At 42.2% G+C, this 72,089-nt stretch overlaps 1 protein-coding gene and 1 long non-coding RNA gene across 2 annotated transcripts in view; both read left to right on the top strand.

Annotated features, from left to right (window-relative positions):
* The first annotated feature begins 36,926 nt into the window (after nt 1–36,926).
* LOC307030017 lies at nt 36,927–38,145 on the top strand. The gene is made up of 2 exons (XR_013805478.1): nt 36,927–37,031; nt 37,574–38,145. It is a non-coding gene; the product is annotated as an uncharacterized lncRNA (long non-coding RNA).
* Nucleotides 38,146–59,997: 21,852 nt separating this feature from the next.
* Nucleotides 59,998–72,089, top strand: part of LOC307029651 (uncharacterized protein) — a gene marked incomplete at its 5' end in the record, with an annotated part of 14,942 nt that continues 2,850 nt past the window's right edge. Inside the window, 2 exons of the mRNA XM_079665732.1 lie at nt 59,998–60,040; nt 60,128–60,372. Coding sequence (XP_079521858.1) covers nt 59,998–60,040; nt 60,128–60,372 — 288 coding nt within the window. The remainder of the gene's footprint in view (nt 60,041–60,127; nt 60,373–72,089) is intronic.

Genomic DNA, 72,089 nt, shown 5'->3' with positions numbered 1-72,089 from the left:
ACACGACAGGGTTACAAAACGAAAATAAATCTGTAGCCCCTTCATGCTACACACACATAGCTAGCTAATTTATTGTCACTATTATCACAAACTGTTGCAAAACGTCAGCTAGCTGGGCTTTTTTGAATCCTAAATCACAGGTTACCTACTCTAGCTACATCAAAACCGCAGAACATGAACCTGATTGAGGCTTTGAACCGATGAACACTTTTTATTTTTCTCCCTACTCTGAGATCGTGAGGCTTTTCATGCTTTCTCATGGACCTTTAACAGCTAGCCCTGACGCTCACTCTCCCCGAAGGTAGATCTTTGTTTGAAACTGTGGGGAATTGGACATCATTCATGTTATCCAAAACACGTAATAGTACATCATTAAAATGCTTTACACTGTATCAAGACTGTCAAGTTGTCAAAGTTAGCCAGTAACTACAGCTTTGTTTGTCATTTACCTTCATAATTGTCGATGTCACTGGATATGTACATCTTCAACCCCTTTTCGCTTTTGCTCCTCTGGGCTGAGCCTGCCGCTTGTACCAGCCGATGTACATCACTGATGTTAACGTTTGGTAGGTCTTTGAGACATCGAGTGTAAAATAGTGCCATCACGTTAACGTTAGCCTTCTCACTTTGCTCTACCGCTATCTGTATGCTATCTATCTCTCTATGCTATCTATCGCTAATTATATCGCTATCTGTATGCTATCTTGCTCTCTCTCTCTCTCTCTCTCTCTCTCTCTCTCTCTCTCTCTCTCTCTCTCTCTCTCTCTATCTATCGTATGTATATCGCTATCTACCCGCTCAACCACTCCATGCCTATAGACATGAAAGCCGAGAGACCAAAATAAATAACGGAAGCTTTTGGCATATGTTTTTCAACTGCTATGCGCCCTTATGCAATGTTGGAGGACCCCGGCTTTTATTGATTGTGATTGAAAATGATTGAAACACTATCTTATAATTTATTTTGTAATATTTTCAAGACATTCTTTTTAGTTTTACAGCTTATTGAACCTTTTTGTTTGACATCAGCCATTATAGATAATATGGCCATCTGAGTGTGTGTGGTGCTGTTTGTTTTTAACTGTGTAATAAAGTTAATTATTCAAAATGTTCCTTAAAAAAAAAAAGGTTACAATACTAACTGCACAATATTTACTGACACTGAGCTGTGAAAATATAACACTTATGGGGGGACAGGGCTGCTGAGTCTAGAGATGGATCTGTTGGTCCTGGCACCAGGGGGAGGGACAACTGATTTAGTATGAATAGCTGCTAAAATTGTACCTGCATTTATTAAATGTCAGCTAAAAGAGGAGTGAAATTAAAAACCTGTATAGATATTAACAGTACTTAATGTCAGCTTAGTAAAAAAAATACATACAAATTATTATTTACAATGGACTACGCTTATAGCTAACAGACACATTTCCACACTCATAGACCACACCCACCTTTTCTTTGAAAAACTGGGTGACATACTGTTGCCCTTTAGTCCCTCTCTCTTGTCTTTCTCTCCTTTCTTTTCTCTTTTTAAAGCCTGACTTTTTGAGTCGTTGAGACATGGCACACCCGTAATTACTAGCATCCCTGCTGCATGCTCTCACTCTGCTAGAAAGTACCGGCGGTGCTGCACTGCGTTTGGAGGCAGGACCAAACCATTACATGTAAATAGAAGGGGGTGTACAGAGACTTTGGATAATTAACTTTTGGAAGAAAATAAGTTAAATTAATTATAAGTTTAGTACATTATCAATATAACGTCCTATTAATGTTAATTATTGATGAATGATGAAAGGTTACTTAAATACATCGTTTTCATTTTAAGCTGTTTTATTCTGAAAACCGGAAATAAAATACACTGTTTTAATTTAGAACGGTTTTATTCTGAAAAACCCGAAGTTCACACAACGACTTCCTACTTTGCGAGTAAATATTGTTGGCTTCAATAAAGCATTGGCATGTGGCTAATATTACGTTTTTTAAGAAAAAGTGAATTTAAGGAGAAATGACACGTACACTAAACACACTGTCTTTAACCCTATACTATTATTAGGGAATGTTTAAATAACCACAGACATTAGAATATTGTAAATTGACAACAGTTTTTATCCTCCTAAGCGTTTTGCGTTTTTGCCTTTATACTTTGTTAATCCTGACCTGCCTCTGGTGTCGTGCGTTTGGGTCCTGAGCCTTGTGACAAGCATAACAGTAGATTGCTTTGTGAATTATTAAATATAGCAGATTGCCCTCTCTCAGAAGAAGAATGTGATCGGCAGCGGTATGCCATAAAGGAATCAGAGCAGAGAGATTAGGGAAAGTGAAATCATGTGAGGGTTCTGGATGTATCAGGGGGGAGTGGGGGGGGGGCTGCTCTCTTATTCATTTTGGGAGTGAAAGATAGATGGGCAACTGAATAATTTCCAATCTTCTTTAATGCCATGTGGCCGACGACAGGAGAGGAGGAGATGTTTATTTACCGCGCTGAGGGAAACCTGAGGGGGGGGGGGGGGGGGCAGCAGAGAGATATGGGCTGGATCAAAGTGTTGAGGATGTGAGAGGAGACATGAAATCTCATTTTTGGTATGGCGTGTTTTAGTCACCAGGTGCAGCTCAAAGTGCTTCTTCAACATGGCACACATTACAACTGAGAACAAGAAACTCACTTAAAGTCAGAAGATAAAACCTTTTCGCACGCCAACACACTCTCACTCCATAATCGTCCAGTAGCGACGCTTGATCAAGATCCTGTGGCATGCAGTTGTGACGCTGCTTGGCTCCTTCAGCTTCATAAAGGGACGCAAATAGCTTTTTAACTGATTACAATGTGTTCCCATCTGCGGCGGGATTTGACGCTCATGGAAGCACGGCATTCGTTTGTGTCGGCTGCCCTTAAAGGCAATGTGAGCGTCCATTCCCATTGGATAACGGAGAATTGTACACCCGGAAGTAAGTATTCCCCTTACTGTTGATTGATTTTACAGTGATATCTGCACTGCTCATCGACTAAAAAACACCAGATTATCCTTGTTAATTACACAATATTGATTGGTTTGAATTTTGTGCAATGCTTTTGTATTTTTCCCCTTCAATTCGGAGAAACAAATATTTTTTCGGAGTAAAGGATGGCAGAAGACACTAGACCCAGAATCCCCAGCTATCGTTTAGGACTACACCATGTGCTCTGTTTGACAAGCCCCGTGATTAGTTCTCAAGCTCTGTGATTGGTTGACCTCCAACTGCATTTCATTCATTCCAATGGCTGGCGTCTATGTCACGTGATCTTCCAATTTCTCACTGCAGAAAAAAAAAAACATGGCCGAACTTCGTTTTATTCTTGGTGGAAAATGCCTATTTTAAAGTTAGTTTGGCCATTAAAATGCGTTTTGATGTCATTTGATGCGAGAAATATGAGTTGTTTTTTCAGATTATGTGTGCAGTGGATGTACATGATCTTTAGTTTGCTAGTTATTACGAAGATTACTTCAGGAAATTGTGTCCGTTCAACGTTTTCATTGTTATTAAGGTGGTTGCTAGGGACGCTGCTAGATACGTTTTACTCAACAATAACACATAATTATCCTTGTTTTTATTTATTTGTTTGATTAATAAACACAAGTTGGAGTCCGTCAGGACCGAGGGTCGGAGCAGCTCATTTGCTTTAGAGAATATTACACCCGGAAGTAAGTATTCTCTCCGCTTCGCTTGACAAACCCTGTGATAGTCCTCAAGCTCTGTGATTTGGATGTTTGAGTGTGCTCCGAGGGTTATGCCGAGCGTCGAACAGCACTTGAAATGGGATGGAACCACAGCAGACTGTCCAAAACTGGATTTGAACGGGTCCACTCCGTCCCCCCCCTCCCCCACCCCGTCCCCCCCCTCCCCCACCCCGTCCCCAGAACTACACATGCTGGCTATTGTGTTTCGCAACATGTTCTCTATGGCACGTCTCTACTGGGAATTATAGTTTTAAAAGACGTTTTCGTATTTCCCATAATAAGAAGTTGCCATTATTAAACTGTGTACATCCCTGGAAGTTTAGAGGTTAGGAAACACTCAAATGTAAAACATATAATTAATAAATGGGTGACAATTGCTTGTGCCCACAATGGGCAGCAGTAATAGGCTATATACCCACATGCCAGCTAAGGTCAGAAGAGCTTTATTTAACAGCTGGTCTTAAGTCTTGGACCCCTCCTGTTGTTCATTGATTAGCCTGAAATATGCACTTGTCAAGGTTCAGAGGCAAATTTTGCAAATATGGCAGTAGCCATCGATCATCTTAAGATAAGATATACTTTATTGCTCCCAGTGGAAACATTTGCGTTACATCAGCATGTGTAACAGTTGTAAATATGCAGTGGTGTTTATTTGTAAGTCATTGAGTATAATCACACAAATTCTATGTTTTATATTGAATAATTATGTGTTCTTTATTTATTGATTGTTCAAGACCTGACAATGTCGGAGATGAACTTGGGTCGCAGGTTCCTCAACAGTGCATTACAAGACATCTATCAATATGTGTGTACCTCCACCATTAAACTGCACATTTCTTATACTATCTACATACATCTTATAAGAGTATAATAATAGGGCTGTCAAGTTAACGCGTTAATAATGCGTTAACGCAAAAAAATGTTAACTACCACTAATTATTTTATACGTGATTAACGCATGTGTATTTTTTGTCCTCGGCCGCCCCGTAGTTTCAGAGTGCGTCAAGTTTAAAATACCATCTACAAACTGATGCTGACAGCCCCGCTCCTGCCGCCCGCTTGCGGCAGACCACACTTCAAGGCTCACAGGCAGGCACCGACTGGCCATCGGGAGGACCGGGAGGGTGTTTGTATGTGTGGCGCGAGAGAGAGACCTTACGTGTATTGTTGTTGTTGTTAGCATCTGGTGCTAGCTAGCTGCGCTAATGGATATAAGGAGCTGTTTAAATGAAAACAGAGGAGTGATATTTCGCCGACAACTGCGCAGAGCACTTCACTTTATCAAGGTAGCCAGACAGCGGGACATTGTGGGAAAAGTCAGCACACTCAGCACGGATAGTGCGCGCAACATGATTGCAGCGTCCATGCAGCTCCCGTTTGAGCATATGCCTTGAGTTGCACATAGCTCCAACGATTCATAACACACACACACACACACACACACACACACACACACACACACACACATATACATATACACACACACACACACACACACACACACACACACACTTTGTATTGTATTATTGTATGAGAGGTCCTGGAACCTTGTGTTCCTGGTAGGGTCTCCCATGGCAAATTGGTCTCAGGCAAGGGGCCAGACTAAGATTGGTTCAAAAGACCTCATGAAAGAAAGAACAAGAAGTGAGGATACCCGGCCCGGAGGAAGCCCGTGGTCCCCTTCTGGAGCCAGGCCCAGAAGGAGGACTTGTCGGCGAGCGTCTGGTGGCCGGGCTTGCCACGGAGCCCGGCCGGGCACAGCCCGAAAAGGCACCGTGGGCAACACCTCCGCTTCTCCGTCCCGCAGGTCCACCTCCTACGGGAAACAGCGATGGGGTCGGGTGCGCTGCCAGAAGGATGGCAGTGAAAGCAGAGGGTCTCGACGGACCAGACCCGGGCGACAGAAGCTGGCTTTGGGGACGTGGAACGTCACCTCTCTGGGGGGAAGGAGCCGGAGCTTGTGCGGGAGGTGGAGCGTTACCAGTTGGATCTGGTTGGGCTCACCTCTACGCACAGCGTCGGCTCTGGAACCTTACTTCTGGATAGGGGTTGGACTCTATTCTTCTCCAGAGTTGCTCAAGGTGTGAGGCGCTGGGCGGGTGTGGGGATACTCACAAGTCCCCGGTTGGGTGCTTCGTTGTTGGAGTTTATCCCAGTGGATGAGAGGGTCGCCTCCCTACGCCTGCGGGTTATGGGGGGGAAAACTCTGACTGTTGTGTGTGCTTATGCACCAAACAGCAATTCAGAGTATACGGCCTTCTTGGAGACCCTGGAAAGAGTCCTGTATGGGACTCCTGAAGGGGACTCTTAATCTTGCTGGGAGACTTCAACGCACATGTGGGCAATGATGGAGACACTTGGAGGGGCGTGATTGGGAGGAACGGCCCCCCTGATCTGAACCGGAGTGGTGGTTTGTTACTGGACTTCTGTGCTATTCATGGATTGGCCATAACAAACACCATGTTCGAACATAAGGATGCTCATAAGTGTATGTGGTACCAGAGCACCCTAGGCAGAAGGTCCATGATCGATTTCGTTATCGTATCATCGGACCTGAGGCCGTATGTTTTGGACACTCGGGTAAAGAGAGGGGCGGAGTTGTCAACTGATCACCATCTGGCGGTGAGTTAGGTCGAGTGGTGGGGGAAGCCTCCGGATAGACCTGGTAAGCCCAAACGTGTAGTTCGGGTGAACTGGGAACGTCTGGAGGAGGCCCAAGCCCAGGAGGCCTTTAACTCACAACTCGGGCGGAGCTTTTCGGGCATTCCTGTGGAGGTTGGGGACATTGAACCAGAGTGGTCGGTGTTCAAAGCCTCTATTGCCGAAGCCGCGTTGGGGAGCTCTGGTCTCAAGGTCTTAGGTGCCTCAAGGGGCGGTAACCCTCAAACCTCCTGGTGGACACCGGTGGTCAGGGAAGCCATCCGACTGAAGAAGGAGTCCTTCAGGGATTTGTTATCCCGGGGGACTCCCGAGGCAGTAGCAAGGTAGCGACAGGCCCGAAGGGCAACAGCCTCAGCCGTGGCCGAGGCAAAGCAGCGGGTGTGGGAGAAGTACGGAGAAGACATGGAAAAGGACTTTCGGGCGGCACCAAAGTTGTTCTGGAAAACTGTCCGACACCTCATGAAGGGGAAACAGGGAACCATCCAAGCTGTGTACAGTAAGGATGGGATGTTGTTGACCTCAACTGATGGAGTGTTAGGGCGTTGGAAGGAACACTTTGAGGAACTCCTGAACCCGACAACTCCGCCCTCTATGTTAGAGGCAGAGATGGAGTATGACGGGGGGTCAACACCAATCTCCCGGGGGGAGGTCACTGAGGTCGTCAAACAACTCCACAGTGGCAAAGCCCCGGTGGTGGATGAGATCCGCCCAGAAATGCTGAAGGCTCTGGGTGTTGAGGGACTGTCATGGTTGACACGTCTCATCAACGTTGCGTGGAAGTTGGAAACAGTACCGAAGGAGAGGCAGACCGGTGTGGTGGTTCCCCTTTTCAAAAAGGGGGATCAGAGGGTGTGTGCCAATTACAGAGGCATCACACTACTCAGCCTCCCCGGGAAACGTTTACTCTAAGGTACTCGAAAGGAGGGTCAGGCCGATTGTCAAACCTCAGATTGAGGAGTAACAATGCGGATTCCGTCCTGGTCGTGGAACGACGGATCAGCTTTTTACTCTCGCAAGGATCCTGGAGGGGGCCTGGGAGTACGCTTATCCAGTCTACATGTGTTTTGTAGACTTGGAGAAGGCGTATGACTGAGTTCCCAGGGAGTTACTGTGGGAGGTGCTGCGGGGGTATGGGTTGAGGGGGTCTCTACTCAAGGCCATCCAATCTCTGTACTCCCAAAGCGAGAGCTGTGTCCGGGCCCTCTGCAGTAAGTCGGACCCATTTCCGGTGAGGGTTGGCCTCCGCCAGGGCTGCGCTTTGTCACCAATCCTGTTTGTAATATACATGGATCGGATTTCGAGGCGTAGTCGTGGGCGAGGGGGTCTGTAGTTCGGTGGACTAAGGATTGCACCACTGCTTTTTGCAGATGATGTGGTTCTAATGGCTTCATCGGTCTGCGACCTTCAGCACTCACTGGATCGGTTCGCAACCGAGTGTGAAGCGGCTGGGATGAGGATCAGCACCTCCAAATCTGAGGCCATGGTTCTCAGCAGGAAACCGATGGACTGTCCACTCCAAATATGACCGAAAGAACGAGATCGCGGATACAAGCGGCCGAGATGGGTTTTCTCCGCAGGGTGGCTGGTGTCTCCCTTAGGGATAAGGTGAGAAGTTCAGTTATCCGGGAGGGACTCAGAGTTGAACCGCTCCTCCTTCGCGTCGAAAGGAGCCAGTTCAGGTGGTTCGGGCACCTAGTTAGGATGCCACCTGGGCGCATCCCTAGAGAGGTGTTCCAGGCACGTCCAGCTGGGAGGAGACCGAGGGGTAGACCTAGGACCAGGTGGAGGGATTATATCTCTTCACTGGCCTTGGTGCGCCTTGGGATCCCCCAGTCAGAGCTGTTTGATGTGGCCAGGGAAAAGAAAGTTTGGGGCTCTCTGCTGGAACTGCTACTCCCGCGACCTGACCACGGATAAGCGGGAGAAGATGGATGGATGGGATCCTATTAATATCTAATAATAAAAATAATGAAATTCAATAACATGCTTTAACCACTAGGTGTCCCTTTATATCAGCTGTGCACCATTATGGTGTAAATACAGCCTATCTACCAATTGGATCAAATATAAAAGTCAGCCGAATTAGTGTTGATACTGCAAATAGACGTATTGTGTGAAAATAAATGTAAGATGTTATTTAATTGCTGATATATTTATGATCCACGTCACGTTTTCAGTGTTGGCAGCCGTTCCTCATGTTTGTCTAGAAGTCTTCTCATCATGGCTCTATAAATAGGTACCACACAACTACGGCAGATATGTAATATTTAATGCAGCCGAACCGTGTATTACAATGCCGTTATGTGATGACTTTCAAAGAGAAAAGCAAGCACACTTGGAATAAAGTCTTATTTTATTTTTAAAAAATGTTTTCGGTCTGTTTCCGGTATTTGTTAATGACGATGTGATGTGAGATGTGATACTGGAATTGCACAGGGGGAAATAACGTATCTATGCCACAATTTTAGATGCAGATTTTTTAAAACTAATACATTTGTGCTTTGGACCAACACTATACATTGACGGGGAAGAGGGTAGCAATAAAGATAACACCATTAAACAGTTACACAACATAACAGAAATAATATCGATAGCAGCGTACCTAGCAACCACCTTGGTAACAATGAAAACGTTGTATGGACACAATTTCCTGAAGTAATCTTCGTAATAACTAGCAAACTAAAGATCATGTACATCCACTGCACACATAATCTGAAATAACAACTCATATTTCTCGCGTCAAATGACATCAAAACGCATTTTAATGGCCAAATTAACTTTAAAATAGGCATTTTCCACCGAGAATAAAACGAAGTTCGGCCATGTTTTTTTTTTCTGCAGGGAGAAATTTGAAGATCACGTGACATAGACGCCAGCCATTGGAATGAATGGAATGCAGTTGGAGGTCAACCAATCACAGAGCTTGAGAACTAATCACGGGGCTTGTCAAACAGAGCACATGGTGTAGTCCTAAATGATAGCTGGGGATTCTGGGTAGTGTCTTCTGCCATCCTTTACTCCGAAAAAATATTTGTTTCTCCGAATCGAAGGGGAAAAATACAAAAGCATTGCACACCATTTAAACCAATCAATGTTGTGTAATTAACAAGGATAATATGGTGTTTTTTAGTGGATGAGTAGTGCAGATATCACTGTAAAATCAATCGACAGTAAGGGGAATACTTACTTCCGGGTGTACAATTCTCCGTTATCCAATGGGAATGGACGCTCACATTGCCTTTAAGGGCAGCCGACACAAACGAATGCCGTGCTTCCATGAGCGTCAAATCCCGCCGCAGATGGGAATACATTGCAATCAGTTGAAAGCTATTTGCGTCCCTTTATGAAGCTGAAGGAGCCTCGGAGCGTCACAACTGTACGCCACGGGACCCTGACCAAGCGTCGCTCCTGGACGATTATGGAGTGAAAGTGTGTTTTGCACGCATGCGGCACAGCATCATGATATCACCGTTTAAGGGACACAAGGAGGTAAATGGTATGATAAGATGTATTAAATACAATACAAACATATGATCCCTCTTGGTAAAACAAAGGAAAACATAAGACAAAATGTAATAATACACAAAATATGAAAACGTATGAAATAAATAAATAAAACAATTACAAAAAACTAAAAGAACAGATAAAATAAGAATAATACAAACTCAATAAAGAATAATAATGAGGACGCTTAAAATACCAACTTAAAATGGAATGTTGGTAATAAAACTGTAAAATAAACAATAATTAAAAATGTAAAAAATAGCCCCTGCTCTCCTGACCCCCCTATCTGTGGAGGCTTCATTTCTCAGAACCCACACACTCTAAAATAAGCTAACTGTCCATGAGCTTTTAAAGCAGTGTGTGTTGAGCTGAAAATGCTGATCTGCATTATCATACATTATTATTATCATACACACACAGGCTTTATTATGCTTTTTGGGTTCTCCCTTTCCTGCATTGTTTCCTGTAGGTGTGTGTGCATGTAAATGGTCTACAAAGGCTAAAATCCCTGTGCTCCTTCCAGAGTGAATTTCTCTCCAACACACTCCCCCCCACCCTGCCTGAAATGCCTCCATTAGACTCCTTTGTTGCTTTCGTAACATAGTGACATCAGTTCCCTTCATTTGGCCAGCGCCCTAACACATTGCACGTGATAGGCTAAGGGGCGGGACATCTCTAAGAGGTTGACCAATCTCACAGAGCTGGCCAGCTAACCAATCAGAGTATACTGGACTCTGATTTCAGACAGAGGGTGAAAAGAGGTGCAGAGGCAAAAATACAGGCAAAAACTCTCCCTTTTTTGCTCCTGAGAAAGGGTTAGAGTTAGGGTTAGAGTCAAGGGGACACACGAACAAAAAGAAACAGCAACCTTCAGGGGCAGGCGTCCAAGTTAGCTCACAGTCCTCTTACAGTCAAGACAAATATCATATGATGCCTTAGAAACCATCCGCTGCCCCAATTACACAGAACTCCCGCAGCAGCAAAAACAAACCAAAGCTGGGAGTGTTTTTTCATCATCCGTTACCGCTGCTTTAACTTTCAGATAGCCATCCACAGGCTGTAACTCTGCTCCTCATCACAGAACTCGACCACAGAGAACGTCTTATCTGCACCGCGTGCGCCGCCAATCTTAAGCCCCACTGATGGATTTGGCTGAGTGCTCGATGGCTGAGTTTTTAAGCAGATTCATATCAGGGTGATTGAACGAGCCGGGGCTTTGGTTGGCCGGTGTTGGCGCTGTCGGTGCTGTTATTGCTAACACAGGGGGAGACAGAGACACTACAGCCGCGCTGATGGATAGAGAGACTGAGATTCCCCTGAAGACAGAGGGAGAGGTGGGAAATAGTGAGAAGAGGGGGGGGTGTGTCCAGTAGGTTTTAGTGCATATATGTGAAATTGCTTGCATGTAAAATAGATTAGAACGTCATCATAGCCTCCACAGAGCTGCTTCTGGCAAGACTGACTGTAATCATGTCTAAAGGGAGAACATATGCATAGTGTGACACACATCATGAAGCTATAGGAAAACCTTTGAAATCCAGTTAAGGTAGCTTCACAATCGATGACAGCTAAAGCAAAACAAATAAAAAAACGAAAATAAACAGAAAATATGAATATCTATTTTAGCAGAAGCACCAAAATAACTTTTACTTCAATTAAAATATTTTTAAATCAATCACCTACATTTCCGATACTGAATACATTGGCTTCTTCTAAGAATACATTGTTTTTTTGTCTTACTGTACATATTACACCAAGCAAAGTTATACAGAAGAGAAGCCATCTTATTGACAAATAAGGGCCTTTTCACAGCTGAGGGTGCTTTTGTTAAATTAAATATAATTGATCTGGTTGGTTTAGGTGTTATATTTCAATATAAGAGCACACTTAGGAACTCTATTTCTCACCTTTGTAATCACCTACATGAGCAGGTGAACAGACTGATTTATTGGATAGACAGAATCTTCTTTATCGCATACTAATTAGAGTTTTCTGGAACTGTGATAACCACTTAACCCAGCTGCTGAAACTTCCCAAAAAATGCTTTCCCGCAATGTCACTGGGACTTAGACCACCCCCTTTTTTGTTTTGTTGAAGGGACATTCAAGCTTTTCACACCTGTAACTTTAGTTCTGATTAAAGAAAAAAGTCTGAAAGTCCGTACCAAACATACAGAAGTGGATTAACGTCAGAATTCTGAGAATAAAATCAGAATTCTAAAACATTTCGGAACTTTTTATTTTCAGAACTATTAAAAAACCACTTTTGCTCAGATTTCAAATATAATACTCACATATGGCCCTAATCCACTTCCAAACAAACAAGGTGTGAAAAGGTCCTAAGAAATGATTTTAACTTCCCAATATTTATGTAAAATGTATCAAATGACATGATGTCTAAACACTGTGAAAGTGTTTACACGATTTAAAGAGAGCCACCTGTGTGTAATGTACAGTCGGATGGAGAAATGCAGAGTAGCAGACCATTGAGTGTTTGGTCCCGGCGCGTGTGGCTCCTGAGCTGGGAGCCTTTTTTTTTCATAAGCCAGTCTATCAGCATGGCAAACAAGAGCAGTGACCCCTCCTGACCCGGCCCCTGACTCAGATAAGCACTGCAAACACAGTGTGAAGTGGCTGAGGCGGTCACACACCGCGGAGCTCACTAAGCCTGACACACTGACAGACGGTCCGACTGTTTCTGTGTGTGTGAGGGAACAGGAAAGTAAATGTGTGTCCCTGGGAGTTGGGGCATGTTCCTAAGTGTCTGCGCAGCGGGTGTTTATGTGTGCACGACGCTCGTCTGCACACATGCGTGTCACTCCCTATTTGTTGTTGTAATGTGTTTTCCCTCACCTCTATCCGCCGCTCCCCGACATACCATCACTGCACTGACAGAAACATCGCTCTCTGTGCTTTATAGCCACTGTGGAAACGATGTAAACAATGCCGGCAAAAGAAGAAGCCATGTTTCTCTTTTATGGCGTACAATTTTTCACTGGCTTTAGGAAAGGCCCCGCCTGAATTATTGGAAAGGCCTGTCGTGATGGCTGGCGAGGTAGGAATTTTTATACGTGGCATGTTTTAAACAAACTTCAGCCGTATATCTCGCAGCGCTCTGCACTCTGGATGGTTTTTCATCTGAGGCTCTCCCTCTGCACGGTCCTCAAGGCCTGTGTGTGACATCACGGTCAATAACAATCTGGCCTTAGTGTTTATTTTTCTGTCCTCCGTAGATAATGACCATGCCACCAAGGCTACAGAGAAACTATTGGAAGAAGAGCACAGAGATGGAAAAATAGATAAGAATCTTACAGAGAGAAAACAGGCCTGGTAAACGTTTAAAAAGGAAACATGGCACACATGGAGCCCAAATCATGAGGTCAACATTTAAATTAGACCTATAACCTATTAACTATAACGACATTACCATCAGCCTCAGCTGTGCTTCACTATTAGGGAGAATCAGACAATGATGAGTGGCCGTGCTAACTGTTGCTGTTGTAGGGAATAATGTGCAGCGAGGCGGTCATTAATGAATAAGAAAACCAACTAAAGGTGTTCTTTTTTCTTTAATGACAGCCCCGCTGTTCATTATCCCTCTTATTACAACTACATACTAATAAAATACAGTCTGTTCCATGGCGTGCCAGCGACTAGAACTGCAACAACATCAACAAAACTTAAAATGACAGCAGCACTGATCGAGGTTTTCTGTGACTGTCAACGTCTGTTCACATGTTCTTTTCCATTACCAGTTAAACACTGCCAGAGCCCATACTGTGTTCCCTTTAGTGTTTGCTTCCTGTCTGTCTTCTTCTGTTGATTTATCTGATATACAGCACTCTGTCCTTTAACCTCTTTCATTTTCTTATTCTCTTTTTCTTTTCTTTACTGGGGTTAAATCATTAAATAGATTAAATAAAATCAAATCAAATCAAAGTTTATTTATAAAACACATTTAAAAGCGATTTTTGGTCGGGCCAAAGTGCTGTACTTGTAATAAATACTACAATCACATAAAAACACATTACTACAATCACAATAAAAGACAATAAATTACAACAGATATATAAAAAACACAGGGAAAAGTCAGGAGTCATGCTCCGCTCTGACTAGAAGGCCAGGGAGAAGAAGTCAGTTTTAAGAGTAGATTTAAAAACCCCTAGGGTCTGGGCCGACCTCACATGGAGGGGCAGAGTGTTCCAGAGCCTAGGGCCCGCTGCTGCGAAGGCTCGGTGCCCTCTGGTTTTGAGCCTGGTCTTGGGCACTATCAGCAGCAGCTGGTCAGCAGATCTTAAAGCTCTGGCTCGGTTGTAGTGCTGGAGGAGTTCAGCTATATAGGCCCGGAGCCAGCCCATTTAGGGCTTGGAAAACAATTAAAATGATTTTAAAATATATTCTGAACCGAACTGGAAGCCAGTGCAGTGAGGCCAGAATTGGGGTGATGTGGTCACGCTTTTTGTGGCCAGTGAGAAGACGTGCAGCTGCATTCTGCACTAGCTGCAGGCGTTTAATTGATGCCTGGTCCATACCCACGTACAGAGCGTTGCAGTAATCCAGTCTCGAGGTAACAAAGGCGTTAATAACCCTTTCCAGGTCTTTAAAAGATAAAAACGACTTGGTCTTGGCCAATAGTTGTATTTTAAAAAAAAGCAGGTTTTGACTACGCTGCTGACCTGCTTATCGAAAAAAGCGAAAGCGCTATTGAAGGTCACTCCAAGGTTCATGACAGAGGGGAGGATATTATTTTTGAGGGAGCCCAGAATATCAACCTGGGAGGCTGGAGGTTGGGGTCCAAAAAATATAACCTCAGTCTTGCTCTCATTGAGGTTGAGGAAATGTTGTCTCAGCCAGGATTTGATCTCTGCTAAGCAGTCCATCAATAGCTGTAATGAGTTGACATTTAAATTGAGTGGCAGATAGATCTGTACATCGTCGGCGTAGCAGTGGAAGGGGATGTTGTGTTTTGTGAGAATTGAACCTAGGGGCAGTATGTACAGTAGAAAAAGGATGGGGCCCAGAATCGAGCCTTGGGGAACCCCACAGGTAAGAGGGGCTTTGGCAGAGGAGAAGGCACCTAGCTGCACTGAGAAGCTGCGGTCTGTCAGGTAGGACCTGAACCATGTAAGGGCAGAGCCTGTGATGCCTGCATACTGTTCAAGCCGTGACAACAGGATGCTATGGTCCACAGTGTGAAAGGCAGCTGTCGGGTCTAACAGCACCATGGACAGCTGGGCTACCTGAGTCGGCGGCTAGGAGCAGATCATTAAAAAACTTAAAAGGGCTGTTTCAGTACTATGCATGGGTTTGAAGCCAGACTGAAACTTTTCATGGGTGCCATGCATGGTTAAAAAAGACTGCAGCTGGGCGTAGACTACTCGCTCCAGGGCTTTAGATAAAAAAGGTAGCTGGGAGATGCCTAAAATTTGCGAGAATGGAGGGGTCGAGATGTTTGGTTTTAACCTGTTAAGCCCCAAGCCTGTTTTTCAGGTCTCAGGCTCGAAAATGACATTCTCAGAACAAATGACCATATCTTCCGTTCTAAAAGGGTTGAATTAATAATCTTTTTTCTCAAAGCAAGGTTACATCTGTGAGTTGGATGTAGAAGTGTCAGAATCAATATAGATGTTTTCATAGAAGTAAATTCAGATTGAAAACGGTAAAAACATGTAAATGATTGTGTCCGTCCAAAAAAAACAAATTACTTATAGTGCAAACCACCCTTGAATGATGTGATGGTAGACTAAAAGCTTTAGGAATCCAAACTACAACATATAATAAGTACCCTGTATCAAGATTGATCCAAAACAAGTGAAATTTGACCTTTATAGGGAGATTTAGCAAAAGAAAACCCACTTCTGGGGTCATTTGGGTGGATTTTCCATATCTCTGGCCCCCCTTGCTCGATGTTGCTGATTGACATCTCTTTCTAACCATCAGAGCCAATGGAATTGAGGGGAACTCCCACATACTCCTTATTTGGTAATGTGTGTGTGTGAGACTGACGCATAGCCAAAACCGGAAGCTGCGATAACTCTGGTGGCTACCATTAGCAGCTAACTTTTACTCTCCGATTTTTACATAAAAATGGAATTATTGATTATAAATAAATAAAAATTATTCCACAGAAACATTATTAATCTATGGATTAACCGATTCAGCCACTTTTTCTCTCGTTTTAATGCCATTGAGCAAGTCTTTTGATCAGATTGACAGCTACGGTGAGACGACCTCCCGTAAAAGCTCCGTAAAGGTTGTGTTGTGATGTCTGTGTTTGCTTCCCCTGTCGCAAGTTCGGATCACTCAGTGATGATAGATATACCTAAATAATCTATGGAACCTCAGCTTTAATCGGATATATTGTATGTGCAGCTTCGATAAGTAATAAGGGTATTGTGGTGATTGACATTATTCAACCATGGATCCATGGGTTGGGGTATTGTTCTGCACGGACATTTGAGTGAGCCAGACTTCCTGTTTCCGCCGGTCTTCGCTTCCCGGGCTTGAAGTGTTTACATGTGTTTTCAGATGCTTAATAAAAGTATAGCTTGTACCTTTGATACCCCGCCTCCGACTCCCGTCTCTCGGCACTACAGTATATTTTATCTTGAGTTCTGTGCCAAAGTGCGTTTTCGCTCAGTGGTCATTTAGATACTTCTTATGAGACTTGTGTTTTGCTTTGGTAAAAATGTTTTTTGTATCGTCAGATAGCTGAGATTCTTCCCGTTAATCTGGTATAACACATTAATAGGTTCTTAAATATTAAGATGCCCTGAGACCAGTGTTGGGACTAACGCATTATAAAGTAACATTACTGTAACGTTACTGTAACGTTACTGTAACGCCGTTATTGTTGGCAGTAACTAGTACTCTAACGCATTCTTTTTAAAATTCAGTAACTCAGTTACCGTTACTACATGTTGCGTTACTCCGTAATTCTTTTGATATAGTCTCGGCTCCCAGAAGTTGGTGAGCGGCGCCAACAGCGAGGCGAACAGAGATGAGAACTGTACTTAAGTACAGTACTTGAGTAAATGTACTTAGATACTTCCTATTTCACATGCGGAGACGCGCTGTGGGCGTGTTTGTGTTTACTCACAAGACTATCATGGCGGCGGCGGAGCTCAAGTCGAGTTTCTCCGCCTGGAGATATTCTCACTATTTCACTTTTGTCGCGCATAAAGAAAAGAACGTTTTAGTTAAATGTAAGTTGTGTCTTGGCAGGTCAAAGATCCTATCTACTGTCCAAAACAGCAATTCAAATCTGTCGAAACATCTGCAGAAACAACATGCTGGGACGAAGCTATTAGCTAAGACCACAGACCCAGACTCATCAGACGCCACTCCACCTCCACCTAAGCAACAGCGGCTGGATTTTAACCGAGGAACTGCTAGCCAGGGAAAAGTTGATAAAGCCATTGCACGGTATATTGTAGAACAAATGCAGGCTATTTCTACTATTTATATTGCTACTTATTGATCAACAGATTGTATTATTCTCCAGTGCAATAATAGTACTGAAATGAAGGCTATAAGGGCATTAATGGGAGCCCTTTTTTTAAGTAACTAATGCGTCACCTTTCACAGTAACGCATTACTTTTTGGTGTAAGTGATGAGTAAAGTAACTGAGTTACTTTTTAAATTAAGTAACTAGTAATGGTAACGAGTTACTGGTTTTCAGTAACTAGCACAACACTGCCTGAGACACAGTGCCCTGAAAAAAAAAAAAACTTGGCGGGGGCTTTGGGGCTTAACTGTTAAGTAGTGGCTTGACCACGGCATGTTTGAAGGCAGCTGGGACACATCCTGAGCTAAGAGAGGCATTTATAAGTAATAAAATACTTGCTCCACCTGATTCGAAAACATCTCTGAGAAGGCGAGAGGGAATGCTGTCTGAGGTGCAGTTTGTCGGCCGCAGGTGCTTGACTACATCCGAGAGAGAAGAGAGGGATACAGGCTCAAAGTGGTCGAGGACAGCAGGGCACAAAAAAGGAGCAGAATCTGGGGTAGCACTAGTGTGGGCTAGCCTAAGAGCAGATGCTTTTTCAATAAAACATGTAAGAAAATTATCACAGAGAGTAGTCGATGGCACAATTGGAGAAACATCACAGGGATTAATGATCGAGTTGAGGACATTAAAAAGAACCTGAGGTTTATGGCTTTTTTTGGAGATTAACAGAGAAATGTGCTCCGTTTTGGCTGCTTTGACTGCCGTCTGGTAGTCGGAGAGGCAAGCACGAAGGATTTCTAAGGAGACATGCCATCCATGATCCAATGTTTCCTGCTCTCCTGAAATATAAAAAGAAATATTAAAAAACTTTTTTCCACAGCTGATTTTCTGCAGATTGATATGACTGCACATAGTCCCTTAGCAACGGTCTGTTCTCATAGTTCACCTTAGCAACTTTGAGACACTTACATACAGCGTTTGTGTGTCGTCTTCTCACAGTTATACGCTGAGCCTATATCCTCTTCACATATCTGGGTAAAATAATCATAAAAGCTAAAGGGACCTTGTGAGGTACTATTTTTATTTATTTATTATATACAATTTATTTGCCCATGTTCAACTAGTCTGTCTGGCTTTTTCTTGATTAGCTCATTCTAAGCCTTGCTGCAGACTATTTAAACATCCATCAAATTGTAAATGTGGCCATTACTGTAACTCTTTATCAAAGACAATGATAGGAACAATTGTAAATAATAGACAGTTTCTATATTGTGATTTTAAACTTACTAAGGGAGCACCACGACAGGATCACAAAACTAGTATGGATCGTAAAGTGAAACATTCAAGTTCAATACTGTTTTTCTTTCCAATCTCTCCATCTTTGGTTAGTCTGCATAGTAGAAAGGTAAATTCTCCTTCAAAAAGTGTTTAAAGATCATAGTGAATGGATGATCCAAAGGACTACAGCCCCTGCCTGCAGACCGGCCCTTTAATTCCTGCATGTTTGAAGGATGAAGAGAACTGATCCAGATCAGCACTCTCATCACAGTTTGGAAACAGAGCGGTCCACTGGTACGCTGTGACGTTTGGAGAGCTGGGCTTAATGAGGGATTGTGTGCACAGAAAGTTGGAAAGACCAGTGGAAGTCATGAAGACTTTCTGCCAGTGAAACAATACTCCCTCTTCTGGTTCCACACTACAGAGGGTGGAGAGCATTAAGCTGTCTCACACCACACTCAGAGGGAATAGGCAGACATGAAGTCAGCTATGAACAGAAAAGCTTTTTCCTTCCTGTATATCAAATATAAATACAGGGTCTGTAACTCCACAGCAGTACAATAACAAGTGAACAGAACAAATACATTTAAAATATTAACAACAAGATTTTAAAAGTGGCACTTAAACATGTACTTTAGGCAATTTCTTTATTTCTTTATCCTTTGTGTTTATATCAAACAATAAGAGTATGAAAAGAGGATCACTTTTTAATGTATGTCCCTTAGAGCGTTAATGCTATTTTATGTATTAACCTAATATTCTCTGTCTCTGTTTATATTAATTTAAGATCACAGTGAATAGATGAATGATATATCATAGCTATGATAAATGTTTTAGGTTATTCAGAATTCTGGTAGCGTGCACATAAAATATAAAATGTGCTTTGGATAGCAGAGGAAAGATGTACAATAGTTTATTCTAATAAAATAAAAATGTTGTATTCAACTTGATTATGTTAAGAACAGCCAATAAGAACAGCCTCTGTCTTTGTGCTTCATGCATGCTCCTGAAAAATATGTATTTGTTTTCCTTACTAAACTGTTCTTCCTAGTTCAACAAGACATTAGGAAAATAAATTGTGAATTGTTGGGAAAGTTATGTTTATTCTAACTGAGTTGTTTTGTTGAAATCAAAATAATCTAAAGGGAACATAGTTTAGATATTATTTTACCTAGTTTCATATTTTGCCATTCTAAATCATTTGCTACTTTTTCTCATTCAAATTACACTTGTAAATAAAATAGGCGCGTTCACACAGCAGTACTTGTCCCACTTTAGTTCCGATATAGTTCTGAAATGTTGGGTTCACACCAAAAAAATCTGGAACTAAAATTAGTTCATGAGAACCTTTTTACCCCCTTTTCCGTCCCTGCTAGAGAGCAGGGACTTTCGTGGGAGAAAAAGGTTCCTATGTCTGATTGGCTGGGCGGATTGCAAACCACGCCCCGTAAAACTCCCAAAAGGTTTTGTGAACCCGCCATTGTATTTTCCTCGCATTAGCTTTATTAGCATTAGCATTAGCCCAGCGCACAACGCAGAGAGACTAACTTATGGCAACACAAAAGAAAACATTGGAGCTGTGGAGATGAGGAGGTGTCGGCGTTATGGCGGTTTACTCGGAAGGCTTCAGTAGCTGCTGGGAGTCCCAGCAGCTTCTACTGAAGCCAGTCCCCAACTCCGGGGACTTCCGTCCGGGGACTTCGGGTGGCAGTATATGCCGTGAAGTTGTTTGCGGCCTGCCAGTAAACCCAAAGCAGAAGAAGAAGAAGTGACGTCAGCGGCTTCATTTGCCTAATCCTCCCCCAGGGACTTATTCCGGTGTGAATGCGATCTGTACTTAGTTCATGAGAACTAAAGAGTTCTCATGAACTAAGTTCTGATGAACCTTTGTTGGAAAAGTACTGCGGTGTGAAAGTGCCTTATGACTGTTTAAGTGCCATTTTGGACAGCAGTCTCGGCCATCGCTATATTAAACCAGTTGATTTACAGTTTTCATTTATAGAACATAATTACACAAAGAAAGATTAGAACAAATACAAAAACAAAGAATATTGAGCAACTTTTGGATATGTTATATAATGTCAGGGTCTTCCCACGTGCTGCCTGCCTGTTTTAAATCAAGGTTTTATATTGCAAAGGCCTCCAAATGGTCTTAGAATTCCTAAATTATGGTTGCCTTTTTGTGATCATTAAGACATTAAGGACAATGGAACAAGCTTTGAATTAAATGTGCATTATGAAAGATTGAAGAAATAAAAATCTCAACGTTATGCAAATTGCAGAAGTCAGAAGAAATGAAACGCAGTATTTGAGGCTGTTTCCATCTTACTGTTGCACAGATTTAGTTTTAATTGCGCTATTTTGAACAAGAACCGGCTCCAAATGAAGAAGCATTTATAATCATTGTCTCTGAGGTTATTTGCATTATACTTTTTTTTCCCCTCTCCGAGCATATGGTAATTTAGCTGCACTTTAGCAATTACTCAAACAAAAAGCTGGGGAGGGAACATGTGTGAAGGCTTTTAGCTGGGTCATATTTTCCAACAGATGCAGAGAGAAAGCAAGAATAAGGGAAAAGCACGCTGAGAGATGGAATTTCTTGTCATCCATCTCAGGGACTGCCATTTCACACACACACCCTCTTTTTCTTCCCTCTCTGCCCCCCCCCCCCCCCCCCCGTCACTTTTCAGCAGCTATTGTTCTCGGTGGGGTGATTTTTCTTTCCCTCTTCGGACACGATAAAGGAGTGCACAGTCATATCCCCAGCACAGCTTCAGCAAAACAAAGAGTTACAGTGAGAAATGAGAGGCGGTTTCCATCTCCAGAACCCCCTCCCACACACACACACAACTTCCAATGCACACTTACTAACACTAATATACAGGTCAATGGTTGAAAATATTCAAGGTCACCTATCATGCTATCTTTGGGCAATAGCATAGGTCTGAGATGTATACAAATGTACAAAAAACATATATATGAAGTGTTATGCTCAAAATACTAAACAGATCACCCATTCTAGCCATGCCTCATATCCCTCTATTTCACTTCCTGTTCCAAAAGTCAAGATTTGGGGTATAAAGCTTTAAAAAAAAAAAGGAAATTGATAAAAAAAAAGAGGGGAGGAGTTTATGCCTGCTCATGCGGGAGACTCTAGTACAGGGGTAGCCAACGCGGTGCCCGTGGGCACTAAGTCGCCCGCAGGGGGGAAATTGGTCGCCCGCGTGCATGTTCTAAAAATAGCACAAGTCACCATGGAGCTCCGTCTAAAAAAATTATTGAATACATTTTTATTTTTAAAATCACAATATTGAATATAACATTTTAAAAGCACACATTTTGTATGTACATATGTAAGTGAAATGGAGATTTGGTGCGTGAAATTGAACTCCACGCACCAAATTTCCGTTCCACCTTTAGCTGAGACAAGCTAGCATGAGCAGCTACGATCATGGGCCTCGTCACCACACCGCAAACACACACACACACACACACACACACACACACACACACACACACACACACACACACACACACACACACACACACACACACACACACACACACACACACACACACACACACACACACACACACACACACACACACACACACACACACACACACACACACACACACACACACACACACACACACACACACACACACAGCAGTGGTGAGGATCTCAGCCTGCCACTGACGTTCAACCAGAAAACATCAGCAGTTAGCTGTTAGCAGTAAGCAAACAGAGATCACAGCTCCTCATATCTTTTCAGAAACTGGACAAAAGTTACAAACCACAGACTGTCTGTGTCATGGCGAATACAGTCGCTGGTTTATTTATGTCTGTAGGCCGTTATTATGAGTGTGGAATGAGCATATACAACGTTAGCTTAGCCTGGTCAACCCAATCTCCATTCAGAAAACAAGCATTTTAAAAGGTTTTTCGCCTGCCGTCTTGTCTGCAGACTTGTCAAGCATTAATTCATGGTTTTTACTAACCGGTATCAGTATGTTGTTACTTCGGCATAATTTAGAAACGTGTATTACAATTTAATCATGGTAAAATATGTTCATTTTGTTGTAGTTGTAGCTCCCGAGCCAGCGCGTCTTGTTTGAATGATGCGAGTAAACACAGCTGGCAGCAGCGGTGAAACTCGAGCGATTAGAGCGAAGTCGCGTCCGGTGTGAACGCAGCATTACAACGACCCCTGATAGATCTCGCGAGAATGTGTATAAATATAGATACATTTTCATAACAAAACAATGGGGTTACTATAGCAATGGTAAATAATTGTTAATAATTATTGTGAGGAATCATTAACATTAACATGTGATCAGACAGTCCTTCACATACAGTAAATTAATATGTATTCTGATTATTATTAATAATAATATTATCATTAAAGGTGAACCGTGCAATTATGTTATTCAGGAAGTTTGTATCAAACAAGTAGCCCTTCGTATTACTCAGTACCCTTGAAGTAGCCCTCGGTGACAAAAAGGTTGGTGACCCCTGCTCTAGTAGATACTGCTGTGATGAAACGCCATATCATGGATTATCAAGGATTATTTCTGAAACAGTATGGAGCTCAAAGGCTTTCTCTCTTGCCGGTTATACCCCAAGATGAGTTCCTTTTTATTTCCTGCTTCTTCACACAAATGCTCTCCAGTACAGGTTAGCTCTGAGTGTTAGCGATGCTAATGTAAACACCAACCATATTACGTCCTAAACAGTCGGGCATTGTTTCTGATAGCAACGTTCTGATAGTGCTGTGGGTCCGCCGCCGATATGACGTCAAATCGCCGCAAATCTGGATCAGCTCCGTTGTATACCCGTTTTTAGAGATTTGGGCACAGAGGAAAAGAGAGGGTTTTTTTTTGTTAAGCTGTGTGAGTTCCCTGACACACCGGGGACACATATTTATGTATAAAAGACATCAAAAAGTGCATTTTGCACGATAGGTCCCCTTTAATACTAAATGTTAAAACATTTACTAAATGGCCCCTTTAGGCAGTACATTGTTGTCATCCACCGCTGGTGATGTGTTTTTATGTGTCAATAAAACAACTTTCCAGACACATTTTGCAACATGAAAGACAATCTATCTTTGCACAATGAAGTAACTATTTCCCTTTTCATCAAACAGCCAAAGTGTACAGAGATTTGCCTGCAAAATGACCAGAAACAGAACATTCAGAAACCCCCTCCAGACAGTGATTGGACATATATGACACATCTACTTGAGATGTCTGTAATCATGTTGGGCTATTTATTCTCTGCGGAGCTCAGCAGCATTTGGAAATGGTATCCTGTTCCCACGGCGGGCGGTTTAATGACGGCTAATGGAGCCTGTTTATCGCCTGTCATTTCCTGCTCCGTCTGCATCTTTTAAAAAATATTTCATGTTCTGAGGATTACATGAGACATGAGAGGAAATTCCCTAGTGTTTGTCCTCTCCTGCATTCTGCTACAGGCCAACTCACATTCTTAATTCCTTTCTTTTTCACTTTGTCAACAGCAATGGAGATATCAAAGAATTGGCACGATGCTATTGCTCCTTCATCATTCCCCTCATCTGTCCGTATAACTCTACACAAAGTAATGGTGTTCAGCTGAAGCAATAACTTACCATGGATATTAGAACAGGTAGTCTGGCTCATCTTTGAAAAGGACTGGGAGTGTAATTCCACACTAGCAGCTTAGTAAGGCGCATGTTTTGTGGACAAAATACCTGTCTTTTATTAACATCATCAAATTCACCAATAATATAATGATACAGAAAGTCCTCATCACTATAAGTATTGAATACCTTCAACAGGAGGTGAATGGAAATTCAGGAGCAAATTGTGGCTATTGTTTTGGCCCTTGGTCGGATTTTATTTTTAAAGTAAACATATATGAGCATTATTCATGTTTAATTTGACATTTCATAGACTACATTTTGAGGACATTCATAAAAGAAATGATAAACAGAACAATCCATAGTGTAGATAATTGCTAGCTGAGGCCATACTTAAATATCCTTTAATGAGTGGTGTCAATCGATAAAAAATCAATGATCTGCAATTAATCACGATTAATCACAGGTTTAAAATACTACTTAAGTATTGTTGGGCTATGAAACAACTCAAATGTGGTGTTGAAAGTAAAGAAAGTGGTAAGAGATATCATGTTACTTTACCATTAACCTAATTGAATGGAAATATGATAATCCAAACAGACAGTTTCAGACCATACCAGTATTTAAGACACTACTTGTGTGTTACCCTGCACCACCTGCCCCCCCCCCAAGGGGAGAAGCACTTTCTTTTTCTAAAAATGGCAAGACATTTCAAACATCATCGAAAATGTAAAAATGGTGTTGGCGCTGGTGGAAAAGTCAAACAATCATCAAAGTCATCAGGACTCATTCTCTGAGGACCGTGACAGTCTGAACAAAATTGCATTGCAATCCGTCCAATATTTACATATTTCACTCTGGACCGAAGTGGTGGACCCACAAATCAATACTATTTGTGTGGATAATAATTTGACTTTGATGCAGCTTTTTCTGTCATTTGCTTCACTTTAATAATTCATTACACACACATACACACACTAAAAGCTGTCACTGCGACTCAAAGCAGAGGCAGATAAATGGTGTCTAAATAAAGCAATCATTTAAAAAATGTATAAGTGGTTAAAACATATTTTAGGATGAGCTTGATCACAACATGTATTTGGCAGGGCATTAGAACAGGCACCTGATACTGATGCATGTGTTTTGAATGTAAAATTCCTCATGAGCTTAAAACCAGATAATACTGGTGTTCATTTTATTATTTGCACTGCAAAGTGAAGCCTTTATTCAACAAACATGGCTTTTGCTATATCCCTTGTGGGATTGTGGGTAGCATTGTGCAAACAAGCCCTGCATAATGCTTTCATTATCCACTGGTTTACTATTGGGTGACTTAGAGCATCTGGCCATATGCAAGCTGACCTTTGAACTCCATCATCACTTAATAATGCCACTTGTCAGCCACAGAATGTTTGAGAATTCATTTTTTCAAACTCATGTCGGCCTCAGCCATGTGAACATTAATGACTTTGATACACAAAGGACAAGAAGTGGTGCCGTTTGTCAACAAGGAGAGGGATGTTTTCAGGGTTTCATTTCTTATTTTATCTAAGCTGTTTTGACTGTCGCTGTCACATTGAAGGCCTGCTGGTGTTTTAATGTAACTGGCATATTTCCATTCTTTCCCATACCTAAGGAAAGGGGGGACATGGAGGGATGGGGTCATACAATAAAAGACAGGTAAAGAGAGTTACATAGTGAGAATAAATCCAAAACAATAAAAATACCATTCCTATACGATCAATAGGTTTAAAACAGATTAGCAGGCAAAGTCCTTCACGGGCTAACTGGGTGGGCTCTGTGTGGTGGAGGCTGGTACCGTGGGGGAAGGGGTATAAGGGAATGGGAAATCAATGGGAGCCAAGTGCACATCAACAGGATATCAGTCCGGAGGAAATTCCTCAGGGAACTCCAGCTGATTGGCTGTGAGACCTCGCTGATCAAACCCTGATCAGGTGGAGATGTTACGGTGAGGGAGAGGTGAGAGGAGTGTGGGAGGATGTAAAAGAGGAGAGAGAGAAAAAAGATAGCTCATGGGTCATTCATGCGACCTTAAGTATTTTTTACCATATCATAGGGCATTATGAGTGATCATCCATCTTTTTCTCTGTTTGAGTCATCAGTTGAGCAGTAGTTTCAGACCCCCAGAGTCACAGGCTGGTTCTCAGCCAAGGAATGTTTGATCAGTTTTTTTTCTACTTCTGTATTCCTATTCATTGCTTTTCTTTCAAAAATACCTTAGCTGTATTTAACCAGTTTAGCCCTGAGCCTGTTTTTCAGGTCTCAGGCTCGAAAATGACATTCCCAGAACAAATGACTATTAACTTAACTTCTAAAAGGGGTAAATGAATAATCTTTTTTCTCCAAGCAATGATAAACCTGTGAGTTGAACGTAGAAGATTCAGAATCAATATAGATGTTTTTATTTTAAAGTAAATTCAGATTGAAAATAGTAAAACAATTTAAATGATAGTGTTTGTCCAAAGAAAAAACATTACTTATTGTGAAAACCACCCTTGAATGATGGTAAGGTAGACTAAAAGCTTTAGGAATCCAAAATATAACATATAATAGGTACCCTGTATCAAGATTGATGCAAAACAAGTGACATTTGACCTTTTTAGAGAGATTTAGAAAAAAAAAAACACCTTTGGGGTCATTTGGGTGGATTTGCCGTTTCTCTGGAATCCATTGGTCAATTTTGGTGATTGACACCTCTTTTGAACCGTTAGAGCCAATATAATCTAATGGGAGGTTCCACATACACAAACACGCTACCATTGAGGAGTGAGAGTGACACGCACGTAGTCGAAAGCTATGTTACGCTCTGAAAACTGAAAACTGAAACCTAGGCTCAAACTAGTAAATATGAAGATGGACAGGGTTGGGAGGGTTACTTTGTAAATGTAATCAGTTACTGATTACTGAATACATGGCTCTGAAAGTAATCCGAATACAGTTATGTGTCTTAAAAAACGTAATCAGATTACTTTTAGATTACTTTTGGATCACTTTCTTTTTCCATAACAGATGGTATGTTTTGGTGAACAGGAGACACAAAAAGCAAAAGGAAACTGAATGTGTTTTTACTGTTTTAATGGCTTATCAAGAGCACAACTGAAACATAACATCTGAAACGATGTAACAACATAATAAACTTTTTGGGATGCAGCTTGGGATGTGAGGAGTGAGGGACACGGCTTAGAACGGGCGTGTCGCCTTCTGTCCTGCCAGTGTTGGCAGGACATGAATTAAAATGTCGAACTCTGACTTTTAAGGACATTTCGGCCAGGGGTGTAGAGCTATATTTGTTTAACCACCGGATTGGTAAAACAGGAGAGTATGTGCACCAGTCTGCCTTGATCTATGTATTCATGTCTGTGACACTCACAGTATCTGCTGCCCACAGCTGTTTTATAGAAGGAAAACCTCTGGAAAATCTCTGCGGCACCAGGAGGCAGCGGGAGGGTTAACTCAGCCAGAAGAGGAGCGCACCGCGCAGTGCCTTTCACGCACCGCCTTTCACGCAACGCCTTTGCTGTGTTTACCTTCAGAATCATTAGAAAGGCTAAAGGCCCAGATACACCGGCCAGTCACCTGAGAAGTCGCCGACGCCGACACCGACTGTTGCGTCTCTGGACTCTCCTGCGTATTTGCCGACTTCGCGCACTGGAACACACCGCAAATCTGAGCCGAGCACGTATGAACTGCACATGCGTGAGTGACAATAACTCTCCTTACCAGCAGGTGGCGGTAATGTGTATTCATTATTCAAAAGAGGCCACAACCGGAACCACCGGAAGACAGAGAAGAAGAACAGACTCCGTGATATAAACAAACAAAAAATAGCGTTTTTTTCCATTTTCACTCTCGTCCATTGAAAACATGAACGAACAGGAGCTCTATAAACCGATGAGGTGAAATAGCCGTCCGTGTGTGTTCCATCTTCCATTTTAAATCATTTGTTTACCTCCCTCACTTCCGTTAACGCTTCTCATGCACTGATTCGCTAGCTGAACAGCCAATCAGTGTTATCCCTTTGTCCGACTTCCGGTGGTGTTCCCGACGCCGATTCAACATGTTGAATCGGCAAGAAAAGGCGTCAGTTCGGCAGAAAAGACCCGACGGTGCAGCGCACACCACTCCGAATAGGGCGTGCCCACGCTCATGTTCGGCCCGACTCCCATTTACTGCCGATTTCGGGCCGGTGTATCTGGGCCTTAAGAGCGACCTCAGGCTGATATGTTTTAACCACACACACCTCTACACAAACACACACACACACACATACACATACACACACACACACACACACACACACACACACACACACACACACACACACACACACACGATTTAAACGCAGACTTCTGTTCCTCCATGTTTCGTTGTTATCGTTTCACTGAGCGGACCCGCACATTTTCTTCAAACGCTCCCCTTTTTGGTCCGTCTGCGGCAGTAAAAGTTTTTGTGCGCTGTGATGATTCGGCTGTACCTTTAGTAATGAATATTAAATGTTTTGAAGAAATCTTTCCCCCAATAATTCCAATAAGTAATCCAAAATGTATTCACTTCAGGTTTACGAAAGTAACTGTAATCAGATTACTCGTTTTTCAAATCTAACGCGAGCTGAATACAGTTACTTGATTTTTGTATTCTGATTACGTAATGCCGTTACATGTATTCCGTTACAACCCAACCCTGAAGATGGATTATCAGTAATCATTTCAAAGTGACACAGACACATTGGATTAACCAATGGATTAACCTTCAGCAGCGTTTTTATCGTTTTGATGCCATTGAACACAACTTTTGATCAGAAACAGCAAAAGGTAAGACAAATTGGCCGTGTCGCGAGTTCTGATCGCTCAGTGATGGTACTTATATTTCTGGAATCTGTGGAATATCAGCTTGCTAATCAATATCTTCTTTGAGCAGATCCGATATGTAATAAGGGTATTTACCTAGAGTTCTGTGCTAAGTGCGTTAGCATTTTTTCGCTCAGGGCTCATTTAGACGCTTCTTGTGAGACTTGGGTTTTGTTTCGGTAAAAACGGTTCGTATCGTCAGTTAGCTGAGTTTCTTCCCGTTAAGTGGGTATGAAACATGAATATGTTTTTAAATGTTAAGAAACCCTGAGACACAGTTTCGCGGGGGCCTCCGGGTTGAACAGGTTAAAAGAAAGACTCTAGTGAATAATGTCCCAATCTTATAGGTCTATGACAGGGGTATTCAATTAAAATTCAACGAGGTCCAGTTAGAGAAAATCTTCCCATGCAAAGGTCCGGAGCTTCAAAATGTCTGAGTTGCTTTATGAATTAGTGTGATATATATTGAAGTAGCGGTAGCTTTATCAGCGTCTGCATGTAATCAACAACTGACTGCCAATCAAATAAAGAAAGTACAATTCAAAAACAACAATATTTATTGTCAATTAACATTAAACTATATACAGATACAGTAAATACTGTGGATATGTGTAATGTTCCTCTCTGGCTGCATTTAAAAATAAAATAGAGAAAATAAATAAAATAGCTTTTGAAAATATGTGCATCTTAAAAGTGCTTAATTTTAGATAAATAAAATAAAGTGTAGCAGCAGCTTGAGTTTCTCTTTTTCTTTGTTAACCGTTTCACATCATGACTTAACTGTTTCAGACGATTATAGAACAATATCAGTCTTTACACATCATAACAATTTTACAGTTTTAAAGTTTCTCTTTCTTTCCCTCTTATATTGCAGTCCCTCACTCACTTTGTTCTGTTCAGTGCGAGAATTGAGCTTGTCCTGCCAGGAGTTTAAATCTGGGCTGAAATGGTGTCAGGGCCATTCTCATGCAGGTGCTCATTGGTTAGGCTCGGTTAGCCTGCGCTGGAACAATATTTAGAGACTTGGAGAGCGCCATGTGTAATTATTTGTCCCTGTCTGCCGCTAACACGCCTGTTTACTCTCCTCTCCGCTTCTCTCTGCTGTGCTCTCATCTCTTCTTCTGTGTTTCTCTCCCTATATCGCTCACTCGTCTCTTTTGCCCCCTGTCGGCGGCGGTTAAAATAGAATCGCCCCGTCAAAATTGAAATCCCCTATTAATGTATTGATTATAGGTCCGGTTCCGTATAGGTCGGAGTCTGGGTCCGGATCCGGACCGCGGTCCGCCTGTTGCCGACCCCTGGTCTATGATGTGTCATGACATTTGATCACAGAACCATTCATTTTCTGAGAAAATGAACTTTATTTGTAGACCCAAAATCCAAAATTGGTCTCTCTCATCCCTTGCTTTTTCCTTTTTTTCTGTTGCTAGCATCTAACAACTGAGTAGTCGCCTCTCAAAATGACATCCCTTTTTAAAAATCCAGACACTTTCTTTCTGCTTAGTTGAGCCACAGCAGCACACCCCCCTGCTTACCATCCATTTGGAACCCCAGGCCCTTGGCACTAATCTGCAGGGGCTTGGGTTAAGGGGTCAGCCAATGGGTCCTGATCCCGAGGAACCTCCCGGCTGGGATCGCTTCACTCCGCCCCCTACATTTCACTCTATAGCGCTTTTCATTACTCTCCCAGTACTAGAAGCTCTATACCTCCCCCCTCCCCAAACCCCCTGGTATCTGGGTTAAATGGAAAAGTGAAAGCCTGGAGGTGGCTTGAGGACTTTCTGGGGCCTCAGCAGGCCAGGAATAGAGAGATTCTCTGGGCTGGGAGGCTGACCCAAAGCCTGGGGCGGGACCTGTGTGAACCTGGTGTAATTATATTAGCTGCAGTATTTAGACCCCTTGGCCTTGGCTTTCAAAAGCACTTTAAGTGAGGACGGTTTTCATCACCACCTGATTTGGACAGGCCCCCCTAGTGTTTCGGTTTGCTGCACTAAAATCCACCATCATAACTATTTGTCGGACAAGGTCATGTCACTTTAACTTGTAATGTGCCCTGGCCCCTCCCCATTTCTTCCTCTTTTTTCAATTTATTTTGTAGTGAGCCCCTTCTGAGTGACAGTCCCCGTCTGCCCATATTTCATTTAGACAGGCTGGGTGGTCATGATCACACATGTCTGAAAATGCAAGTTAACACATATTCACAAAAGCACACACACTCTGCCATATAACACATGTATTTGTCCCTACATTTATCTTTTCAAGGGAGCAGCTTTATTCATCCTTTCGCTGGATCTCTCTCTCAGAGTGCATGCTGGGTAGCCTACTGTTGGCTCCATTCCCAGTTGGACATGGTTAAAAAAAAAAAGAATGATTAACAATCACTTGAAAGCATGAATGTGTAGTGCCTCCCCGTGTAATGCTTCTCTGCATAGTGCATTATCATATCCCAAAGGACCAGAGAGATATAATTACCGTTGTGTTCCACCTAATTGCTCAGCTCTGGCAAATTAACGTGCCCTTTTTACAACCTTGTGTTTGTGAAATGCTATGCATGCTGTTTGTTTCATGTTTGAATCAACATATTTACACATGGAATTATTAACCACCTCTCTTAATTACATTGTGTTCTGAGCTAGCTAAATGCAGTACAGACATTTGTTTTGTACTGATGAACTCATTTAAGAACAATATATAAATCTCTATGTGGGAGAGAAAGGGCTAAAGTATACAATATGTATAAAAGGCTCAAGTAGCTACTCCTTTACCTGTAGGGAACTTCAAGACGCTCAAAACAATGCTAGCCTTTCTGGTATTGCTAATTGCTTCAGACATTTATACCGAGATATACCGTGGATAGCTGTTTCTTCTGCAATTGTTCACATTTCTTCCTTGAAACTGCTTGGCACGGCACCAATAATAAACACTAAGCTTTTAGCAGTGCGACCGGAATACACTTATTTATATTTATGGCTCCAAAACAATCAATGTGCTTAAAGTTGTTTCCAAGTGCAAACTGGACATGAGATCAAGTGAATTCAAGTTGATTGATCTTGTCTGTCCAAATTAGAAGTCATGTAAGATAAAGAACAATGTTTAAAACTCTCTTTGAGAGAGATATGGCTACAGTATATGTATAACAGTCTAAGAGCTACTCCTTCACCTGTATGGAACTGAAAGATCAAATCAAAGATAGCATTTTTGTTAATGCTAATTGCTAGAGTCATTTAGAGAGATATAGAGCTGATATATATATATTTCTATGTGAAACCCCTTCGCACAGCAGCAATAATAAACACTAAGCTTTTAGAAGCGCAACCGGAAGGCCCTTATTTATAGCTCCAATAACATTAACATTAGAAGTTGTGTTAGCTAAATGTTTTTTCCATGTCTTTGAGACAACTCTCTGTAAATCAAGGAACACTTGGCTGTAAACAACTGGACTTGAGATAAAGTGGATCCGTTGCTGATTCTTGTCCCTCTTTGTGTCAAGTTGAGGTTTATTTAATTGCTTTCCATGATGGATGTGTAAGCTGGCATTGTATCCATGAATTAGCCTCTCTTTTTCTCACCCCATGACACTGCCTTTTCAACAAGTAGCCTATATTCATAAATGACATGTGCTTTATACTGTTTTATGACAACAGTGTTCATTCTGGCATCTCATTTGGTAATATTTACCAATTCATTTAGGCTATGCGGTTTATTTTGCGTCATTGGACATAAATTCCACGTTGAGCTTTCAGCATATTGTAATTCAAATTGTCTAAGAGAAAATACAGGTTCTGCACTCCCTATTGCAGAGAGTGTGCCTATCAAATCTTAAACAAATACATTTCAATGCACCCTTCAGGTGATCAATGCCTGACAAAGGCAGAATATCCTGCAACATTGGCAACAACTGCTTCCAATGCCAAGCAACCAAAAGAAAATGTACAAACTAACCCAACAAGATTCGATGTTAGCAAGGTGTTTCAAAGAAGAGTGCTGTTTAGAGGAGAGCTGCGGGGTGAGGCCTGTATTTTCAAATTGGTTTGACTTTTCAAGGAAACTGGACCAGCTTTCAGTTTACTTTACTCAAGTGTGCTTGCTGTACTGCAGCTATAAGTATTGCCTTTTTGATGTGTAGGTGTTGTCAATGTCTATTGTAAGTTTAGCTGAAGAGGCACTGTTACCTTTCTATACCAGACTGCTGTGAATCTCCAGCAATCACTTGGGGCGGTGAAAAGTACAGACTCACACCTCAGTAAATAAAGTTGTCATTCAAATTGCAGAATGAACATTACACCTGCTATCAATATCCTCACTTTACATTATAGGACTTCATGTCACTGTCACAGGTATAGCTTGAGAGGAGGAAGATATCATTACATTATATAAGATAACATTAATACACTGATAATGTTTTTGTAAAATCTTAAAAAGAAGATGGTTACCAACTTTGCATTAATCTTGCAATCATCAAGACACAAAGGCACAACCTTTGTTAAGCAATATTTGTCAGATTTTCACTTGGACTGTGGATGAGTTTAACCCATCAATTATGTTAATTCCTGAAATACTTGGAAAAATACTCAAATCCAACACAACACTTGATAGTGCAGTTGGTCAAGCAGTTCAATTACATCCTGAAGAAGAGTTTTGTTTTTTTAACAGCTTGTTGATTAACAGTGAATTAAACGAATTAATTAATGTGTCCATTTGTGCATTTTTGACATTATTTATCTTGTTGTTATTTTCTTTGTTTGAAGGAAATACTTAATTCAACTTTCTTCAAGTTGGTATAGTGTTTAATTTAATTGTGTGTGTGTGAAAGAAGTTCATCAATAAATATATTTTGTCAATGTTTTCATTGACCGAAGGACCGGTTACACTGTATCACACTTTGCTGCATACAAATTCTTCTTCGCCTATTTAGATCATTTCACTTTTTCTGTCTTGACTCAGACACACACCTACGTGTATACACAAGCGTGTCAGGAAAAAGCAAAGAGGGAGATATAACTATCTGTGAGGCAAATGAAAGCTGCGTAGGTTAAACAGCATGAAAACCATGAATGCAGAACACTTCCGGCTAAACTAAATCTCAACAGATATCAAATGTACATGCAACCTGCAGCCCAAATGATGTGAAGAACCCCGGCTAGCTAACTCCCGCACATCAGTATCTCATTTAGCTCATGAGCTCTTTAGGTCATGCCTTGTTTATGGGAATCAATTCCACCCTACCTGACACGCTGGCTTGCATTTCAGTTGTTGTTCTCCCGGTCAGTCGGGCATGTTGGAGCAGTTCCAGTACAAATGAGCCAGGAGGGGTGAATGGACTGTAGAGGCATGCATCAAGGCCCACAGCTATGAGTTATGTTGTGTGTGAGAGAGAGGAATAATTATCAAGTACACACAGCTTCGAGAGGGCAGTGATTTTTTCTGTTTTTTTTTTCTTCAGCGGGATAAATGTTCTTCTTGAAGCGATCAGAGAGCTCATGATTTATTTAATTCGCCCTGTGGCCCATCTGACGCCCCCCCCACCATCTACAGGGTGTAAACGCAGGAATGGAAACTCATAGTTGTCCACAGAAGACTGGATTTCAGTGTCTCTCTCCCTCCACACTCACTCTACATCAGAGGTATTCAATATTCAAAGAGACCCAGTTACTTGAAAACATGTAGTGTAATCAGTCATTTCTTAAGGAATTGTAATCTGTTACTCCCCATCGATCAAAATAAATCAAAATAATTTACCATTTCAAAGTATGACATTTTTAACACAAACACACACACTTGAATTGAACTTGTATAGAAAACACATATCCACTTTTACCATACACACAGGAACAAGGTCTACATTTAAAGTAAAGAGAAAAAAAAGAATAGTCTGAATTAAAAACAGAGACCGGGCCAGCTTATTTCTGCCAGAGGAGGTGCTAGGTAGACACGGCCAAAATGTTTTTAGGAAGCATACTATCTGTTCTCATTTACTTTTCAAATAAAGTATATTATACGATTGATCTGAAACATGTGGGGCATGAAAATAAAATAAACTATACTGGCAACAGAATCGGATGGAAATAAAACATTCAAAACAACAAGAAAAGGTACCGGAGGTGACAGATGTACAGGGTGTGTTAGTGTGCCTGCGTGGCTTCACTCAGTGTGTTAGCATGTTAGCTCTGCCAGTCTGACATGGTGCTGATGCTGCCAGCAGTGAACAGAAGACACAAACAAAAAAAGTTCAACTCCCCTCGCACCTTTTGCCTCCTTTCAAAACTTTCTCAGCAGCAGAAGCAGAGAGGCTGTCATTGATTGAAATGCACGATGCCACTCTCACTCTTTCTCTTCCTATCAACTCTGTCTCTCTCACCTCTCCTCTGATATCTGCTGATGGATACAAGTATAAATAGAACACTCTGTGTGAAAATGATAGGTGGTGAGAGGAAAGGGAGAGAAGTGTGTCAGTATTTATAATTCCCAAGTCAAGAGATCTTTATTATGTTTGGAGTTTGTTAACCTTTATTCTTTCTGTTATTTCATTTTAATATTTGTTATGAACCCCAAGCAACAAACACAAGTATTAACTTGCAACCTGTAAACTACGGATGCTCCGATCGATCGGCCGCCAATCGATATCGGCCGATACTCACTCTCTGCCGATCGATCGGTGCTCTCTAAAAATGCCGATCGCAAGAGCCGATCGCATGACGTAAATGGATGACGTAAAATTGACGTAATGACACTTTTCTCTGTGCGCGGCAAAACAAGCTTGCCAAAATGGCTTCACCAGTCTGGCAGTATTTGAAGGTGTCCGAAAATGACAATAAAATAGCGGTATGCAACGTGTGTGAAGCAGAAATCGTGCAGCTCCACCCGCTGTGACGGACCGGGGAGCGAAGCAAAACACAAACTTAGAGTTAGACCTAACACACTTAGCTATTTTATCTACCTCTGGAACTAGCTAAACTAGTTATAAATATATTCTTCACTATCGGGTCATTCATTACTGGATCAGCGGGCTGCATGAGACAATACTGACAGGCTGCCAGGAGAGAGAGAGAGAGAGAGAGAGAGAGAGAGAGAGAGAGAGAGAGAGAGAGAGAGAGAGAGAGAGAGAGGAAAAGAGAGCGCTTCCGCTCACTTCTCCCGTCTCATTATCCAAAGTTAATGTAAACTTGAATAATGTACTTCATTTGAATGTAATAATTATGTTGATTGTTGTTTGTGGAAGCGCCAGTGAATGAGCCCCATTAACTGAGTTTGAAATGGAAATGGAACAGCCTGGCCTCCTACAAAAAACGACCATGTAGGCTGATTGTACATGCCCTTATTACGACCCAGAGGCACGTTTTAAAGTGTATGTTGTTTCTTAAACGACCACTAGAGGTGCTCTAGTGGTCGTGTAAGGAACAACATGCTCCCGGTCAAGCGGCAAACTCTGTGGAAGAGCCGGGACGCCAATACGGAAGTGGCACACACTGCAGTTCATATATTGGCCGAGAGGGACTGACTGCAGAAAGGAGCAATTTCCATAGACCCCCAAGTTAAAATGCCCATCTTTACAGCAGAAAAAAACATGTTTCTACCCATGGATGCAATAAATATTATTATGAATATAGTTAGATTCCACCTTCATGATTATGGATCTGTGAGTGAATTGTTTTCTAACACGACCCTTTTATTTACATTAGGACTGAAAGTTTTTGCATAAATTAGGGCGTGGTCACATTGAGTGACGGCTCTGTGAAGTGACTGCTGCTGCTAGCTTCTTGTCTCTCTGCTAGCTGCTCCGTGAAGCTAGCTACAGGGACTCTGCCTGGTCAGTTCATCCAGGGAACACAACTCCCCCCCGGCCGTGTTTGTTGGTTCTTCATGCTTATATATCGGACTATTGTGACTCGCTCTGCGGTTGAAAGAGACGGTGCACGAATGCGGTTTTGCGGTAAGTGAAATTTGAGTACTTATTTATGTTTTAATGATTTTAATCAGCTACGTAATTAATGTTAAGGCTTGGGTTAGCGTGTAAGCGAGTGGTACATCGGTGCTAACGATGCTAATAGTAACCTCCAAGCTAAAATCATAGACTGTATATATAAAGGTTGAAACGAAATAAACAAGTGTTAAGCGTTAAATGGGATAATACTGTACAACAAACGGCTTCTGTTTGAGGTTGATCAAATAAGGTCATCCTTGTAACTTAGAGAGATATTTTATTATGTAGGTAGGAACTGTATGCATCGCTAAGGTTAATTTAAATTGGCTATGCTCAAGTATGTAGACAAGCTAATGTCGAAGTAGTGTATGTGTGTATTGTGTGAAATTGGTATCAAATAAACAGTAAGCATTGTTAACACAACTTCCAAAGTTACAGTCGAATAAAAAGGACCCTGACTCGGACAATACACAATCCAACATGTTCAACAGAAGAGAATCAGTTATATTGTTTGTACACATGGTACTTTACATAATATGTGTTTGTTTAAGGTGTCCAGGTGATGCAGACAGGCTGGACCAGAGAGTGAGAGACAGAACTGGACTCCTCACAGCAGTGAACTTCAGCTCAGGTACAAAGACTTTTTTTCATACTGTACAAAGAATCGAGAAAGATATTGGTTTAAATAAATGAAGTATTGACTTTAATACACTGATATACATTCCATTAAACAATACTAGATCACCTACACATCAGTTAAGTTGAGGGTTTTTTCCATGCAAAAAGTTAGATTTAGATGTTAACAAGCAATGTGATTTTGTCAGCTTTCTAATTTAATGTACTGAAGGCAAAGATATTAATCACAGTGAGAACTGCTTCTATTTATCTCTCAATATTGTCTGTAAAAAAAAGTGGTAAAAGTTATTCTTTCAGTGAGACAACAGAGCAAGCTTCTACAGTTGCACTACGTTTTGATAACAGTTTAATATTATTTTGATAACATATATTTCAATGTTGATGAACTTCATACTGTTCATTCATAATCTGATTGTCTTTGTTGCTCACTGTTGAAATAAAAAAAAAACATTACAATTACAAAATAATTATATCTACAGCCCCTAAACACACAAACACACCGCTTTCATAAATAACACACTGGTTCTGCAATAATATGTTTTATGTTTCCTGTAATTTTTGTTTGGAAAGGACATGCCTGAAAGACACGACATTTTCTCCTTCTCTGAGGGTCAAGAAGAACATCCAAGAGGAACTTTAAAAGCTGATGTTATGAGATTTTAAGACCAGTACACTGAGAAACTACTTTTATTGTAAAAACAGTCAGCTGATGGAATGCAGCTATTTCCACATCTACACTCCATCAGCTGATTATTTCTATTTGCCTCGCTTTATGAGCTTCACATCACTTGTGCCTTGTACCGCAGAGTTTGCAACGTCACAAATAAATAGGGCCAATCTTCAGTCAGATGTGAATGTGTAATCTAACTTTTTCAGTAAGAATAATGGACGAAAGGAGTGCAAATACAAATACAATTGAATGAAATGTGAACCAAAAGTTAATCAAACTTAAAAAGCACATATGGACAGAAGGTGTAAACCTATTAAATGTATAAGTAAACACATTTAGTCAAATAAAGTGACAGACTAGGCCTGTGCAGTTGGTATCAGCTTTGCCCAGCATGGGCTCCTCCATCAGGCCTGGTCCTCCTCGCTGAGGAAAGACCCTCAGTCCTCTCCAAACCAACAGACAGGACGTCCATCACACAGAGGTTTCTCCCTGAAGTCTCTGCAGCATTCTGGACACCACGCTGTCTCAATCCGTCCACACTGAATATGAGAGGGGGAAAATGAAAATAACAAATGCTTTAGACAATAAGAAACATAAAGTTGACTGTTGAGTTGCTCAGTTTTTTTAGATTGTCAATACTATTACTGTATAACTAATATATCAGGTTAAGAGACACATTCAAATAAAGATTGGTCTTTAAATACATGTTGTCTTTTGAATTGTTTGTCTAAAGTCAAGGATCTAGAACTGGTACTTAGTTTTAATGATACAGTCTGGTTATTATGCTGTTTGGAGGAGGCCTCACATAAGAGCACTAACTAGCTACCATCACATGTACCTTAGCTTGACTTAAATGTATTAAACGTATAATTAAGTGATATCAAAGTATAAATAACTAATGTCACACAAACATATTAATATTTGCTTGATTCCAATGTTGAATTTAGCACAATTGCATACAAACGTTAAGGGATTTTAAGATTCTGAAGTATTATGCTAAAAACTCAATAACTTAGATTATTATTTATAGTTTTGCTGAATAGTTTCATGTCCGCTTACCTTAGAAACGTAAAATGCCACGGCAGTGTGCAGATGGGGAGCATGTTAGCTTAGCTTGGTAGCTTCAGCTAACTCTGGAACTTTCAGCTCGGTGGCAGCAGGTCCCGCCTTGGATCCGCCTCTTTGCCCTTATTTGGAGCAGGCTGGAGAAGGCGGGAGTTGAACTCTGACGTCACTGTCGAGCCGTTAGTGGCCGGCTCCGCCTACTAAGGGCTTCTCTGCAACTCTGCAGAATCCTATGGGTGACGTCACAGACCCTACGTCCATTTATATATACAGTCTATGCTCCCGGCCCGTTCATTGCAAACGCTCCGGAGGGACGTTTATTCACAAATAAGGTGGAAATTGACTAATAGCCGTAGCGCCGCCGTCCTGACGTCAGGACAGTGTTCAAATCTGGATCAGTCTGTCAGATCCGTTGCAGACCCTTTTTTAGAGATTTGGGTATGGAGGAAAATAGAGAGGGATGTGTTTTCTGACACTTGGTGAGTTCCCTGGAACTCCGGGGACACATATTAATGTATAAAAGACGTACAAAATTGCATTTTGCATGATAGGTCCCCTTTAAAGTATTCTTTAATGAGTAAATAAAGCCTTATTAGTTTGTCTGTTTTGCACATCCTCATGTTAATATCTTTGGACGTCCTGCACTAAACTGTTTTATTGTAGAGATCACTACAGTATCTTCTTGATATGTTCTATTCTATATTTCTATCATGCCTTCTACTTCCCCCCAATTTTGTATGTAGGCTACTCTTAATATTTAAATGTTTTCATCAAATAAAACGTATTCACTTCTCCATCGTTGTGTACAAACTGGATAAAACGCCAGATTTTTGTTGTTGTTCAGGAGTTGATTAAAAACGGATAGGGTGTCTGCCGCCCGAACAAAAACTGGAAGCTGATTCCACAAATGTGGAGCTTGATAAGAAAAGGCTCTGGCTCCCATTGTACTTTTAGAGACTCTAGGAACAACCAACAACCCAGCATTCTTGGAACGCAATGCCCTAGTAGGACAATAGGGTATAATGAGTTATTTAAGGTAAGATGGCGCCTGCCCATTAAGGGCTTTGTAGGCAAGAAGAATAATTTTAAATGATATCCTGTGGGAGCCAGTGTAAGGCAGCCAGAACAGGAGTAATGTGGCCTCTTTTCCTAACTGGTTAGTACACGAGCTGCAGCATTTTGAATCAGCTGAAGCGACTTGACTGACTTCTTGGTACACCCTGATAATAAGGAGTTACAATAATCCAGCCTTGAAGTAACAAATGCATGGACTACTTTCTCTGCATCGTTTTGAGGCAACATATGCCTGATTTTTGCAATGTTACGTAGATGGAAGTAGGCGGTCCTTGAAATTGATTTTATGTGGGCGTTAAAGGATAAATCCTGATCAAATATAACACCAAGATTCCTTACAGTCTCACTGGAGGCCAAATTAATGCCATCCATACAGTAGTTAGTATATCTTTAGATAATTTGTTTCGTAGATTCTTCGGGCCAAGTACAATAACTTCAGTTTTGGTCGTGTTTAACATCAAAAAGTTTAAGGTCATCCACGTTTTTAAGTACTTGAGGCAGTCTTGAATTGTATTTAGATGATTAATTTGATCAGGCTTGGTTGATAAATATAGTTGAGTATCATCCGCATAACAATGAAAATGTACAGAATGATTCCTTATAATATTGCCTAACGGAAGCATATACTGTATAATGTGAACAAAATAGGTTTTGAGCACTGAGCCCTGTGGCACTCCATGGCTAACTTTGGTTTGCATGGAAGATTCATCGTTGACACGTACAAACTGACAGCGTTCAGATAGATAGGACCTAAACCAGCCTAAAGCAGTTCCCTGTATGCCAACTAAGTGCTCTAGTCTTTGCAATAGGATATCATGGTCGATAGTATCAAATGCAGCACTGAGATCGAGCAAAACAAGAATAGAGATAAGTCCCTTGTCTGAGGCTATTAGAATGTCATTTGTGACTTTAACCAGAGCTGTCTCTGTGCTATAATGTGTTCTAAAGCCAGTCTGAAAATCTGCAAAAAATAAAAAATTGTATTAAGCAATCACACAACTGTTTTGCGACTGCTTTCTCAAGAATCGAGGTTGTGCTTTTTAAGAAGCGGTTTTATCACTGCTACTTTGAATGATTGTGGAACATAGCCTGATAATAAAGACATATTCATAATATTTAATAAAGAAGTGCTAATTAATGGAAAAACTTTTTTTAATAGCTTAGTTGGAATTGGGTCTAAGATACACGTTGATGGTTTAGAAGAGAGAATCATTGAATTTAATTGTTCAAGGTTTATGGCTGAAAAGCATTCTAGTTTACTATCTAGTGTAATATTAGAACTTACGTTTCTGGGAGCTGTTGATAACACTATACTGGTCAAAGGCAAGAGCTCATTAATTTTGTGTCTAAGAGTAACAATTTTATCGTTAAAAATCGTTTATTTTCACACAATAATATTGTGTGAAAATAAATGGAAGATATTGTTTAATTGTTAATATATTTATGATTCACGTCACATATTCAGTTTTGGCGGCATTTCTTACAGTTTGTCAAAAGGTCTTCTGATCAGGGCTCTATAAATAAATATCTACGGCAGATGTGTAATATTTAATGCAGCCGAACCGTGTATTACAATGCCGTTATGTGATGACTTCCAAAGAGAAAAGCAAGAACACTCGGAATAAAGTGTTATTTAAAAATGTCATATTGCATAAACACCATATCCCGGCATGTATTGCGGCTAAAACAATCAATGTCTTAGCCTATCAAAACCTCTGAAAAAAGAAAGATGTCTCTCAGAATCAAAAGAGAAAAACCTATGGGAAAAACCCAAAAGCATTGTACACAATTTAAACCAATAAATGTCATATAATTAACAAGGATAAACTGATATTTTTTAGTTGATGAGTACTGCAGATATCACTGTTAAATCCAACACGTTCTCACTCCCAACCCGTCACATGTTGACGGTCGGTCAGGGCCCCTCCCCGTCACTCTATTAGGGACAGGGTACCCCTTGAGAGTCAGTTTTCAATGGGCAGAGCGTCCCATAGACCTTCATAGACCTCCCATAGCGTTGATAATAGATGCCATGAGAACGCTCCCCGAAGGTCGGTTGTTATTATCAATATTAATATAATAATTATTTATTTTTAATAGTCACACTCGATTTTACCGATTTTCTTGTTGCCCCAGCTGGTTGACACCTCTTTTAGCAGAAACAAAGGCTGCCTCACGAAATACTTTAATGTAAATTAAAATGTAAATGTGAAGGGATGTGTGTAATGTGGTGATTGACATTATTCACCCACGGATCTATTGGGGTATTGTTCCGCACGGACATTTTAGTTAACCGGACTTCCGGTTGATGTGAAATCCGAAAACAATACTTTATTCCGAGTGTGCTTGCTTTTCTCTTTGAAGGTCATCACATAACGGCATTGTAATACACAGTTTGGCTGCATTAAATATTACATATCTGCCGTAGTTCTCTATTTATAGAGCCCTGATGAGAGGACTTCTAGACAAACAGGAACAACTGCCGCCGAAACTGAACACGTGACGCGGATCATAAATATATCAATTAAACAAAATCTTCAATTTCTCTTCACAATATAAGTCTCTTTGCAGTATCAATACTAATTCGGCTGACTTTTATATTTGATCCAATCGGTATATTGGTATATTTACACCATAACGGCGCACAGCTGATAGAAAGGGACGCCTGGTGGTTAAAGCACGTTATTGAAATGTATTATTTTTATTATTAAATATTAATAGGAGACACAGACAGACAAAATAATAAGGCTTTATTTAAACATTAAAGAATACTTTAGGTTAAGATGATATTTAGGTCTTATGAATAAGAAAAAAGCTTTGGGGGTATAAATATTAAGCCTGACAAAGTACTAATATATTGCTTTCCTGCAATGCTAACTAATGTATCTTTAAGCACTTATTTTAACTGATATTATACATATGTATTATACTCTTATAAGATGTATGTAGATAGTATAAGAAATGTGCAGAATATGACAGTTTAATGGTGGAGGTATACACAAATATTGATAGATGTCTTGTAATGCACTGTTGAGGAACCTGCGACCCAAGTTTTTCTTCTCCGACCTTGTCAGGTATTGAACATTCAATAAATAAAGAACACATAACTATTCAATATAAAACAAAGAATTTGTGTGATTATACTAAATGATTTACAAATAAACACCACTGCATATTTACATCTGTTACACATGCTGATGTAACGCAAATGTTTCCAACTTGGGATCAATAAAGTATATCTTATCTTAAGATGATCGATGGCTACTGCCATATTTGCAAAATGTGCCTCTAAACCTTGACAAGGGCATGTTTCAGGCTAATAAATGAACAACAGGAGGGGTCACAGACATAAGACCAGCTGTTAAATAAAGCTCTTCTGACCTTAGCTGGCATGTGGGTATATATAATAATGCTGCCCATTATGGGCACAAGCAATTTTCACCCATTTAATAATTATATTTTTTAAATTTGAGTGTTTCCTATCCCCTCAACCTCCAGGGATGTACACAGTATACTGTACATATATGTACAGTATACTGGCAACTTCTTATTATGGGAAACACGAAAACGTCTTTTAAAACTACAATTCCCAGTAGAGACGTGCCATAGGACATGTAGTTCTGGGGACGGGGTGGACCCGTTCAAATCCAGTTTTGGACAGTCTGCCGTGGTTCCATCCCATTTCAATGTGCTGTTCGACACTCGGCGTAACCCTCGGCGCACACTCAAACATCCAATCACAGAGCTTGAGGACTGTCACAGGGTTTGTCAAGCGAAGCGGAGAGAATACTTACTTTCGGGTGTAAAATTCTCTAAAGCAACTACTATGAGCTGCTCCGACCCTCGGTCCTGACGGACTCCAAAAGTCCGACATTATACAATCAAACAAATAAATAAACACAAGGATAATTGTGTGTTATTGTTGAGTAAATAACAGTGTGTGGTTTAGAAAATAATACAAAATCTGAAGGAAAAAACGATGAAACAATACAGATTTCAGTATTCTGAGCCCCTACTCTCCTCATAACTCACGGCAACAAAAGTCCTACATTATTCAATTAAAATAAAGAAGTAAAAACAATAAGTGTGGCTTGATATTGAGTAAGAAAAAGGTTGATAAACGCTGTGAGAATGGATCTGCAGAGAGCATTTCGCCGCCATCCCAACTCCTCTATTACCAACGTTCAGGGAGCTCTATGCAAGTCAATGGGACGCCCTGCCCGTTGAAAACTGACTTCCAAGGGGTACCCTGTACGTAATAGAGTGACAGGGAGGGACCCTGACCGACGGTCAGCATGTGACGGGTTGGGAGTGAGAACGTGTTGTTAAATAATTTGATCATTGGTTTTATTATGAAAATGTTGAGACCGGAAATACTGTTTTCAACCCGTAACTTCACATGGAGGCTGCCGCATACCTCAAATCATCTTCGTAATATCTATCAAACTATAGATCCTAGAAATCGACTGGACGTGGATTCTAAAAGTTCTAAAAGTACACTTCTCGCTAGAAATCTAATCAAAAAGCGTTTTAATGGCCAAACTATCCTACAATTTAGGATTTTACAGAGAGGGTTATTTGTGAATAAACAACCATCTGTAACGTTAGCATTCAACGGGAGCACTAGAGGGCGAACACTTTAAAACGTGATTATAGGACGTATTAAGCGCTTGAACAAACAACATATTTGGTCGTAATAAGGGCCTGAACAATCGGCCCATATGGTCGTATGAGTTGGAGGACATGTTGAAATGGAAGATCCCCATAGGCCCCGCCCACTCGATCGGTATTGGCCGATACCGGTACCCAACCCTAACCATCCCCCTCTCTATGAAATCCCCCTCCCTATCTACAGTATATCTCCCTGGAATCTTGAATGATGATAGTTACACGGCAGGGTCTGAGACTGGGGGTTTTCTTCTGATTATTTATAAAAACAAAGTGTTGGCTTGGAATACAAAAATGTTGTTGAAGCCTGGAAAGGTACGATAACGAGCGGCAAAGGAAGCAATTTAATGGCACAGGTTTTTAATGGCACAGGTTTTTACAGTGTGTGTTTCCTCAAGAAATACACACACTCACGAACAAACCTTCTTACGCCCAACTATTTCTCATTCAAGTAGAAAACACATCCTCTTAACAGCTTAATATGAATTAGCATATAGCCTACCATAGATGGATCTCCTTAAATAAGTTCCTAACTGTTGAACTTTGAGGAATATTTGATAAAAACTAAATCAGTAACAGTATCACTGTAAAGTTTAAACTCCCCTCTTTCCAAAGGTGTATATAACTGAAAATGTGTTTGGGATTGATGTGACTGATTTGGATAGAGCTTGCAAAAAACGAGTTTAAATCCCAGAGAATCAAACAGTGCTTCTCCTTGTCCCCCATTGCCTTCTATAGAGCCCCCTCTTTGTCTCTCCCTCCTTCTTTTTTTACTTTATCTTTCTTTTTCCCTTTTATCCCTGCCTGTGTCCGACTCTCTCCTTTCTTCAGACACTCTTTCTCTTTTCTTCTTCCTCTCCTCCACCCAGATTACTGTGTGGCAGCATGGGGCTCTGGAGAACTGCCTATTCCAGCCAGCTTAGGTGAATCCGTTGCCATGGCAATCAAACCTAAATAACCAACAATGGCATGTTAATTATGGTTATTACTGTATGAAGACTGTTCCAAGAAAATGAGCGATGTTACTTTTCTTTGGAGGGATTAAAGAAAGAAAATGTCGGAGGTGAAGCAGTTTGGACAACATAATTCATAACACAGCGTTGATTGCAGAAGTGTTGGATCCTGCGAAGCCCCTCCCGCTGTTAGGGTGCACATGGAGGGTCCTCAAAGAAGCTTTCTGCCATATTTTTCCACGACAGGAAAATATGGTGCAAGCTGTGAGAAGAAATTGGCCACACTTAAAGCCCATTGTAATGGGCCTGAAATAGTGTGATGTCATCTAAGTGAATACAGCGTTGGCTAGAGACACTGCAATAGGAAAATTACTTAAAAAAACACCGTGCCTAAATATGAAAGTTAACTCATCAACATCTGTTTTGCAACAGCATTAAAGAGGATATTTGACACAAATGAGAAGCCAAATGCATTGTTGCTTCTTTGAGGAACCGGGACCCTTTGAACTTTGGGATCTTAGCATTTGCAGACTATTAAAATGCATACAAGTTTATTTAACACACTACATGCAGGGGTTTTCAAAGTGTGGGAAGGTGAGCCTCCCCTCAGAGAACATAAGAACAGCCGCGCCCCCCCTCCCAACTATTATTGCTATTATTATTATTATTGTTGTTGTTGCTATAATGCAGGGGTATTCAATTGCATTTCAAAGAGGTCCAGCAAGAGGACATGTCGTTAAATGCTCTGTTTTCGCGGTCTACCTTTCTCTTTTTTGAGCACGCCATTTGAAATGACTCGACGACTGTTTCTCTCTTCTTGTCTCGTCTCTGTGTGTGTGTGTTTGAATCTATTGTGCTGGCTCACTGACTGCACCGATTTGATTAGCTAAGTAGCGTCACCTCCTTAAAACATGAAACATAACTTTTTTAAACCTTTTTATCTTTGTTTTTTTTACATTTTCAACATCGTGGATAAATCCTTCTGTGCTCCCGGCAACAAACTGAACGTCATCTTTGCCTCCTTATTACACTCACCCCTACTTTATGGGAACAATGAGTCTGCGTCTTTGATGCGCACAGGCGGATGATGCGGGGATGCAATGTAGACAGGAATAAACGCAGATCATCCTCTGGCTGCAGCCTTGACCGGTACTTGCTTTTGACCCACACTCACACAGGTAGGTGGAGGGAGGCACACTTTGAAAACCGCTGCACTACAGGAAAGGGAAACCCCCAAAAAGGGCCTATTTAAGCTCAGTGGAATAATTTTGAACTGTTACATTTTTCAGCACACATACTTTCTCAACCCCATTTGAGCAAACAGCTGTTTACAGTGGAAACAAATGTCTGATGAAATCATACAATGATTACAGGTTTACATTTTTTCTATGTCTCCTTGAGGCCAAAATCTAAAATTCATGCAATTACGTTTTTTTCAAATTAATACAATTTTCATATCAGGGTAAATGGATTGTACTTATATAGCGCTTTATCCAGTCTTTTCGACCCCTAAAAGCACTTTACATACTACAAGTCGTTCACCCATTCACACCTCATTCATACAGAGCAGTGTGCCTTGCTCTAGGAACTAACATTCACACACCGTTTGCCACAGGGAGCTACTCAGGGTGAAGTATATCGCCAAAGGATACATCGACATGTTGACTGCATGGGCTGGGATGGAACCAACAAGATGACCGCACTCCCTCACAGCCATAGTCACCCTTTATCATCAGCCAAAAGAGCTGGTTGTGCATTAGGAACATTTATTGGAAACCCTTACGTTTAGACGTGTATCGCTACCCTTCATGCCTGCCATATTTTTTTGCATCATATTAGCTGCCTTTCATACACTGCAACATACTCAGTATGGTACAAATGTTAAGAAAAGTTGCATCAGGTTTTTTTAACAGCAGACTTACAAAATATACATCCGGTCTATACTAGAACAAGATATGTTTTTCCTGTCTCTCAGGTACTAATGGTCTGCTAATGTACTGAAGCTGCTTCCTGTGATAGCCGTCTCTGTATGCTGGCACAGGTCAGCGCACATCCTCAACTGATATTCTGGCTCTTAAGTCTTTTCAAAATGCTTTCATAACATCCGTGTTTACCCCAGTGGATGGCCTACGCTGAGAGTGAACGAGGAGGACGGGAGGACAGATAACACGAGGTGGATCAACCAGATGAAGCTCTGCCATTTCCAAAACGTCTGTTCCCCTCACATCCAGCCATTAGCAGCGTTAGCATCTACTTGTCAGCTTTCCGGCTAATTAGATCCAATGATGTCTTTTTGTGTGCATGTGTGTTAATGCTGTTGCCATGGCAATAGTCTTCCTCTATTACCCCAATAACAGAACACATTCAACTTGCCACCTTTTTATACACCCACGTTAGTTGGATAATGTGCTGTTTACCATAGCTTCTCCTGCTAGCTTTAGTCAGGATGGATTCGCTCAACAGTAACTACATTTTTCTAGGTGCACCATTTAAACTGTGCCTGAAACTAATGAACATATGGAAGCAAATATCTAGGTGGTTTCATAATTACAAAAACACTTTCTATTTTAGGAAACAGGGTGTGTGTGTGTGTGTGTGTGTGTGTGTGTGTGTGTGTGTGTGTGTGTGTGTGTGTGTGTGTGTGTGTGTGTGTGTGTGTGCTTGTGCGTGTGTGCGTGCGTGCGTGCGTGCGTGCGTGCGTGCGTGCGTGCGTGTGTGTGTGTGTGCATGAGGGATGAGTAGCTCAAAAGTTGCAAATTATGCCAAAACCTTTTTTTAAAAAACATAGGTTTTTAGGGGAAAGGATTATGTCCACATGTACAACAAAGTGAGATCTGACCAAGATTGATGTTTTCACTTCTGAGATATCAAACAACATTCTGAGAAAAGAAAATCCGAATTCTGACTTTGATCCCAGAATTGTTGGTAAAAAAAGTTAAAACTTAATTAAAAAAAGTCGTGATTATGATAAAAACTTTTTTTCAAAAAGGATTCTTTTTTTTAATGAATTCTGAGAATAAAAAACAGAATTCAAAATTTGATCCCAGCATTGTTGGTAAAAATAATGTTTTTTCTCCCAATTCAAAAAAAAATTCACTTTGAGTCAAGAAATTTGGCCCGCATCTTCCGTACACTTAATCAGGCAAAAATACATACCAAAAAATGTCTCATATACATATTGTTTGCATTCAGGGCAGTGTGTTGGTGTTTGTTTGCAATTTGCTTTCATGATAACAGGAAGCAATGATGAAAGTTTAGCTTGTTGGTGTGAAAAGTCGTTCTTGTTGGAAGGTGACTCGTTTTATCCGAGCACAAAACGTTCTTTCTGTGTTCCATAGGGGTGGTCAGGTCACAGAGTGAGGGCAGAGAGTAAAAGCATGGAGGTGTGTGTAGAGGTGTGTGTAGTCTCTCTTCTATACTGTTTTCATTGGGATGAAATGAAGCCGCTGTGCGTCTGAGGAAGTGCGGCAGCCTGGGAGGGCGGGGCTTCACAGGGAGGTTGAAGCTGCTGTCAGTCAACGTCACTCTCTGCTATTTAGATTCCAATTACAGCTGTCAGCTCAGCCTGAGCCCACGTCTGTCTCTCTCTCCCTCCTCTGTCTCTCTCTCCCTCTTTAAACTCTTGCACACTCTACTTCTCTGTGTCGAACAACTCTATGCTCTCTTTCTGCTCTCTGTATTCATCCGCTCCCCTCCCTCTGTGTCAGTCAGCATTACTGACTGCTGGATTCTCTTCCCAACTCTCCCTCTGCATTCACTGCCTCTTTAATCCTCTTCGTTTTATATTACCTTACACAGGAGGATGTAGAAGTTTTGTTCCCGACAGGTTTCAAACACGCTGAAGTCAAACAGCAAAGTGTTATTGACACTGGTGCTGCGCTGTGGGTACCAAACTGAAACAGGTAGTGAGCCTGGTACTGTGCTCTCACTGAGAGGAGAACAGAAAGCAGGATCGAGAGGTGCATGGACATCCGGCTTAAGGATGGAAGCATGGATTAGAGTTCTGATGCCTAATGATGCGTGGGCTAACTAAGACCTATCTTAAATTTTGCATAATCCTAAATCAATCTATGATGGCATCTTCCTTTTTACCTAAGCTCTTTATTCAATTATTTTCATTTGTTTCATACTCTGTACTTATCATGTCAATATCTTCGACATGGTAGTCGGACAATATGATTTATGAAAGACGAAAAAGCGTATTGAAAGTTAAATTCCTTAGCAATAACACACACAGTTGGCTGGTTTAATGCATTCAGATGTTGTGTTTTCCTCAGAATTACTCACTGTAACAGCAGGTTTTAAGCATTGCCATTTCATTATCACTTCTGTTACATAGCATAGCAGATTATCTAACAGATATATTTGAGTCATGTGAACTATCAGGTCAATTATATAAATGTGTTGATGTTATATTCAACAAAGCTTTCTTCATGATCATAAGGGCTAAAGTTAAGGTAATAATGTATTCAATTAATTTGAAATTGCTTTTTAGTTGGGATAACAACTGGTGATTTCTGAAATGATCGGTGGTTTTCTTCGTTTTTTGAGACACAAATACTGAACATTCGATTAATTCTTCCTCCAGTATTTAAACTTCTGCCAAAAGACAGCCAAATAACCTATTACTTCATTATTCTGCCTCTCTGAGGATTAATGGACTTTATTTGACTTTATTGGCAGTATTTTTAACAAGCATGAAACATGTTCACTCTGGCTTTAATAGTTTGCATAACCACTTTTCTCCAGTTGTTTGATTCTTTAAGGCCGCTCTGTAATTTTACATTGAAGAATACATGAGAGTAATCTAAAAGCCCAGTGCATAGCCCACTACAATGAATGATTATTCATATACAATTAGGCAGGAAAATGGGATAGGTTGATTGATGGATCAGCTGGATTCATGGATACATGCCCTACGCATAAGGGATGGATGGGCAGACAAAGGGAGGGGAGGCCTGGGGTTTTAGAATGGGGATCTGGGTGGAGGAAAAGATGGATGGATGGATTGTTGTGGCGGTTGCCCCGGGGAGAAAAAGTATAAATCATTACTGGTGACAGCGTCTGAGTGACGATATCCTGCCCCCCACCTCTCAGAACTTCTTGGTTGGGAAAAAGCGAAAGGGTCTCCATTACAATGATTGAGGCACTAAGTGGGGGCTAAGGAACCCCCCTCGCCCCCCCAGGGATTTAGGAGGTCCTCCGTGGCAATGAATATAATGTCTCTCTTTCTTTTTTATTGTCATGTGTTCGGGTCAATTCTGGCCAATTTTCGACTATCATCAATCATAAATATTGTGTTTGGCATTTGATTGCCTCAAGGCCTATGCTATCATCCACAGTAGCATTTGAACATATAAGATTGCTGATCACCCCTTTATAGAATTTTGAGGGGTTTAGTCAACTTTATTACAGCTAGTCTATTGCCAGCTCATAGAGTTATATTGCTAACCCGGAAATGTTTAGTACCTCAAATGTTTATGTTAGAAATGTATAGTACGATCCCTACGGTAGCAGAAACTGCCTGAGGCTCACTTGCATATGTTGGCCAATTTGCATGAATTAGCATGAATTACTATTATAGCCTATGTGGACAATAGTTACAAAATTGAATGACAGATTTGGTCGATTAGGGTTAATTGAGTCAATTTTTGACATTTCCAGGATCAAATATGGCTGTTCTAACCAAAGAGTGGCCATATTTGTACTCCCGGTCGACTAATTTTGAAGAATTTTGGGTTGATTTACTTGACTCTGCATCATTTGAATTGCACAGATTGCTTATTTATTTGAAAAACAATTGTCCACAGCAGAGACAATCATATTAATTGTGTGCTCTCTATATCCAATGGTCGCAACAGTACTCATGTTAGTCAAAATCAGCCCACCCAGAGTATAAACATGGCCACTTTCTGGTCCAATAACCCCCAAAACCACTCCAAATGTGTCCATATCAGCCAAGTCGTTTTTTAACTTTTGTTTACAATAAAAGCTATAAGCCATTCATTTTATTAATGCAATGTATGCCAATTTAGCTAATTACCCAACATATGCAAGTTAGCATCTAGCAGTTTCTATGTGCTGGGGACCTGTACTATTCATTTCCGGGTTCACTATGATGGCAAATACTTTAGCTATGCTGTACATTTTATATGACAATTTTGGAATACATTTTCAGTGTCTGGTCTTTGTATATGTGACCCACACAAAGTGTGCAATCTAAATGTTATGTTTGTATTTAACATCATTTAAAAAAAACTGTTTAACTATGGACAGGAAGGGGCAGTAGATGGCAGGGTAACACTACTGTAAAGGGGTTTGTTGTGATTTGCCCCTGCCACAAATGGACTGATGTGGTGACGGAGCTGCCGTTGGCTTGCCATTCTGGCAAGATCCGCCAAATGAGCAGCAAATAATTTGGCTGTTCATAATTTTTCCTATTTTGCAGGAATATTATCTGTTATCGCGCCCTGCATAGCGGGTCCTGTTACAGATTATTGGGGGATAGTCCGGGATTAGTATCGTTTGAGACGACCATATACTGATCCAGTGATATTGGACACAAAGGATCGGACTGACAACATGTTGCCGGAGTGAAGGTGCTTCCAGTTAGCGACTCAAGAGGTAGAGAGACCAGGTTAAAGGGGATCTGCAGAACTGTTTGCCACAGTTACCCACAACACGCAGGATGTCTGACAATGAGAGGAAGAGACTAAGCTGGTCCATCAAGAAAAGACTTCATCAGTTAACAGCAGATGAAGCGTATGAAGTTGCCACCCACCTCGGACTTGACTCGTCAGAACTAAACAGGGACGACGAGGAGGGCTGTGTTGAGTATATTGCTGCGAATATGAACAGTATGACTCTACTACAACTAGAGGATGAGGGAATGTCAATGTTGTTGTGTCTACAAGATACTGCTGATTTGATTATTGCAAACCGTAGCAGGGGTACAGTGTGTTCCAAAGAGGGTGAAATTGATACTTCTGTTAAGTCATCTCTGATGTTATCTGCTACTGTTAATGCTAACCAACAACTTGAGCCATTAGACAACACAACTGAGGTGCTGCTCACACGGGAACGTTTGCGTTTATGCACAGTATGCGTTTTCAAAAAAGTCTTCCGTTCACACGTATTCGTTTCATTTGACGTGTCTGTTCACACGAGAATGCTGGAAACGCTGTAGTACATATGCCGGGACTGTAAGTGGCGCTGTAACTTCCGCCACACAATACACCAAAAGCAGCGAAGAAGACCCCTGAGCAATGTTGCCATGGCTACCCTTCTGTTTATGCCCGGCGGTGGATTTAGCAACATGTAGTAGTTCATGTAATTCTCCATGTCCACTTGTTGCTGATGGTTGTGGTAGAGGAGCTGTAGATTTTGCACTAACATCTGTAGCATGCATGGTCAAGCTGTAGATGTTGTACTAACATCTGTAGCATGGTCAGTAGCACTAGCAGTAGCTACTGACAGTAGCTACTGATAGTAGCTACTGACCATTCTACAGCAGTGAGCAGCAGAGGCGGGGAGAGGTGGGGCTATCGTTATTTTTTCAGGAAATTATCGTATAGAGGTGATTACACGGAGCCGTTGGACAGCCCCAGAGCATTTCGTTTGCAAATCTATCCACCTTGGGACCCGTTATCGTTTGTGGGGTCCGTTTCTATCGTTTTGTTACGGCTTTGTGTAAATGAAAGGGCTATACGCAAGAGAAACTATGCAGATCCAACCCGTTTTGTTCTCGTGTAAACGGGGCCTGAGACTGGCATTCATGACATACAGAAACTGTTAAGGCTCTTAGAGGAGGTTCAAAACAAACTTCAACACGGTGTCACCACACCTACGTCAGATACACCGCAACCTCACTCTAGTCAGCCCAGTAAGAAGCACTCACCACATACATCTACAGAAGGACTCTCTGCTCCCAGAGAGAGCATGATTTCCCTTAAAGATCTTTCACTTCTACATAGAAGGGGGTTTAAGATTCATGGAGGGCAGATAACTGACACTTCATCAGACATTAGCTTTAACAGCTTATGTAAACAGCTTGAGGAAGGCTGCAGAGATCAACACACTGTCGAAGAGATCATTAGAGGGGAGTTACACATAATAAAGTGTGGAAACGTTAAAGACATGCTGAAAAACAAGGAGGACCTTACCCTCACCAAGCTGAAGAGTTTCCTGCAGTCCCACCTTGGCGAGAAGAGCAGCACAGAGCTCTTCCAGGAATTGATGTGTGCTAGACCGCATGACAATGAAGCTCCACAACAATTCCTATACCGCATGATGAAACAAAAAATAATGTTCACCTCCAGGAAGGCAAATGCACTTATTAAGTATTATGCTTCTACAATGCAGGGTGTGTTTTTGAACGCAGTCTATCAAGGCATAGGAGACAAACATGAGGATGTCAGACGGGAGCTGAAACCACTGCTTGCTGACCCCACTGTGTCTGATCAATCAATCAATGTTTATTTATATAGCCCAATATCACAAATGTTACATTTGTCTCAGTGGACTTCACTGTTTGTACAGAATATCAGTATGACAATACGACACCCTCTGTCCTTAGACCCTCACATCGTACAAGGAAAAACTTCCAGAGAAAACCCACAGTTTAAAGGGAAAAATGGGAGAAACCTCAGGGAGAGCAACAGAGGAGGGATCCCTCTCCCAGGACGCACAGACGTGCAATAGATGCCGTGTGTAAATTGAAAACATAATACATTTGCAACATAGGTAGTCCAAATGTTTGGAAATGCATGTGTGTATAATAGGAAGATGAATCCACGAGGATATCCATCCAGGACTTATGATCCAGGACCACAGCAACAGCCACAGCCACGACTCGTGATCCAGGGCTTGCGATCCAGCACTCAGGACCACAGCAACAGGATCATACATGACTCCGGATCCCGGCATATATAGACACCAAAAAGAAAGACATTTGGGGAAGCTGGGTTATTCGGAACATGAGAGTACACAGGTATAGACAGAGAGAAGGAAGAAGTAAGATGTCCCCCGACAAACTAAGCCTATATCAGCAAAACTAGGGGCTGAATCTAATCAGCCCTAACTATAAGCTTTATCAGAAGCTTTGTCTGATGAAGCTCTGTTAAGGCAGGTTATCAAGACTACAATGGAAGAAAGTGAAAGAAAGACTGGGACGCAGTTCCAACCGCAAGGTAACTCAAGCACACAGCATACTCGCTGAACCTGAAGAGATACTCAGCAGTGTGGGAGAGACTTAAATCAAAAGTAAGGATAATGTCATCCAGAGATTGAGTGCTCAGGTTGAGGCTTTAACACAGGCAATGGAAACACTGAAACAGATATAAACAACGACCCAGGTGCCTGAGGGGCTACGTCAAACCACCCACCAGTGTTTCTCTGACAAAACCAGACCAGAGAAGAAGACCAAGAGACTGTATGGGTGCCCACAATGCATAGTTCAGGCTCAACCAAACTGTAGCCACTGCTTTTTCTGTGGGGAGGAGGGTCATCGTGCTGTAGGCTGCTTGAAAAAACAGAAGCAGGCGGGAAACGGGCGCCGGGACAACCACTGACCGACCGTGAGGAAAAGTCCCACCCCCAGGAGGTTGCGGCAGCAAGACAAAGCACTGGTGATACACCTATCAACACACGGAAAAATAACGAACAACACCCAATCAAGAAGATAGCTCCGCTAATTGGCCGAAAGTCTCTATTGAGATGTAGCATGAACGGTTACGCCATAACCGCTCTTTTAGACTCTGGGGCCAACGTGAGCATACTAGACAGTGCTTGGAAAGACAGATACTTACCTGGACAATATATTAAACCCCTCGATGAAATCATGGAGGATGATCTCTACGTGACGGCTGTCACAGGAGATGCAGTACCTTATGAAGGATGGATTTAAGTGGTAGTAAACCTGCAGGGAAACAATGATCCAGACTTGTCTATTCAAGTGCCTTTCCTAGTGAGTCGAATAAAAATAGACAGACCGATAGTTGGTTTTAATGTCATCCAGGAACTTTTTAGGAGTCATGAAAGTAGACCCAAATTGATATCTATCCTTGTCAACTTACTTACTGGTGCTTTGGTGACTAAAAGTGCTATGGCAGAAGCTATGGTGAGTTTCATAAAGACTGAGCAAAAACAGGAACAACAGAGTGCTGCAGTAAAGATAGGCAAAGAAGTCACTATTTATCCTGGCCAGGTAGCTTATATTAAGTGCAGGGTACCAGTAGATATTAGTGAATCTGACTCACTTGTGCTTTTCGAACCCAACCTAGAAGCTACACCACTGGCACAGCTGAGTGTTGGAGAAGGACTAATGGCCATCCAACAGACAGAGAGACCTTTCGTAAAGGTGCCTGTGTCAAACCATTCCAAAAGGGCTGTGACTCTCCCCAGCTGTACTGTTCTAGGCACCTTTGAAACCATTGATAGAGTGATAGAGACAGACAAATCAAGCAGCAAGGACAATCAAGCCCAGGCAAATATAGCCAGTTCTTCCACATCACCAAACTCTAACAGCGACAAACACACTTCTGCACTGTGGCACCCACCTGTGGATGTCACCCACCTGAGTGATGAGCAACAGATGAAGGTGAGACAGATGTTACTGGAGAAATCGGCAGCATTTGCTAAAGATGATGGGGACATAGGTTGCATTCCCAGCCTGCAAATGTCCATCAACTTAAAGGACAACATTCCAGTTCAGCGCACATACACTGCGGTGCCCAAGCCCCTTTATAAAGAGGTTAAAGAGTACATCCAAGACCGGCTTGTAAAAGGGTGGATAGTTAAGTCCAAATCTCCATACTCAGCTCCTGTAGTCTGCGTCAGAAAAAAGGATGGGTCCCTAAAGTTATGCATCGATTATAGAATGTTAAACCAGAAAACAGTACCAGACCGTCACCCACTGCCTCGTACCCAGGATCTTGTGGACACCCTAAAAGGCCAAAGCAGGTTCAGCATTTTAGAACAAGGCAAGGCCTACCACCAAGGCTACATTGCTGAAGGATCCAGACACATGACGGCGTTCATCACCCCTTGGGGGCTGTATGAGTGGGTGAGGATACCTTTTGGACTCTCCAACGCCCCTGCTGCTTTTCAGCGCAGCATGGAGGAAATGTTGGACTCTCTGCGTGACCACTGCTGTATCCCTTACCTTGATGACCACTCCGCTACTCCGACTCCTTCACTAGCCATGTTGAGGGAGTATGTCAAGTCCTGAGAGCCTTGCAGTCCCATGGTGTCAAGCTTCGACCAACAAAGTGTGAGCTGTTAAAGAAAGAGGTCAGGTATGTTGGGAGGATGATCTCTGCAGATGGTGTCAGGATTGACCCAAAATACATTGATGCCATCATGCCACTGAAAGAGAAGAGGCCAAGCACAGTTGGAGAAGTGCGGAAGTTACTGGGTTTCTGAAAAGCCCAGTGGTGACTGGTTATTAGGGGCGGGTGCACAGGGCACAGCCCCACCTAGTGTCAGCAGAAAGTATTAAAAATAATGATTACAAAAAGATTAAAAAATATATAAAATATATTTTAAGATCATGTTCAATCATCTTATTTGTCTATACATTGCTGTTTTAGTCTGTGTTATTCTCGTTAGTGTCTACAGCAGTGTTGGGCAAGTTACTTTTAAAAAGTAACTAGTAATAGTTATAGTTACTGCTCTCAAAAAGTAATTAGTTACTTTATGAGTTACTTAATTATAAAAGTAACTAGTAACAAGTTACTTTACTTTACTTAAAAAATAATAACAATAACAATGCAAGTTGTTGTGTTCTTCTGTGGCACAGTAAGAGAAAATGAAGTGAAATGTAGTGGAACAATAAAACACAAAATATATGTTGAGACCTTTTGACAGGCATCTTTATTGTAGCCTCAACAATCAAGTTCTAAGTAGTGCACTTGTAGTGCAATAGGAAATAAAAACAACTACACTCTTTTGTCAGTGTAACAATTAAACAAGAACTACACTCTTTTGGCAGTAACAATTAAATAAATAATAAACTGTCAGACTGACACTGAAGACAAACAAACTATTTTCAGCCTCACAAAAACAAACTAACAGTGAAATAATTTACCTCACATCTGGCCATTTAGTATAAACAAAATCAATAATGGTGGATAAACTTAAGAAGAGGTGCTTTCAGCCTTATAAGTAATCTCCAAATTGTAAATGCACTGCTGCTCTCGCTGATACTTGCATCTGCCATTGTGTGTGTGTGCTGATGGTGGACGTTGCCGTGTATGTGTGTGTGTTAGCAAGTGTTTGGGTGTCTGTGTATTTTCCCCATAAGGCAAGACCCGCCCAACTCTGTCTCTGATTGGCTTACCCTGAAATGTTACCCTGCGTTAACCAATCATCACTCCTCTCTGGTCACTTTCACTTTTCTATGGTACTGTGAGAGGACTTCACTGTATTCACCTGTAAGTTAAATCAGCAGGGAGATTTGGTTCAGTTGGATCACATAATGTAACACAGTAACACACCCATTTAAATCACAGTAACTATAACGGCGTTACTGAATGGGAATAGGTAACTAGTAACAGTATTAGTTACCGCAAAAGGTAGTTGCGTTACAGAGCCATGTGGGACACAACCCGATCATGCCCCTCCCTCTCACTTTCTAAGTGAACGGTGACTGTAAAAACTACACTGCGCATGCTCAGATTATTTTCCTATTTAATGTGTGTGGCAAAAAAATAATGACCATAGGGGCATAGTGCTGCCATCCCCACCATACGTCATCTCACATCATTCAGAGCTGGTTGGCTGTAAGTATGTATGCCGCGAAAAGTGTGGTGTGTGAAGAGGAGACAAGAGAGCTGCAGTGACGCGTCCTAAAACCCGGAAGTAAGCTGCGCATTGGTTCCCTCCACAAAAAAGCAATGAGATTCCTCCATAGGATTTTAGAAAATAGCTCAAAATAAGATCTGTGGGAAACGTACTGTTAGATAAATGCACGTTTTGTTCAGCCGGATAATATCCACATGTCCTACTTTTATAATTTTCTAATCGTAAATCTATCGATTAGATTTATGATAGACTACAAGAAGATAAGGAGGACTTTTACAAAAAAGTAATAGAGATTGTTGTCCAGAAGGATAGGCAAATGGACTTCATCTTCAAGTCAAGGTAAGACGGCAATTTTATTGAAAATGGGATTTTACTAAGAGAGAACAATTCAATATTTAAATGATAAAATTACATGTTTTGGGTATCCTTTTGTTGAACTGTCTGTTTAAAATTAATCAAAGCATCAGACAAAAAAAGCTTTTGAAAATGTTATATTTTGATTTAGGTCAACATATAATATTTGTAAACCTGAAGAGTCAGTGCCAGTGCCTCACCAGTCATGAACCTCATTGCAGAAGCTTATGTATAGACATCTAAGTTTTTTGTGCCCCACCACTTTTGTAGGCTACATATAAAAACGCCACTGGAAGAGCCTATATTCAAAACTTCTCAAGCATTGCAAAACCAGTTTATGATCTGTTGAAAATTAAAGGAAGCTCTACCGTGACACAGGGGAAACATAAGGTCGGAAAAGGAGCTCTGCTGCCCTCAAGGACACCTGTCCTGTGGACTGATGATCACCAAAGGATCCTTGAACAGCTGATTGACACACTTTCACACCCACCTGTGTTGGCCTATCCGGATTTCGAACTGCCATTTGTGCTTCACACTCTCAGCAGGGACTCGGCGCTGTGTTGTATCAACGACAGGATGGAAAATTGAGAATCATCGCCTATGGTTCAAGAACTCTGTCTCCTGCTGAGAAGAATTACAATATGCACTCGAGTTTCTTGCTCTTAAGTGGGCGAAATGTGAGAAATGTAGGGATTACCTGTTATATGCACCCCATTTCACAGTATAAACAGACAACAATCCCCTCACATACATGATGAGTACTGCCAAGCTGAATGCTGTGGGCCACCGATGGATAGGTGAGCTAGCAGACTTTATTGGTTGTGAGTCTGCAAAGAGGCAGGATGTTGCTTATGTTGCTGCATTGTACCTGGGTTCATGCTCAGAGTCACCTGTGAATGTGTCACCCCTTACCATTGAACACAGTGAGCTAGTCAAGGCCCAAAGGGAGGACCATGCAATCAGTGAGCTTATCAAACTTAAAGAGGCAAAGGCAGTATTGACCAATGAGGACGGGAAGAGAGCCAAGCTCATGCACGAGTGGGGAAAACTGCACATGGAAAATCAACTGTTGTACCGGACAGCCAGTCAGAAGCAGCAGCTCGTCTTACCATCACGATACCACCCCCTGGTACTAAAGCATCTCCGTTGACGACATGGGACATGTTGGGGCTGAGAGGGTAATCCACCTAACTCGAGACCGTTTCTACTGGCCTTTCATGAAAAAGGACATTGAAAACTATGTAACCAGAAAGTGCCCCTGTATCAAACAAAACAAACCTGTGACACATGTCAGAGCACCAATGGGCAGCATCACTTCATCTGCACCACTTGAGCTTGTGTCTAAAGACTATATGCACCTGGAAACTAGCAAAGGGGGCTACGAGTAGTTATTGACCATTTTACCAGATTTGCTCAAGTCTATACAACAAAAAATTATCTGGCAGAACAGCTGCTCAAAAAATCTATAATGACTTCATTCCAAGGTTCGGCTACCCGGCCAGGTTACACCACGATCAAGGCCAGGGGTTCGAAAATGACCTGTTCAAGACCCTGAGGCATCTGGCTGGAGTTGCTCATTCGAGGACAACCCCATACCACCCCCAAGGAAACCCAGCGGAGAGGTTCAATAGAACACTGCTCCAAATGTTGAGGACCCTGGGAGAAAAAGAAAAGAGCAACTGGAAAGACCACTTACCCCTGGTTGTACATGCATACAACTAACACCAGGCATGAGGGAACAGGCTTCTCACCCCATTACCTCATGTTTGGACGACACCCGTGTCTCCCAGTCGACTTAATGTTTGGTCTGTCAGCCAAAGGTTAGACTGAAACAACACAGGGCTATGCTAAGAAATGGGCTCTGAGAATGAAAGAGGCTTGCTGAATTGCATCTAAAAACAGTCAACACTCCAGTGCAAGAAACAAGTAGTAATACGAGTGTCACATCAAGGGAGTTGTGCTCCAACCTGGTGATAGAGTCCTAGTCCGCAACATGAGTGAGAGAGGTGGACCTGGAAAATTGAGGTCCTACTGGGAACAAACTGTATGTCGTCAAAGAAGAAGTTGGTGACATTCCTGTGTACAAAGTGTGCCCTGAGACAGGTGGTGATAAGATCCGTACCCTCCATCGAAATCTCCTACACGTTGTCAATGACCTACCTGTAAACTTCCCTGAACCCACAGGAAAACCGCTACCACCTAGAAGGAAGAGCAAGAGTCATCATGTTGAGAAACAACGACAGAGAGAGACATCACAAAGCAGTGACTCTGATGATGAGGCACCTAGAGTACGAAACTGGCTAAGAGTACCCCCACAAGCTGGACTTCGCTCACAGAATGTTAAACCTACCTCTGGATCTCAGTGAAACACAGACGGTCTGAAAAGGGTACCTGAACCACATAGATATAGCGTGCCATCGATATATCATACATCAGAACAACATCGAGTTGTTACACCTGAGAGAGAAACCAGACAAGAACAACCAGAAGAGCGGACTGATGATGTATACCTGCCTGTGGATTCTGAAAAACTGGAAGAGCATGAGTATGTACAGGTACCCTATGGCTATGACCGACCTGTGACACCTCAGGATGAGCCAGTCAGGAAATCCACACGGGACAGGAGACCCCCTCAAATGCTGACATATGACTCCCTTGGTCAGCCATCCTCAAGATCATGTGGGCCTACAGATCCAGCAGGACTCTATACTGTACAAGCCCTGCCATTCTGAGGAATGCAGCCCGTTCCTATGCCACATTACACTACACACCAGAGACTGCCTTACACTACACACCAGACACTGTCTTACACTACACGCCAGACACTGCCTTACACTGTAATTCTGCCATACACAAATGCATATTGAGAAAGAAAGATTGTTACACCCACTCTCATACATATGGTATCCTGTACATTTAAAGAAGTGCCCTTGTGAGAGTGTGTATAATTGTTAAGTTCAAAGAGAAGGGGCACAAGTTAAGTACAGTAACAAAGTAACGCGTTACTGTAACGCCGTTATTTTTGGCAGTAACTAGTACTCTAACGCGTTATTTTTTAAATTCAGTAACTCAGTTACCATTACTACATGGTGCGTTACTCCGTTATTGTTTTTTATATAGTCTCGGCTCCCAGACGTTGGTGAGCGGCGCCAACAGCGAGGCGAACAGAGATGAGAACTGTACTTAAGTACAGTACTTGAGTAAATGTACTTAGATACTTCCTGTGTCACATGCGGAGACGCGCTGTGGGCGTGTTTGTGTGTTTACTAACAAGACTATCATGGCGGCTGAGGAGCTCAAGTCGAGTTTCTCCGCCTGGAGATATTCTCACCATTTCACTTTTGTCGAGCACAAAGAAAAGAACGTTTTAGTTAAATGTAAGTTGTGTCTTGGCGGGTCAAAGATCCTATCTACTGCCCAAAACAGCAATTCAAATCTGTTGAAACATCTGCACAAAGCTAGCCTAGCTAAGACCACAGACCCAGACTCATCCGACGCCACTCCACCTCCACCTAAGCAACAGCGGCTGGATTTTAACGGAGGGACTGCTAGCCAGGGAAAAGTTGATAAAGCCATTGCACGGTATATTGTAGAACACATGCAGGCTATTTCTACTATTTCTATTGCTATTTCTTGATCAACAGATTGTATTATTCTCCAATGCAATAACAGTACTGAAATGAAGGCTATAAGCAGGGCACATCACTTTTTTAGCACCATAGCGCTCTCCTTCAACGGTTTTAATTTCCCTACATGGAAGGTGGGATGTACCTTCATGGCCCTGGGAAGCCGTAGTCTCACTGAGACTGGGTTTATGACCTTGGTGATGGGAAAAGTACCCACAAACCGGGGAGCCAGTTTTCGGGAGAGTACATGGAGGGGAAGGTTTCGTGTAGAGAGCCAGACTTTTTGGCCTGGCTGGTATATAGGGGCTGGTCGGCGTTTTTGGTCTGCTGCTCTTTTAACCAGTTGCGAATTCCTGCAGAGTATCTTCCTAGCCTTAGCCCACACGCGCCGACAACGCCTGACCAGAGCGTGGGTAGACTGGACCGTGACCTCTCTCTCCGTGGCTGGGAACAGTGGCGGCTGGTAGCCATAAACACAGTGAAACGGGGACAGGCCCGTGGCAGAAGTAGGGAGGATGTTGTGTGCATACTCAGGAGGATGGATTCTGGGACACCAGGCAGCGCAGGCAGGTCTCCAGTTCTTGATTTAGGCGCTCTGTCTGGCCGTTAGACTCCGGATGGTATCCAGACGAGAGACTGACCGTGGCACAGATGAGGCTGCAGAACTCCTTCCAGAAGCGTGACACAAACTGGGGACCCCGGTCGGAGACAATATCCTTAGGGAAACCATGAAGCCGAAACACATTCTGCATCATGACCTCAGCCGTTTCCTTAGCTGAGGGCATCTTGGGCAGAGCAATGAAATGTTTCATTTTAGAAAACCGGTCCACTGAGAACTGTGGTTTTACCTCTAGAGAGGGGCAGGCCAGTGACGAAGTCCATGGAGATCTCTGACCAGGGCCTGTTGGGAATAGGGAGTGGTTGTAATAGTCCTATTCGCGCCCTGGAAGAGGTCTTGTTTTGAGCGCAGATAGGGCACGCCTCCACATACTCCTTCACCTCCTTCTCCATGGATGTCTACCAGAAATGTTGTTTAATAATGAACATAGTTCTCTTGACTCCGGGGTGACAGGTGAGCAGCGAACTGTGAGCCCAGTGGATCACCTGTGGTCGCTAGGCCTCCTGAACGAAAATCCGGTTAGGCGGGCAACCCCTTGGTGCAGGAGCTCCAGCATTGGCATGTATTACCTCCTTCTCTACTGACCAAGTCAGCGCTCCTACCACCCGGTTCAATGGGATGATGGGTTCCGGTTCCTAGACTGCAGGCACAGGGTCAAACAGACGGGACAGAGCGTCAGGCTTGACATTCTGAGAACCCGGCCTGTAGGAAAGAACAAAGTCAAAACGGTTGAAAAACAAGGGTCCACCTAGCCTGGCGGGAGCTCTGTCTTTTGGCCTTTCTTATTTACTCCAGGTTCTTGTGATCGGTCCAGACCACAAAAGGATTCTCGGCTCCCTCCAACCAATGCCTCCACTCTTCCAACGCTAACTTCACAGCCAGCAACTCACGGTTTCCCACGTCGTAATTTCTCTCTGCCGGGGAGAGCTTCCTGGACAGGAAAGCGCAGGGGTGAAGTTTGTTGTCCTTTTGTTGTTGCTGGGAGAGGACCGCTCCCACCCCCTCGTTGGAGGCATCCACTTCCACCACAAACTGGCGTGTGGGATCCGGCATGGTAAGTATGGGGGCAGTGGTGAACATCTTTTTAAGCCGAGAAAAAGCCTCCTCAGCCTGAGGAGACCACACAAAAGGCACCTGAGGGGACGTGAGGACATGAAGAGGGGCTGCAATAGCGCTGAAGCTCCGCACAAGACGTCTGTAAAACTTAGCAAAGCCTAAAAACTGCTGCACTTTCTTGAGAGAGTCAGGGGTAGGCCAACAGGCTACGGCGCTAACCTTCTCTGGGTCCATCCTAACCTGACCTGGGGAAATGATGAAGCCCAAAAAAGTGACTGTCTCTACATGAAATTCACACTTTTCGGCTTTGACAAACAATTTATTTTGGAGCAGTTTCTGTAGAACCAGGCGGACATGTTGTTTGTGTGTGTGAAGGTCAGGGGAGTAGATCAGAATGTCGTCAAGATAAACAAAAACGAAACGGTTCAGAAACTCCCTCAACACGTCATTGATCATAGCCTGGAAGACTGCAGGAGCGTTTGACAATCCAAACGGCATGACCAGGTATTCATAATGTCCTGAAGGGGTGTTAAAACCCGTCTTTCATTCATCGCCCTCCCTGATCCTGACCAAATGATAGGCGTTACGCAGGTCTAACTTGGTGAAAACCTTGGCTTCCTGAAGCTGCTCGAAAGCGGACAAGATGAGAGGGAGTGGGTACCGGTTTTTAACCGTAATGTCATTGAGAGGTGAGTAGTCGATACAGGGCCTAAGAGACCCGTCCTTTTTGCCCACAAAAAAAAACCCTGCACCTGCTGGGGATGACGAATGACGAATAAGCCCTGTTTTGAGGGAGGCATCAATATAGTCCTTCATGGCCTCTTTCTCAGGTCCTGAAATTGCATAAAGTCAACCCTTAGGAATGGGAGACCCGGCAATCAAGTCAATAGCACAGTCATAGGAGCGGTGAGGAGGAAGAGCCAGAGCTTTGGACTTACTAAAGACTTCACTAAGATCGTGGTAGCAGGAAGGAACTGAAAGTACATCAGGAAGATATATTTTTGGGACTGTATCCTGCCTAGCACTCCCAGTGTTACATCTCCTGTCAATCTCTGCTACCTGCTTAAAACAGTGATCAATGCAATTCTTTTCCCACCCCTCCACCCTCCCAGATTGCCAATCTATGTGAGGGTTATGAAGTTTCAACCAGGGAAACCCCAAAATGAGTGGATGTTGGGCTGAGTTAAATAAGTGAAAAGACATTGTCTCGTGGTGGTTATCATTACATCTTACTTCCAAAGGCTCTGTTTGGTGAGTCACTTTAAACAATAGCCGCCCATCGAGAGCACTCGCTTCAAGAGGCCGGGGTAGAGGTTTAGTTTTTATGTCCCATTTTTTAACTAAACCCCAATCCATAAGACTTTCGTCCGCCCCTGAGTCAATGAGAACACCATGAGTAACCACATTGTCTCTGATTTTTACCTGGATCCGGGTCAGGGTGCGAGGAGGAAAGTCAGAGGAAGAGATCCGGCTCACCAACGTACTCCTCTTCATTGGTGAGCCTCCTCTTTTACCGGACAAGCCGCTTGTGGATGTCCGCGCTGCCCGCAGTAGAAACACAGACCCTCCTTGAATCGACGCTGACATTCTGCCATCGACAGCTTAGCGCGGCCCAACTGCATTGGCTCCTCCACGGAGCCAGGGGGCGCTGTTGTCCGGAACGCAGGTGGTGAGGGGTGACAGAGCCTCCAAGAAGAAGTAGTATCCAGCGCCGAGCATCTCCTCTTGAGAGGCGGATAAACCGCATCCTTGGATTTATTCCTTCCCTTCTCCGTCAAACGATTGTCTATCCTTATAGCCATGGATATGACAGAGTCCAAGTCAGCGGGCAGATCGAGAGGCGCCAGCTGGTCTTGTAAAGAATCCGAGAGACCGCTGACGAAAGCGTCAAACAATGCAGCGGAGTTCCAGCCGCTGTCGGCTGCCCTAGTCCGGAACTCGATGGCGTAGTCAGCCACACTCTGCTGATGTTGTCGCAGCTTGATCAGAGCCCGAGCTGCTTCCCTGCCCGGCGTGGTTTGATCGAAGATCTTCCTCATAGTGTCTATGAAGTTTTCCAGAGACCCGCTGCTGCTCGTCCGGAGAGATGAGAGATCATAAAGGCCAGTTTGGACTTGTCCGTGGGAAAAGCAGCCGGTTGGTGGTGATAGTGTAACTCACACTGCACGATGAACGGCCGGCAGCCTTCCAAGTCTCCGGAGTACTTTTCGGGTGGAGCCAGACGCATGGAAGCACTGTGCGGCTCAGTAACCCGGTTGGGATCGAATCCGGTCACCGCTGGAACCGGAGGAGTCGTAGGAGGAGAAACAGCCTGCAGGTGATTGAGCACACGCTGAACCTCTGCTGCCAGTAGATTAACTTGGGTCGTCACCGATGTTTGTAGGTCCCTCTGGCTGCTGGTTAGATTCTGCACTCCCTGCTGCATGGTGGCCATATGCTCCTCTTGTTGCCCAAGACGTTGGCCCTGAGAGCGGATGGCGTTCTTAATCTGATCTGAGTCGGCTGAGTTCATTTTGTTGGTCAGTTCGTACTGTCAAGGACTGAACTCTGAGGCATGAACTCAATTGTACGACTCAAAACTCAGACTCAGATAGCGTTTCAAAATAAAGACTTTACTGGAATTTTGCACAGTAATAAAAATAAGGAAAAACAAAACACTCTTAAGAGGAAAACTAGAATCGTGATCAATATCATAGATCCGTGAAAGGTCCGTGAGGTAAGCCGATACGTAGGTCATCGAGAGACAACGAACTGACAATGAACAGGAGGGAGCTAACATATTATATACACAGGTAAAGGGGACACAGATGGAAACAATCAGGGCGGGGAAAATAATCAAGGACGCAGGAGACAGAAGGGGGCGGGGAGCGTGGAAGCCTGAAATGAGAGGAAGAAATAATTAAGGGCATAGACATAAAGCACAAGACAAAGGGACATGACAACTCTAACATAAAGAATAAACTTTCACTATAAGTTTCTTGGACATGACAGCACCTGGAGATGTTGCTTGGTGCTCATCCTTAAAATGAAATAAACCGTAACTTTTGAGGGGATCTTGACTTTAGTTGCCAGACACACGGCACTGAACACACATGCAGAAGTGAACACAGAACACACATGAAGAGACGAACACAGAACACACATGCAGAGGTGAACACAGAACACACATGCAGGTGAACACAAGACAACATTAGCACGACCAGTAATCCTACAAGCTGTCATCACTCCTGACTGTTCTCCTCACTGTTCTCCTCACTGTCTTCCTCTCTGTCAGACATGGTAGCTGATGATGTAGGCCTACTACTTTCTCTCTGGTTGAGTCTGTGATTAGCTGATTTCATCCACAAGTCAACAGCTGGTTTTGGGTCGAAAGTCTCTGTTGTCATCTTAGACAAGTGGATGTAATCAAATAATTATGTGAACATAACCAATAACCTACCATAGCCAATAACAAATTAATGTAACTTATTTTATTTGTGTTGTTCATTCATATCTTATTTTACCTTAACATTTATTTATTTATGAATTTGTTTATCTCTCCAGTTTTAAAGGATATTTTTGGTTACTGTCCTATAGTATACATTGGAATGATTTCAAACCTGTTTATCCCAATAATTATAAAGGAGTGCCTTGAATCTGTTTACATAAATTGTGACCAAACCGTTTGCACTTAGACTAAAGTGAACTATCTAAAGACTCAAGAGTCCTTTACCTCACTGAGCTGTAGTTATCAGCCTCTCAGTCTGACTGGAGAGGACTCTCCCTCCACATTATTGTAGAAACATCTTCTTCTTATATCCGTTAGAGCAGCTAGCACCAGATTCTAATAACAAGAGTGCCGGTACCGGGTGGTGTGCCCTTCTCTCTCTCCCTCGCTCACTTGCACTTTGGCTGTGAGCTTTGAGCTGCGGGCGCCAGATAAGCCAACATCCCCCATTTTCATCACTTACAGCGCCCATCGTACAGGGCAAATGAAACATATAACCGGGGTGAAAAGGCTGTTACATTTACTTTATTATGAACATTGTTACATCAAGGCCGAAAATTAAGATGAGCCCCAACGGTCAAAAAAAATGTTTTCCCTCCCAGAACTGCCAGCACAGCGCCTCCCCAGATCTGGCGCCCTATAGGCAAACATCTAGCCAGTGTTACGGGCCGGCCCTGAGTTCATATGCAACTCGCAAATATCTCTCTCTCTCTCTCTCTCTCTCTCTCTCTCTTCTCTCTCCTCTCTTCTCTCTTTTCTCTTCTCCCTTCTCTCTCTCTCAATGTTGGTACGCAAATGCACCTTTTTTCAAATGACCTGGTGCTCTTTTTTTGGCAGAGGTGCGCATGCGCACCTGCGCACCAGTTATGTGCAGCCCTGGCTATAAGGGCATTACAGTTTTTCTCGATTGCTAACACACTAAAATTACACATAAAGCACAATTATTTTAACTGATACTCAAAGAGCAAAACATCGGCTCAAATCTCCAAAACTCTAAAGTTTTCAGCTTTTCACACAATTTGGAAAACAACATGGCACTTTTTGCAAACCACTGCACACGTTTCTCCACGTAAGACACAGGAATCTGACATAAAGTCACATGTTAGCACATACAAAACACTGATATTCAAAATGCCTCACACATGGACCAATGATCAATAAACACATTCCACCTGACCAAACACCTGATAGCATTATTGTTGGCTCATCAATCAGGATGTTAGCACTATAAAAAGACCACAGGTGAGTATTTTCTTACAGCAACAATGGAAGCTAACATGAAAGCAAGAGCAAGAGGAAGAGGAAGAGGTGGGGTGGGAGTGAGAGGAGGAAGAATGAGAGCAAGAGGAAGAGCTGGGCTGAGAGTGAGAGGAGGAGGAAGAGTACTCTCTAATGAAATGAAATGTTATCAACCATGGTTTGACGATGAGAGAGGCTGGACAGAGGGTTCAGCCTAATCTAAGGCGATTTACTGTTGCCTCTGTAATCCGGACACTTAGACTTGAGGTTAGTTACCAGTTTTTAGCTCTGCATAATTCATGATATATCAGTGCTTATATCTGTTGTGTGAAACGTATGTACTTCATTACTGTAACTGAATTGTTGGCATGTTGCATACTATAACTGTACAAAAATCCTGCACAATGTACTGTGGTAGACTTACTTTTATGCAACACAGACACTGACCAACCACTATATCTTTGTTGTTTTTCTGAAGGACTGAGAAACAAAGAGGTGCAGGTGGAAGGCTAAGGATTTTCAATGAGGCACAGGAAGCAGCAGTTACAAACTGGGTTTTGGCAAACAATGCCATCACACTTAGAGAGATCCGAAGCAGAGTAACTATGTGCTGTGTGCATGTTGCACAATGTTATTTTTGAATAAAATGTGATTTTTTTCAACAACTCATTTGTATTTCTTCATTTACTGTATTTCTGTAATCTTTCTCTGCAGAAACCTCTAAGTACAGAGCATAGCCCATAAAAGATGAGAGTGCTTTATGCTCAGCAGTGTGTATTTGGGTGGTCAAACAATCCAGTATTATGAATGAAGTGTGTTATATTTGGTGCAAAAGTTTGCATTTGGTAAGTTTTTATGTAGTTTTGAATGCAGTTCTTCATTTAGCAGGATAAATGAGGTGTTTTGCACTTTGGGTGTGTGGTTTTGTGAATTGTGTTTAGTGTTCTGATAACGGAGGATTTTGCTGGCTGTCGCAACCATAAGATCTTGTTGAAGATAGTAACAGAGAGGTCAGTGCAGGGTGAGACGCTAATATGAACGGTCCACTTGCAGACAAACGCAAGAAAAGCATCTCAGGCTAGGATGAAAGGCTGTGACGAAGACCTGATGTGTGTGAACGCCGTTGGGTGCGAACGTGGCTCCATCTGTGGCTAATAATGTTTAACACGTTGGAGGCCTCTCCACCACAGCTTCTGCCATTCCATGCATCACACACATCTGGTCCACTGATCCCCCGCTGCTGCATAACACACATGCACACACACACACACACACACACACACACACACCCACACACCCACACACACACACACACACACACACACACACACACACACACACACACACACACACACACACACACACACACACACACACACACACACACACACACCCAAGGAATTATGTATACACTCTAAAGTTCACCAAGTCACGCACATACCCATTTATCACTGCTTAGGTTGACTTGTATCTGTCTGTGTTGTGAGTGTGTTGTAACCAACTAGGAATACATCATTGTGATGTGCAACGATAATACTCTGAACCTGTGGAGAGGATGGAAGGATCTCCAATAACCATTTAGTAGAAACACCTTTTCAGAATCAGAATCAGAAACAGGTTTATTACCAGGTAGGTTTATACTTACGAGGAATTTGACTTGGTGTCGTGGTGCATACATAAAAGTAAAACAACAATTAACACTGTAAAGCCCGGCAGCCCCCGCCCTTTTTTTTTCACGAAACTGTGTCTCAGGGCTTCTTAACATTTAACAACCTATTAACCCTCGGAGTCGGTGGAGGAGCCGGCGCGTCCAGGTGCGCATCATTTACGGAATTAATCATATATTTTTTATTATAAGGAGTATAAATATGATTCAGATATCCGCGGAATCGCTGGAAGTGTAGTTTTCCAGCGGTACCTCATGTGAGACTATAACCAGGGCACAGCAGCCAGTATTGCCGCTCAAAGCAGCTTGACTCTGCGTTACACTGTGTGGCATTGGTGGATTTGTGTGTCCGTCAAGGAGATCTCGGCCGGCAGCCATGATGGTCTGAAATGACCAATGGACATCGAGAAATCACTAAGGACCTACCCACCAAAAGCATAAACCACGTGTCTCCAATCAGTTTTCGCCTGTGAGGAGAGAGAGAGCGACAGAGAAAATGGCTAAAAAAAACGTTACAGTTGCAGACTTCTAGAGATTATTTTCGCTAGCAGCAGTGAAGATAGAGCCTCAGAACCTGAAGTCTTCAACTCTTCTGAAGAAGAAGAATATAAAGACAACAACAAGGATCCATTTGGACATGGCTAAGTTTAAATATGACAGTAATAGTGTACTGGCAATGTGTGGGGAATACCGCAAAAATGAACAATAGGTTTATTGATATATTTTTTTTATCGATAGAAGTTTTTCTTGGGAAAAAATAGACTCTCCATTAGCAAACGTTTACTCTGTGTTAACTTGTTTTATGTGTTAACTTGTTTTATGTGTAAAAGTGAGATTACACAGATAATCATTTATTTGTCCCACAACGGAGACATTTACAGTGGCTAAAGACATCGATTATTTTATCATACTTTTCTGTGCAGATGAGACTTGGTCATAGATTTATTTAGCCTATATGTAATAATAAATAATAATAATAATAATAATGCATTACATTTTTTATTTGAGCGCTTTTACAGGTGCTCAAAGCGCTTTACAATTACATATTACACATATTAGACATGTAAATGTCATTACTGTGGACATTACCCACAGGAGCATATGCGGGTAAATGCCATATAATGCCCATATGTGTGCCTGTGATTATTTAACC

Source organism: Notothenia rossii (assembly GCF_949606895.1).
Source record: "Notothenia rossii genome assembly, chromosome: 2".
NCBI classification, from domain to species: Eukaryota; Metazoa; Chordata; class Actinopteri; order Perciformes; family Nototheniidae; genus Notothenia; species Notothenia rossii.
The sequence above is the reverse complement of the archived record's forward strand: the minus strand, read 5'-3'. Positions and strand labels throughout refer to the sequence as shown.